Source organism: Pseudophryne corroboree, chromosome 3 (assembly GCF_028390025.1).
Source record: "Pseudophryne corroboree isolate aPseCor3 chromosome 3, aPseCor3.hap2, whole genome shotgun sequence".
In the NCBI taxonomy this organism is placed as follows: Eukaryota; Metazoa; Chordata; class Amphibia; order Anura; family Myobatrachidae; genus Pseudophryne; species Pseudophryne corroboree.
Window position 1 is genome coordinate 178167803 of NC_086446.1, and position 72089 is coordinate 178239891.

General features: G+C 44.9%; 1 protein-coding gene across 1 annotated transcript; it reads right to left on the minus strand.

Moving 5' to 3' along the window:
• Window positions 1-5383: 5383 nt before the first annotated feature.
• Window positions 5384-34919, minus strand: LOC135057226 (uncharacterized). Its single transcript, XM_063963119.1, has 4 exons — window positions 34660-34919; window positions 34372-34584; window positions 33074-33754; window positions 5384-5562 (listed from the first exon to the last, which is right to left on the minus strand). The coding sequence occupies exons 1-4, from the start codon at window positions 34781-34783 to the stop codon at window positions 5384-5386; spliced, it is 1197 nt and encodes a 398-aa protein (XP_063819189.1). The 5' UTR covers window positions 34784-34919.
• Between the last annotated feature and the right edge of the window lie 37170 nt (window positions 34920-72089).

Consider the following 72089-nt stretch of genomic DNA (forward strand, 5'->3'; position numbering starts at 1 on the left):
TATTATAAATCTCTATATACTGCAGAACCAGATGACATGGAGGCGGGTCATTCTTTTCTGCGTGATGTTCGGCTTCCTGTCCTCCCTCGAGATGACAGGGATCTTCTTGAAGCATCTATAACTGAGGAGGAGGTACGGGCAACTATCAAATCTTTACCAAACGGCAAGAGCCCGGGCCCTGATGGCTTTGGGGCCGAATATTATAAATTACTTGAGGCTGAACTCGTGCCCACTTTAGTCAAATTATATAACCATATCTTTACCTCTGGGACCATACCATTATATTTCAACGAAGCGCGGATAATAGTACTAGCCAAACCAGGTAAAGATCCCTCCCTCGTGAGTTCCTATCGCCCTATCTCACTCCTCAACCAGGACTTCAAATTGCTTACCAAACTGATGGCCAACCGCTTACAGTCCTGTTTACCTCACCTCATCTCCCCGGCTCAACTAGGTTTTATTAAGGGCAGACAGTCAGTACAGGGTATCAGATCGGCAATAGCAGCTATCTTTTATACCCGCCTTCTTAGTCTGGAGGATAATATTCTTATTAATTTAGACGCCGAAAAGGCCTTCGATAAAATAGTTTGGCCACATCTTTCTAGAGTGCTTTCCCACCAACAATTCGGTACTAATTTCTGTAATCTTATGCAGTCCCTCTGCACTGCCCCGGTGGCCCAGGTGATAGTTAACAATGTGGCCTCCTCTTCATTTTCTCTTGAGAGAGGTACCAGGCAAGGCTGCCCTCTCTCCCCTTTGCTTTTTAATTTGGCCTTGGAACCCTTTATTCGCTATATCCAGCTGTTGCCTGGGTTTCGGGACATTGTCATTGGAGATCGCGAGCTCAAAATTATAGCTTTCACAGACGACCTACTTATATTTACCTCAGACCCTAAACGGTTCCTCCCTGTCTTGATAGAGGCAATTGACAGATTCTCATCTTTTGCTGGTTTCTCTATTCATTTTGCCAAGTCAGAAGCCCTGGCTATATTTGGTCAGGCACGACTGGGCTGGATTAGACCCTTCCCGTTTAGATGGGCCCCCTCGCATATCACATTTTTGGGAGTGGCCCTACCACAACACCTTTCCACTCTCTATTCACGTAATATTACCCCGATTATACATAAAATCCGAGACGAACTCAGCCTCTGGCAAAACCTCCCCCTTAATGTATTAGGAAGATGCAATTTATTTAAAATGGCAAGTTTTCCAAAGCTCCTATATATTCTACAAATGACTCCCATTCTTCTTACTAATTCTGATTTTTCTTTACTCAATACCCTGCTCTCCAAGTTTATATGGAACCGTAAACGTCCCAGAATAAGTCTTAAGAAAATGTCGCAATCTGTACGCCAAGGAGGTGTGAATCTGCCAAACATTAAACAATATAATTTAGCTTGCCTGCTTCGCTTTGTCATGGATTGGCTCAGTGGTAATAATATATTCACAGATACCAAGTTAGAATCTCAGCTTTGTACTCCCCTCTCCCTTGGATTCCTTTTACATGCCCGCCCCTCTCAACTAAAATCTCCTCAATTTGATCATCTATTATTGTCTATTAGGGCATGGAAAATGGCTAGAAAAGCTCTTGGTCTTAAATATTATTATTCATTATCCCTACCCTTACTCGGGAACTTGGAGTTCCAGAGTGGTGCTGCCTCTTTGCCCTTTAGTGCTTGGTGCTCCTCGGGTTTAATAACCATACGTAACCTGATGACGCCTTCACGCACTCCCTTACCTTTTCCGGAGGCCATTGAGAAATATAAGATCTCACCTCTGCATGGATTCCACTACTCTCAGGCCATACACTATCTTATGTCCGTTCTCCCCCACCTTAAGGAACAAGACTTTCTCAACCCTATAGATTCTCTCCTACGTTCCAGTTGCTACTCCATATCCTCTATATATGCTCGTATTCGTTTGGAATTAAACCCACACACTGACCTTCCTGACCTTGCAAAATGGACTTCTCAAGTTCCCGCACTCACAGTAGACAAAGTTATTACACACTTTCTTTATGACCCTTAAATTAATACCGGCAAGTATATATCAGGAGATGGCCTATAAACTGTTACATAGGGCATATATCTCACCTAAACAAGGTTTTTTTAATGGGTATATCCGATAGTTCTGGCTGTAATAAATGCCCTGTGGTGGAAGCCGATCTTTTTCATTATCTCTGGGACTGCCCTGCTATTCAAAAGTTCTGGCTTACCCTGCACAGCTATGGCACCTCAACTTTAGGCATCCCCTTTCAATGTACTGCCCCCTGGGCTCTCTTTGGTCACTTAATGGACCAATATGGAACTCTAGGCACTGACAAAAACTGATTATGCTACTTGCAGCAGTAGGGAAGAAAGTGATATTACAACAGTGGATCCATCCTACCCCTCCCACTCTCTCTATGGCTACTTCTAGGTTACTGTTTTTATTTAATATGGATTGGTTGGAGGCTTCTATTCACAAAGAAGCCCTGACTCCTACACTCTTTAAGTGCTGGGCTAAATATATTCACTCTCTCCCTCCCCACACCAAACTAGCAATACATAAATGTTTTCAATCCACATTTTGGTATTCTCTTCAACAAGTTGATGGCTGGGATTCCCTGATTGACTGAACTTTTCCCATCCCCCCCCCCCCCCCCCCCTTCACACCCTTCTTTTCTTTTTCCGCACTCCTTTATCCCCACACCTTTTCTTTTCTTCTCTCTGTATCCTCTCTTTTGCTTTTCCCTTGGCGGATTGGACGGACACTTCTATAGACGGATCGGTGGCGTGTGGTCCTTGGTAGGTGTTTTCGTTCGTTTAGTTTATTCTGTTGAATTTTGTCTTTGTGAAACTTCTCTTTTTTCTCTTTTTTTTTCTTTACTGCCAGAATTGAGTGTCAGTATATACTTAATTCCACCCAGTTCCATCTTCAATATAATGCAGCTTAGCTGCCGCTCTTCTGGTGGTTTACAGTTTGTTTGTTTGTTTGTTTGTTTGTTTGTTTGTTTGTTGTTGTTTATTTTGGAAAATTGGAAAATTTCTTCTGTCTACCTATATATGCTGTATGCTCTTACTATTCCTACTTGATTATTGCTGTGTCAATATGTCTAATATACGTGCTAGTCTCTTTTCGACTTTGTAATACCGTTGTGGATGAATTTAATAAAAATATTTTTTGGGGGAAAAAAAGATAGCACATTAATTTGATAAAGTTATATATTAATGTCCTGGTCTCATGGTAACAGTACAGACGGGGTGTGAGAATGTGGGAGCACACATACCTTATGGCCAATAGAAATGTCCCTGCTGAGCCTGATCCTGGTGTTCTCCCTCCTACCTTGAGGATAGGACTGGGGGCAGACCCGATGTTCTATGTAGGAGAGGTAGTAGGCCTGGTCCCAGTGTTCTCATGTCAGAGTTGTGGAGAGGCCAGTGTTTCAGTGTTTGAAAAAAAAATATTCCATTTGCGATTCTAGAGTAGTCCAAAGTCCATATCCAGTTCAGACTCTGCATCCTTGGAATTACATCCTTAGAATGCAGCAATCCCGAATGCAGACCAATGCATTATTGCAGACCTTGAAAATAGTTCTCTTTATTACCTTATCAGATTGACAATATTACTGCACAGCACGCCTGCATTTGACAAATCACCAGGACAATAACCACTTAACTGATGTTTTTTTCCCCCACAAAACTGCTCAGAAACTGTTACAGTATTTTATTACTTAATAAAGTGTAAAAAGTATTTTTAATAATATATTATTTTTTTTTATTTTATATATATGTATATATATATATATATATATATATATATATATATATAAATTGAGTATTTTGCAACCGCCCCCCACCCCCTTAAGAGCAAAAAAAAATCCATGTTTTATTAACAACCCCAACTTGACCCATAGCCACGCTATATCACACTGCCAAAATAAGCACATGAGCAGGCTAGACACCTTCTAGATACAAGCAGAGCCATTCCCCACCTCCAAAACTAAGCGCAGTATATCCTTGACTACAGGGCCGCACTGGGACTAAAAATAGGCCCTGGAATTTAAAGTACATAGGCCCACCTCGGCGTCAGCTTCTGACTCCTGGCATAGACTCCTCCCCTACTACTCCTGACTCCTCCTACTTTTTAGTCTATGCTTTTACAAATATAAGCAATATTAGAATACTATACACGTGTACATCATTCTCTGTATTAAAATACACACAATAGAGCTCATCCTGCAGGGGATTCAAAGATGTGCCAGTCAGACATTTGGTATTTGGATGGTTGCATTAGGGAGATCTGGCACTTCATTGGTGTAGGTCACACACACAAAAAAAAGGGAAGGCATTTTCCTTATTGACTAAATCCTGGCTTAGCAGTTGTAGAAGATTAGACAGTGTTCACTAAGGGCACAGGTTCTCTAACTCGGTCCTTAGGACTCCACACGGTTCATGTTTTGCAGGTCACCTGTAGATTTTTTAAATGTGACAGTTGGTGATACACAGTGCAGCTGCTGGGTGACATGGAAAACGTGAATCGTGTGGAGTCCTGAGGAGAACCACTGACTTAGGGCAAGGGTGCTGACCACTGAAAAGGGTATACCAGCATGACAGAAAAGGGGCATGGCCTCTCTGTGAGGGGTGTGGTCTCAAGGCACCCTCCCCCTTTCCATCACACATGCAACAGAAAAGGAGACAGATGATGGATGAAAGAATATCACTGGGAAGATGGCACCGCATAGGAGGAGAGACCAGTTTCCCAAAGCAAAGTAAGTATACTTGGGGTGGGGGGAGTTTGTCAGACTCAGGACAATCCAAAAATACCTTGTTAATAGTATCCGTGACCCCTTCCCCTTGTGGAGCCATTGTCTGTAATAAATATTTACAACATAATACTGTGATTCACTGAGTGTTTTTATTATATGGGCTTGATCATTCTTAGTGGGATGCATAGACTATGGGAGTAATGTAATCGCCTGTGAATTTTCCCCGAAAATAGTGTTGAGATTGCAGTGACTTTGGGCTCCAAGTACAGGATGTAATTGCCCACAATTTGGATAGTGAATCATCAACCTGCCAGCTAAGTGCAGCAGCTTATGAACCCACATATTACCGGCATTCTATTGTGTTCTCGGGGTATTTAAAAAAAAAAAAATAAGTAAAAGAAAAATCTATATATTTTCTGCAGTTTTATAACTGAATGCTTATTACATCTGGCGATTTATATTTTTAAATTGAATTATGTTGAGCCTGATTTCAGAGGCTTTGCGTATATTCACATTCTATTACATATGGCGACTTGCAACTTGCCCTAAGTGTTCAGGTTTACCAAATTTGAGGCTATTACATTCTCCCCTAAACCTTTTATTCTTCCATCTGTTCTTTGTAAAAACAGAACTACTTCACATCTCTTCATCATCAAAGTTGGAATCTCTACAACTGCAGGTCTGGTCACAGAGATGACTTATCTGACTACTGCACACAGCTCTGATATCTTTACTGTACTGCATTAAGCACTCACCATCCATTCCAAACCCACCAGACTTGTCATATGAGCCATATTTTACTGTCTTGCTTATGCCTATAGATATGTTATAGATATGCTATCTGCCCACATTGTTGTTTTCTTTATTATTTCATTTTATATTATCTCATACATCATTTCATATTATTTATTGTTACATCATTATTTGTTTTCTTTATTAGTACTGGATGCACTTAGAAATCTCAAAATGTGTTTTCTTTACAATGTTTAGTGTAAAAAAATGTTTAGCAGTAAAGGTTATTATATATTACTAGTAACTAACCCATCAAAATGACGGAACAACATAACAGTAATGTCAGCAATGGCAGCTATGCGCGCCCGAATGGAATTACTTCGTCAGATGCCATCTAGTGGCCGCCATCGTGGACAACCCTTGAATTCCCCCATAGAGGTGAGGAGCATTGTTAGCCTTTTATTATGTAGGAATATTTCCTTAGTGCATAAAAAGCTGTGAGCTCTCCAACACTAGTTATTATCAAAAGCCTAGGCAAATGATTATACCCTATAGAACAAAGCGCAAATACGAGCCCCATCCCTTTTATGGCTACACCCAAGTATCACATAATTAGTACTAGAATGGGACTCTGTAAGAAACACACTTTTTTAACATACATACACTATTCTGATACCAAATAAATGCACTTTATCGTTGTAGGGAAAGCAGGGGTATTTAAAAAAAAAACTCAGACATTTCTATTTTTGTGTCTAGATATTCTTTATATATTATATTAGAGATGAGCGGGTTCGGTTCCTCTGAATCCGAACCCGCCCGAACTTCAGGTTTTTTACACGGGTCCGAGCAGGCTCGGATCTTCCCGCCTTGCTCGGCTAACCCGAGCGCGCCCGAACGTCATCATCACGCTGTCGGATTCTCGCGAGGCTCGGATTCTATCGCGAGACTCGGATTCTATATAAGGAGCCGCGCGTCGCCGCCATTTTCACACGTGCATTGAGAGTCATAGGGAGAGGACGTGGCTGGCGTCCTCTCCGTTTAGAGAAGAGAGAGACACAGTATTTTGGGGAGCATTATTAGGAGGAGTACTACTATACTGTATACTACTATACTACTTGCTGAAGTGATATTTATAGATTAGATAATAGATAGTGTGACTGTAAGTGTATTATCTGACTTGTGGGGGAGACACTGACAGTGGGGAGCAGTTAGAGTCTGAGAGCAGGACTCAGGAGTACATATAACGTACAGTGCACACTTTTGCTGCCAGAGTCAGTGCCACACTGCCATTGTTGTGACCACACTGACCACCAGTATAATAATATATTTTGTGATTGTCTGCTTTGGCCTCGGAGTACTAGTTGCAAGTTGCAACGTGACCTGAAGTGACCACCAGTTTAATAATCAATCACCACCAGTTTAATATATATATATAATTGTATATAATATATATATATATATATATATATATAATATTGTATACCACCTACCCGTGGTTTTTTTTTTTTCATTCTTCTTTATACATACTACTATAGTAGCTTACTGTAGCAGTCTGCGGTGCTGTGCTGACCTGACAGTGTCCAGCAGGTCCGTCATCAGTCATTACATAATAAATATATATAGTACCTGTCCGGCTGCAGTACTAGTGATATTATATTGATTTCATCTCATTATCAATAATTTATCATCCAGTCTAGACTCTATATTAGCAGCAGACACAGTACGTTAGTCCATGGCTGTAGCTACCTCTGTGTCGGCACTCGGCAGTCCATCCATAATTGTATACCACCTACCCGTGGGTTTTTTTTTTTCTTTCTTCTTTGTACATACTACTATAGAGTATAGTAGCTTACTGTAGCAGTCTGCGGTGCTGCTGAGCTGACAGTGTCCAGCAGGTCCGTCATCAGTCATCATTACCTAATAAATATATTATCTACCTGTCCGGCTGCAGTACTAGTGATATTATATATACATACATATATATATTGATTTCATCTCATTATCAATCATCCAGTCTATATTAGCAGCAGACACAGTACGTTAGTCCACGGCTGTAGCTACCTCTGTGTCGGTACTCGGCAGTCCATCCATAATTGTATACCACCTACCCGTGGTTTTTTTTTTTTTTTCTTCTTTGTACATACTACTATAGTATAGTAGCTTACTGTAGCAGTCTGCGGTGCTGCTGAGCTGACAGTGTCCAGCAGGTCCGTCATCAGTCATCATTACCTAATAAATATATTATCTACCTGTCCGGCTGCAGTACTAGTGATATTATATATACATACATATATATATATTGATTTCATCTCATTATCAATCATCCAGTCTATATTAGCAGCAGACACAGTACGTTAGTCCACGGCTGTAGCTACCTCTGTGTCGGCACTCGGCAGTCCATCCATAATTGTATACCACCTACCCGTGGTTTTTTTTTTTTTTCTTTCTTCTTTGTACATACTACTATAGTATAGTAGCTTACTGTAGCAGTCTGCGGTGCTGCTGAGCTGACAGTGTCCAGCAGGTCCGTCATCAGTCATCATTACCTAATAAATATATTATCTACCTGTCCGGCTGCAGTACTAGTGATATTATATATACATACATATATATATTGATTTCATCTCATTATCAATCATCCAGTCTATATTAGCAGCAGACACAGTACGTTAGTCCACGGCTGTAGCTACCTCTGTGTCGGCACTCGGCAGTCCATCCATAATTGTATACCACCTACCCGTGGTTTTTTTCTTTTCTTTCTTCTTTGTACATACTACTATAGTATAGTAGCTTACTGTAGCAGTCTGCGGTGCTGCTGAGCTGACAGTGTCCAGCAGGTCCGTCATCAGTCATCATTACCTAATAAATATATTATCTACCTGTCCGGCTGCAGTACTAGTGATATTATATATACATACCTATATATATTGATTTCATCTCATTATCAATCATCCAGTCTATATTAGCAGCAGACACAGTACGTTAGTCCACGGCTGTAGCTACCTCTGTGTCGGCACTCGGCAGTCCATCCATAATTGTATACCACCTACCCGTGGTTTTTTTTTTTTTTTCTTCTTTGTACATACTACTATAGTATAGTAGCTTACTGTAGCAGTCTGCGGTGCTGCTGAGCTGACAGTGTCCAGCAGGTCCGTCATCAGTCATCATTACCTAATAAATATATTATCTACCTGTCCGGCTGCAGTACTAGTGATATTATATATACATACATATATATATTGATTTCATCTCATTATCAATCATCCAGTCTATATTAGCAGCAGACACAGTACGTTAGTCCACGGCTGTAGCTACCTCTGTGTCGGCACTCGGCAGTCCATCCATAATTGTATACCACCTACCCGTGGTTTTTTTCTTTTCTTTCTTCTTTGTACATACTACTATAGTATAGTAGCTTACTGTAGCAGTCTGCGGTGCTGCTGAGCTGACAGTGTCCAGCAGGTCCGTCATCAGTCATCATTACCTAATAAATATATTATCTACCTGTCCGGCTGCAGTACTAGTGATATTATATATAGATACATATATATATATTGATTTCATCTCATTATCAATCATCCAGTCTATATTAGCAGCAGACACAGTACGTTAGTCCACGGCTGTAGCTACCTCTGTGTCGGCACTCGGCAGTCCATCCATAATTGTATACCACCTACCCGTGGTTTTTTTTTTCTTTCTTCTTTGTACATACTACTATAGTATAGTAGCTTACTGTAGCAGTCTGCGGTGCTGCTGAGCTGACAGTGTCCAGCAGGTCCGTCATCAGTCATCATTACCTAATAAATATATTATCTACCTGTCCGGCTGCAGTACTAGTGATATTATATATACATGTCACAACTGAGGGCCTGAGCTGACGGGAGGCAGCCTCAGTTGTAGGGGCTGAGATGTACCGGAACCTGGGAGGTTGTATCAGACCCCTGGACATGTAAGTAACATGAATAATAACTGCCCGAAGGCGTGACCACGACAACTTAGATAAAAGTCAATGATGTTTATTATGACAACTCCGCAACACAGCAGCAGTAAAAGAAAACGTAAAAGTCAGCAAATAATAAATACAGTTCCTGGGTACTACAGGATGGCAGGAGCCACAGGGCACTGGTAGTGTGAGATAGTTCTTATGATCTTCTAGATGGAAAGTCCTTACCAGGCCCGACTGTAGCAATGGAGATAACCCAGGATTGTGCCAGCTGGTGTTCCAGGAAAAGCTGGGTTGCTGAAGGTAAAACAGCTGCTGTGGATACTGGCTGGAACCAGACTGTTGTTAGCACGGAGTGGATACTGGCTGGAACCAGTTAAATAATAAATGAACTGAAATGTAGAACTTGAGAGCGGAGAAATAATAATACCGGTGGAGAGTGGTAAAGTGTAGAAAGGACACCGGCCCTTTAAGGGAAGCTGTACTCTGCTGGAAGCTGAGCTGGAAGCAGGTAATGTTGTAGCTGGAAACAGATGAATCCACAATGGATTGGAGAGTCAGGCTACACCGCAGGTGGAATGCTGGTGCGGGTCTCTATGGTGGAAGTCTTGAGACAGGAGCTGGAACCTGGAAGACAATCACAGGAGAGAGACAAACAGGAACTAGGTTTGACAACCAAAGCACTGACGCCTTCCTTGCTCAGGCACAGTGTATTTATACCTGCAGCAAGGAAGGGATTGGCTAGGCAATTATGCAGATTAACAATACTGACAACAGATTGGAGGAAATGATCAGCTGACAGAATCCAAGATGGCTGCGCCCATGCAGACACTTGGAGGGAAGTTTGGTTTGTAATCCATGTGGTAATGAAAACAGTAATGGCGGCGCCGGCCACTGGAGACAGGAGACGCCAGGCTGACAAGTGCACATCCAACCACGCGGACACAGCGGAGGCCGCGGCTGACGTAATCGCCACTCTGACACTCTGCATGCAGAAGCTCAGGGACGGCGGCGGAGGCCGCGGGAGACGCCATGCCAGATGTAATAAGGCGTTACTGTGACAGCGTCTCAGAGAGACAGGAGAGGATGCAGGAATGTGAACATTAGGATAACAGATGGGATCCGGTCCTGGAGCGCTGAGCCAGCCTTAGGAGGCATCTGATGGGTAAGAAATGGCGTCCAGATACCCGGATCATGACAGCACCCCCCCCTTTAGGAGTGGCCCCAGGACACTTCTTTGGCTTTTGAGGAAACTTGGAATGGAATCTCCGGACCAAGGCAGGAGCATGGACATCAGAAGCATTGGTCCATGAACGTTCCTCAGGACCATAACCCTTCCAGTCAATAAGATATTGTAGTTGACCGTAACGGTGACGTGAGTCCAGGATCTTGGCCACTTCATACTCAACGCCTCGTTGAGTTTGGACTTTCGGAGTTGGAGGAAGTGAGGAATGAAACCGATTCAAGATCAGCGGTTTCAACAGGGAAACATGGATTGTCCTGGGTATTTTTAAGAAGGGAGGCAACTGGAGTCTGTAAGCAACAGGATTGATGACTTGTTCAATCTTGAAAGGACCGATATAGCGAGGTGCAAACTTCATACTGGGAACTCTTAACCTCAAATTCTTCGTGGATAACCATACCCGATCACCCACCTTGAGAGCAGGAACTGCTCGACGCTTCTTATCCGCAAACTTCTTGTACCTGAACGATGCCTTGAGCAGAGCTGATCGTACGCTCTTCCAGATATTGGCAAACTGATGCAAGGTGATATCCACTGCGGGAACAGAAGTTGCTGGAAGCGGTTGGAACTCAGGAACTTTAGGGTGGAATCCAAAGTTAGTGAAGAATGGTGTTGAAGCAGATGAAGAATGATACTGGTTGTTATGACAGAACTCGGCCCAGGGAAGTAATTGAACCCAGTCATCTTGAGAGGAGGACACATAGATGCGGAGGAAGGCCTCCAAGTCCTGATTCACCCTCTCGGTTTGACCATTGGTCTGAGGATGGTAAGCCGTGGAAAACTTTAGCTTGACTTGGAGGACTTGACATAAACTTCGCCAGAATTTGGCTGTGAATTGAACTCCTCGATCTGAGATAATTTCTTCAGGAAGACCGTGGAGTCGGAAGATCTCTTGTATGAATACTTGAGCCAACTTGGAAGCTGACGGAAGACCGGTGAGAGGAATGAAGTGTGCCATCTTGGTGAACCGGTCAACTACCACCCAGATGGTATTGAACTTGTTGCACATGGGTAAGTCTGTAATGAAATCCATCGACAAGTGGGTCCATGGTCGACGGGGAACGGATAGTGGAACCAGTTGCCCCGCAGGCGACTGGCGGGATACTTTATGTTGGGCACACTTTGGGCAAGATGCAATAAACTCCAAGACGTCCTTTTTCAGAGTTGGCCACCAATAGGACCTAGAGATAAACTCCAGGGTTTTTTGGATACCTGTATGTCCGGCAAAACGGGAAGCATGGGCCCAATGCATGAGCTTCTTCCTTAGCATCGGCTTCACAAAACTTTTCCCTGATGGGGGCGTAGAGTCCATCCCTACCGTGGAGAATGCCAACGGATTTATAATAGGATGCTTGTCTGAAGACTCTGACTCATTTTCTTGCTCCCATGAGCGGGAAAGGGCATCGGCCTTGCGATTCTGAGAGCCCGGACAGAACTGGAGTTTAAAGTCGAACCTGGAAAAGAAAAGTGCCCATCTGGCCTGACGAGGGTTGAGACATTGTGCGCCCTTCAGGTATAAAAGGTTCTTGTGGTCTGTAAGTATGGTGATTAAATGAGAAGCTCCCTCCAACAGATACCTCCATTCTTCTAGAGCGAGCTTGATGGCTAGCAACTCCTGGTCGCCAATGGCATAGTTGCGCTCAGCTGGGGAGAACTTCCGGGAGAAGAAACTGCAAGGATGTAAATGGCCATCTTTAGCCCTCTGAGATAACACCGCTCCTACTCCAACGGAGGAGGCATCCACCTCTAGGATGAAAGGAGAGTCGATGTCAGGCTGTTTCAGGACAGGCGCAGAGATGAACCTCTGTTTTAAAAGATGAAAAGCTTGCATGGCTTCTTCAGACCACTTGGACGGGTTAGCACCCTTCTTGGTGAAAGCAGTAATAGGCGCCACAATGGTGGAAAAGTCTCGTATAAACTTTCGGTAATAATTGGCGAACCCTAAAAACCTCTGGACCCCTTTGAGGGTTAAGGGTACCGGCCAATTCTGAATTGCTTGTAGTTTCTCAGGATCCATCTCTAGTCCGGAACCGGACACAATGTACCCTAGAAACGGAATGGACTTGACTTCAAAGACGCATTTTTCTAATTTGCAATAGAGATGATTGACACGGAGACGGGACAGAACCTCTTTAACCCAAAAACGATGTTCCTCTAAATCGTTGGCAAAAATGAGGATATCGTCTAGATAGACCACGACATGACGGTATAGAATGTCTCTGAAAATCTCATTGACAAAATGCTGGAAGACAGCTGGAGCATTGCTCAATCCGAAGGGCATGACGAGGTACTCATAATGTCCGTCACGGGTGTTAAAGGCGGTCTTCCACTCGTCACCCTCACGGATCCGGATGAGATTGTATGCACCTCGCAAGTCCAGCTTTGTAAAGATGGTAGCTCCGCTAACTCTGTCAAAGAGCTCAGTAATCAGGGGTAAAGGATAACGGTTCTTGATGGTAATGTCGTTCAAACCTCTGTAGTCGATGCACGGCCGCAGACCACCATCTTTCTTTTTTACAAAAAAGAAGCCTGCGCCGGCTGGGGAAGAAGAAGGTCGAATGAACCCCTTTGCTAGGTTCTCTTTAATGTATTCCTCCATAGAATGCGTCTCAGGCAGAGACAACGGATAAGTTCGGCCTCGAGGTGGAACCTTCCCTGGAACGAGATCAATCGGGCAGTCCCATTCTCTATGAGGAGGAAGGATATCAGCAGAAGCTTTACTGAACACATCCGTGAAATCTTGATATGGAGGAGGTGGAACATCAGACGACCTGGGGGAGGAAGAACAGACAGGCAATACTTTAAACAAACATGTCTCTGCACAGGAGGAACCCCATGCCAGGATTTGCGTAGTCGTCCAATCAATTGTAGGATTGTGAAGACGGAGCCATGGAAGGCCCAGGACCACAGGATGTGTGGCTCTTGGAATCACTAAAAGTGAAATAAGTTCGGAATGAAGAACTCCCACTCTCAGACGAACTGGTAGAGTCCTGAGAGCAATAACAGTATCAAAAATTTTACTGCCATCCACGGCAGTTAAGGAAAAGGAGGAAGGAAGTCTCTCGGTGGGTAGGGACCACCGTTTAACATAGGCTTCAGTAATAAAGTTCCCAGCTGCTCCGGAATCAAGGAGAGCAATGACGTTCCGATAACGTTGAGCAACTTGAAGCGAGACTGGGAGATTACAATCATGAGGAGATGGAGAGGAGATCATTACTCCTAGCCGGCCCTCTCCTGGGCGAGCTAGGGTTTGGAGTTTTCCCGGACGTTCGGGACAGGCATTGATGGTGTGAGACGGAGCTGCACAGTAAAGACAAAGAGACTCAGAGAGACGTCTTCGGCGCTCAGCAGGAGTTAAACGGGAACGGCCAATTTGCATGGGCTCATCTTTAGATGGTGACAGTTGACGAGGAGGAGGAGCAGAAGATTTTGGAGCAGATGATCTTCCACGCTCAGTTGCTCTCTCTCTGAAACGTAAATCAACTTTCGTGCAGAGTGAGATTAGCTCATCTAACTTAGAAGGTAAGTCTCTGGTAGCTAACTCATCTTTAATAAGCTCAGATAAGCCATGCCAGAATGCAGCATACAGGGCCTCGTCGTTCCATGCCAGTTCGGATGCCAGGATCTGGAACTGTATCAGATATTGTCCTACAGTACGTGACCCCTGGCGTAAACGGAGAATCTCGGATGAAGCTGAGGTTACCCGGCCTGGCTCGTCGAAGATGCGCCTGAATGTTGACACGAATGCAGTGTAAGAAGATAGCAGGGTGTCGGACCTCTCCCATAACGGTGATGCCCAGTCAAGGGCGGAGCCACTGAGAAGAGAGATGATGTAGGCAATTTTTGTACGGTCACTGGGAAAATTGCCAGGTTGTAGCTCAAACTGAATCTCACACTGGTTGAGAAATCCCCTGCAGAATCTTGGAGATCCGTCAAATTTTGCTGGCGTTGGAAGATGAAGACGTGGAGCAGAAATGGGTAAGGTGGGTGGGGTTATAGCTGGAGTCACTGTGGTTGACGCACCAGATTCGCCTGATCCACGGAGAGTTGTCTGAATCCCATCCAGCCGAGTAGAGAGATCCTGGAGACAGCGGATGATGTGGCCCTGTGCAGCCTCCTGATGTTCTAGTCGGGCTGCCAGTTCTTGCATCGGCCTGGCCGCTTGATCCTGGTCTCCGGCTGGATTCATTAGGTCAGTGCTTACTGTCACAACTGAGGGCCTGAGCTGACGGGAGGCAGCCTCAGTTGTAGGGGCTGAGATGTACCGGAACCTGGGAGGTTGTATCAGACCCCTGGACATGTAAGTAACATGAATAATAACTGCCCGAAGGCGTGACCACGACAACTTAGATAAAAGTCAATGATGTTTATTATGACAATTCCGCAACACAGCAGCAGTAAAAGAAAACGTAAAAGTCAGCAAATAATAAATACAGTTCCTGGGTACTACAGGATGGCAGGAGCCACAGGGCACTGGTAGTGTGAGATAGTTCTTATGATCTTCTAGATGGAAAGTCCTTACCAGGCCCGACTGTAGCAATGGAGATAACCCAGGATTGTGCCAGCTGGTGTTCCAGGAAAAGCTGGGTTGCTGAAGGTAAAACAGCTGCTGTGGATACTGGCTGGAACCAGACTGTTGTTAGCACGGAGTGGATACTGGCTGGAACCAGTTAAATAATAAATGAACTGAAATGTAGAACTTGAGAGCGGAGAAATAATAATACCGGTGGAGAGTGGTAAAGTGTAGAAAGGACACCGGCCCTTTAAGGGAAGCTGTACTCTGCTGGAAGCTGAGCTGGAAGCAGGTAATGTTGTAGCTGGAAACAGATGAATCCACAATGGATTGGAGAGTCAGGCTACACCGCAGGTGGAATGCTGGTGCGGGTCTCTATGGTGGAAGTCTTGAGACAGGAGCTGGAACCTGGAAGACAATCACAGGAGAGAGACAAACAGGAACTAGGTTTGACAACCAAAGCACTGACGCCTTCCTTGCTCAGGCACAGTGTATTTATACCTGCAGCAAGGAAGGGATTGGCTAGGCAATTATGCAGATTAACAATACTGACAACAGATTGGAGGAAATGATCAGCTGACAGAATCCAAGATGGCTGCGCCCATGCAGACACTTGGAGGGAAGTTTGGTTTGTAATCCATGTGGTAATGAAAACAGTAATGGCGGCGCCGGCCACCGGAGACAGGAGACGCCAGGCTGACAAGTGCACATCCAACCACGCGGACACAGCGGAGGCCGCGGCTGACGTAATCGCCACTCTGACACTCTGCATGCAGAAGCTCAGGGACGGCGGCGGAGGCCGCGGGAGACGCCATGCCAGATGTAATAAGGCGTTACTGTGACAGCGTCTCAGAGAGACAGGAGAGGATGCAGGAATGTGAACATTAGGATAACAGATGGGATCCGGTCCTGGAGCGCTGAGCCAGCCTTAGGAGGCATCTGATGGGTAAGAAATGGCGTCCAGATACCCGGATCGTGACAATACATACATATATATATTGATTTCATCTCATTATCAATCATCCAGTCTATATTAGCAGCAGACACAGTACGTTAGTCCACGGCTGTAGCTACCTCTGTGTCGGCACTCGGCAGTCCATCCATAATTGTATACCACCTACCCGTGGGTTTTTTTTTCTTTCTTCTTTGTACATACTACTATAGTATAGTAGCTTACTGTAGCAGTCTGCGGTGCTGCTGAGCTGACAGTGTCCAGCAGGTCCGTCATCAGTCATCATTACCTAATAAATATATTATCTACCTGTCCGGCTGCAGTACTAGTGATATTATATATACATACATATATATATTGATTTCATCTCATTATCAATCATCCAGTCTATATTAGCAGCAGACACAGTACGTTAGTCCACGGCTGTAGCTACCTCTGTGTCGGCACTCGGCAGTCCATCCATAATTGTATACCACCTACCCGTGGTTTTTTTCTTTTCTTTCTTCTTTGTACATACTACTATAGTATAGTAGCTTACTGTAGCAGTCTGCGGTGCTGCTGAGCTGACAGTGTCCAGCAGGTCCGTCATCAGTCATCATTACCTAATAAATATATTATCTACCTGTCCGGCTGCAGTACTAGTGATATTATATATAGATACATATATATATATTGATTTCATCTCATTATCAATCATCCAGTCTATATTAGCAGCAGACACAGTACGTTAGTCCACGGCTGTAGCTACCTCTGTGTCGGCACTCGGCAGTCCATCCATAATTGTATACCACCTACCCGTGGTTTTTTTTTTTTCTTTCTTTGTACATACTACTATAGTATAGTAGCTTACTGTAGCAGTCTGCGGTGCTGCTGAGCTGACAGTGTCCAGCAGGTCCGTCATCAGTCATCATTACCTAATAAATATATTATCTACCTGTCCGGCTGCAGTACTAGTGATATTATATATACATACATATATATATATTGATTTCATCTCATTATCAATCATCCAGTCTATATTAGCAGCAGACACAGTACGTTAGTCCACGGCTGTAGCTACCTCTGTGTCGGCACTCGGCAGTCCATCCATAATTGTATACCACCTACCCGTGTTTTTTTTTTTTTCTATCTTCTTTGTACATACTACTATAGTATAGTAGCTTACTGTAGCAGTCTGCGGTGCTGCTGAGCTGACAGTGTCCAGCAGGTCTGTCATCAGTCATCATTTCCTAATAAATATATTATCTACCTGTCCGGCTGCAGTACTAGTGATATTATATATACATACATATATATATATTGATTTCATCTCATTATCATCCAGTCTATATTAGCAGCAGACACAGTACGGTAGTCCACGGCTGTAGCTACCTCTGTGTCGGCACTCGGCAGTCCATCCATAAGTATACTAGTATCCATCCATCTCCATTGTTTACCTGAGGTGCCTTTTAGTTGTGCCTATTAAAATATGGAGAACAAAAATGTTGAGGTTCCAAAATTAGGGAAAGATCAAGATCCACTTCCACCTCGTGCTGAAGCTGCTGCCACTAGTCATGGCCGAGACGATGAAATGCCAGCAACGTCGTCTGCCAAGGCCGATGCCCATGTCATAGTACAGAGCATGTCAAATCCAAAACACCAAATATCAGTAAAAAAAGGACTCCAAAACCTAAAATAAAATTGTCGGAGGAGAAGCGTAAACTTGCCAATATGCCATTTACCACACGGAGTGGCAAGGAACGGCTGAGGCCCTGGCCTATGTTCATGGCTAGTGGTTCAGCTTCACATGAGGATGGAAGCACTCAGCCTCTCGCTAGAAAACTGCAGTGCCACTCCTAGATGGGCCCGGTGTTTGTGTCGGCCACTAGGGTTGCTTATCTTACTCACACAGCTACCTCATTGCGCCTCTTTTTTTCTTTGCGTCATGTTCTGTTTGGGGAGGGTTTTTTGGAAGGGCCATCCTGCGTGACACTGCAGTGCCACTCCTAGATGGGCCCGGTGTTTGTGTCGGCCACTAGGGTCGCTTATCTTACTCACACAGCTACCTCATTGCGCCTCTTTTTTTCTTTGCGTCATGTGCTGTTTGGGGAGGGTTTTTTGGAAGGGCCATCCTGCGTGACACTGCAGTGCCACTCCTAGATGGGCCCGGTGTTTGTGTCGGCCACTAGGGTCGCTTATCTTACTCACACAGCTACCTCATTGCGCCTCTTTTTTTCTTTGCGTCATGTGCTGTTTGGGGAGGGTTTTTTGGAAGGGCCATCCTGCGTGACACTGCAGTGCCACTCCTAGATGGGCCCGGTGTTTGTGTCGGCCACTAGGGTCGCTTATCTTACTCACACAGCTACCTCATTGCGCCTCTTTTTTTCTTTGCGTCATGTGCTGTTTGGGGAGGGTTTTTTGGAAGGGCCATCCTGCGTGACACTGCAGTGCCACTCCTAGATGGGCCCGGTGTTTGTGTCGGCCACTAGGGTCACTTATCTTACTCACACAGCTACCTCATTGCGCCTCTTTTTTTCTTTGCGTCATGTGCTGTTTGGGGAGGGTTTTTTGGAAGGGCCATCCTGCGTGACACTGCAGTGCCACTCCTAGATGGGCACGGTGTTTGTGTCGGCCACTAGGGTCGCTTAGCTTAGTCATCCAGCGACCTCGGTGCAAATTTTAGGACTAAAAATAATATTGTGAGGTGTGAGGTATTCAGAATAGACTGAAAATTAGTGGAAATTATGGTTTTTGAGGTTAATAATACTTTGGGATCAAAATGACCCCCAAATTCTATGATTTAAGCTGTTTTTTAGTGTTTTTTAAAAAAAACACCCGAATCCAAAACACACCCGAATCCGACAAAAAAAATTCGGTGAGGTTTTGCCAAAACGCGGTCGAACCCAAAACACGGCCGCGGAACCGAACCCAAAACCAAAACACAAAACCCGAAAAATTTCAAGTGCACATCTCTATATTATATGCATATATTTGTGTATGTATACAGTTATACAGACATGAGAATTGCCAGTGAGCGGAGGACACGGGAATTATAGAGTGATGGGGAGGATGTATAAAGCCCTCTGCTTCACATCTGATCATCAGATTGGTATAGAGCAGGCATGTCCAAACTGCGGCCCTCCAGCTGTTGTGAAACTACATATCCCAGCATGCCCTAACACAGTTTTGCTGTCAGAGAATGCTAAAGCTGTGTCAGGGCATGCTGGGATGTGTAGTTTCTCAACAGCTGGAGGGCCGCAGTTTGGACATGCCTGGTACAGAGTATCAGTGGCTACAGTAATCAGCATGTTAGTTCGGACTGGAAACAGAACTCTTGGGGCCTGGTACGCTGATGTCTCTGGGAGCTCCCCCCCCCCACCACCCTCTACCCTACAACCTCCCTCTCCTGGACTGTTTTGGACATAATTTCCAATAAATTATGAAGAGTTCCTAAGTGGCTGAGAACGTAGGTTGCCTCTGGGAACAAAATTCCAACAATCCAAGTAAGCATTATTTCATCATCTTTGAGGTCATTTACAAGGATTTATTTATTTCTCCTAGCTTCTCCTCTCAATTTTGGATGTAGACAAGTGTGGCACTCTACCAGAGTACTGTAGGTGCCTATGTGTTATTAATGTAAATGTATGTGCCCTGCACATTTAGCTGTACATTTATTTATTAAAATGGATGCTGCCCGCTTGTTAATGTGAACATAGTGACATTGGTGTCAGTAGGGTATGCCTCCAGCCATCCTGTGGCTATAACATTCATTGATGGCAGTGGACAGTCAAGGACAACTACCCCCATTTGAGCCGGCACGTGAGAAGAAATTTTGGGGACTTCTGAGCACTGGTCTCCAGGTGTCCCCGGAAACAGCAGGAGGCTTGTGGGGCAGAAAGTAGAGGGGGCACAGACTAATCATTGGAGGAAGGAGAGAGCGGTGTGCTGTGCTATCAACTTCCCAGCAAAAAAGTCGTTGTGCGGCTCCAGTAACCCCGGACTCAGGAGTAAATGTATGCAGCAGTGATAAGAGTGGAGAAGTGAGCCAGTGGAGAAGTTGCCCATGGCAACCAATCAGCTCCTTCGTACAATTGTATTGTATGCAATTTATAAATGTTACTTCAATGCTGATTGGTTGCCATGGGCAACTTCTCCACTGGCTCACTTCTCCACGCTTATCACTGCTTCATACATTTACCCCTCAGATCGGCTCCGGCGGCAGTGGGGTGGGGCTTCCCTGATTGACGGGAGCTGTGGGAGGCTGCCTTGGTGATCGGCCAGTGGGGTGGAGAGGAGGGGCGGCTGTCCGGCAGCAGTCACACCAGAGGGCAGGGAAAAGGCGGCGCCATCTTTGTCTAAGCCGTCCCGGAGGAGCAGCCCACAGGACACTGACAGCGGAGGGAGGAGCAAGCCTCATGGACAGCTCATCTTCATACAGCTGAGAAGACTGTGAGGCAGAGCTGGAATTGCCATATAAGGGCCCTCTGCAGGAAAGGTAGTACAATAAGCACCACAACGCACATCGGCATAACTTTGTGCAGAAGAGAGACATTAATCAACCACTCATTGACTTATAAAGCTATCCAAGCCAGCTTATTATTATTACAGACAGGAGTCCCTGCCAATAACTAGGTTGTAAAGAGGTGAAACAGTGTCTCCAGTTCACAACCACAGCACAGAGACAGTGAAGGGCCCTACACACTGTGAATGCCAAATTGCTTTCTTAAAAATATTTAAAATGCCCGCTCTAATATATATTGTAAACGCCTGCACTTCTTATTACCATGTGCCATGAATGTGCGCTATACATAGCAAAACACTGCATCCCATAAGAGAAAACAATACACCCACACATTATCTGAGTTCCAAAGCTCATTGATGTATATATTTGTTATTAAAAGGATATGGATTCAATATATTACAATGTACAGTATACACATAATTACATGATTACAATTTATACAGTAAGCAGTTAATAGTTACAGTTACAGGCCAGCTTACAATACCATTATCTTTCTCATATAAATTTATCTGTTCATATCACTCTCTCTCTCTCTCTGTAAAATCATGCAGGAACTGGTCTAGAAGCAACTCCATCATCCTCTGAGACAAAACAGCAACTGCCTCCTGTGTGATCAGCAATGTGTTATCTAGTTTGGGGGAGGGGACTTTCTCATTCATGATGACTCACTAGTCTATTTGTATATGCTCCACAGGTTCAGCCTTGAAGACATCCAAAGGGGCTGGCCTGAGCTTCCTGTACACTACCTATTTGGAATATCTATTGTTCTAGTGATTTTACCTTTCATACATTTAATCATAACTATTTGTTGCAATGTCCTACAACTTAATAACAAGTATCAAATGAATCTACACATTAATCTGGTTGCTTAAATACCAAATATGACAGGGGTATCTTGCTTCGTTCAAATAATACACATACATGACATTACTTCATTATATAATTTTAAATCATCATGATGTCTGGCGCTTGATATTATTATAATTATGTACTGTATGAAATAAGTGTCGAATCCATCTCTGTGGCATGTCCGTGTAAATGCGTGTGTTACCATATTTTGCTGTGCTCTCTGCGCGTATTTGCAAGTATAGCAACTCATAATGTGTGTAGTTTGTATGTTCTTTTTATGTAATATTTTTGACTTCGACAGTCCACCCTTTGGCAGTAAACAATAACTGCCATCAATTATTAACATAAGAAAAAAAATATTTCATACAATAATCGGTGACCTAGACACAAGTATGTATTCATTTCGCAAATCAGACACTTGACTATATTTGGGGAAGACAGGGAGGAGGACAAGACATCCTCTATATGCACTCGGCGGTCACGGGACCACTGGTTGGGTGTGGGACAACATTCAACCTATAGAGTATGCTGAGACAGTGCTTTGGCCTATAATGTCTGATTTGCGATGAACATTTCACACATGCATGTACCTGCGTCTTTGTACATTGATGTTTGGATGCGATTGAGGTTCTGCTGGGTAGATGAAGAAGACACAAACAAATCGTGAAAGTGACATATAAAATTTTCATGATCTACATATTCCTATCATTTTCTGAACATTGTTTCCATTTCTGGAATGTATGCTAGGTCTGTTTAATAATTGAACAAGGGTTATAAGTAGTGTCCTTCCTAAATAACATAAACCTTCGGAGTTCGGGGAGAGCCACTCATAAACCTTTCTTCCACATATATTAATGAGCTCTTTATCTGCAATGTGTGAATAGCCAAACAAATCGTGAAAGTGACATATAAAATTTTCATGATCTACATATTCCTATCATTTTCTGAACATTGTTTCCATTTCTGGAATGTATGCTAGGTCTGTTTAATAATTGAACAAGGGTTATAAGTAGTGTCCTTCCTACATAACATAAACCTTCGGAGTTCGGGGAGAGCCACTCATAAACCTTTCTTCCACATATATTAATGAGCTCTTTATCTGCAATGTGTGAATAGCCATTGTCTGATTGTTCCTGATTACCTCCAAACTCCATAACTACTAGACCTTTGATTTTTCTCTGACTTTAACAAACTGATCGGCTAATCCTGGGATCCTATAAGGAAATCACTCCTTCCTCCAGAACCAGTTCCAGTCCCACACTCGACTCCTCATAAAAAAAACCTCGCAAAAATAGAATATCCTGAAAAAAATGTTTGTCAGCGGGAAAGAGAGAAAAGAGAAATAGAACAAAACAACTCTTGTTCATAACAAATCAATTACAATGACTGGTCTTTCTGCAACACTTTAGTACTACGCTCAGGTAGTGTCCAACAGTGCCGCCTCTCAGTCTTCACGGAACAGAGTCTCTGGTGATACGAGGTTCTCTTTGCCTTGCTCTTTGGACACACAGTTCACTTGGAACACACAGTTCACTTTGCTCTCCACCTTGCTCTTTGAACACACAGTTCACTTGGAACACACAGTTCACTTCGAACACACAGTTCACTTCGAACACACAGTTCACAAATTCGATGAATGTGAGCAATAAACTACTTTGTCACGAGTTCTCTCCGGATCAGCGACCTTCTTGCAGTGGGACGAGTGGACCCAAGTCTCTCTTTCGGCGACCTTTAGTGCTGTCAACAAATCTTGGTATGGTCCTTCCCACCTGTCTATTAGGCAACCTGAGCGTAAGGACAATCACACAGTCTCTTGGTTCATAATCAAGACAGTAAGCATTTTGCATACCAGCAATCAACAGTTTCAAGTTCTTTTGTCAAGTTCTCAAATGCTGGCTCATCTCAAGAAGGTACTGTACTGTCACCTCATTGGTGTATTTCTGATCATTGTGCGGATCAATCATGACATGAGGTTGTCTTCCAAAAACAACCCAAAAAGACACAAATACCAAAACAAAAACAAATTTCGAAGAGGGTGATTCGTCGAGTGAAGATCTTGGAGTGGTTCCGAAGCTACATAATACTAGTGGCAGTATCTATGATCACAATAGTAAAATTTCAAGCTTTGCTCCTACTTCTAGGGGTACCATTATCTACACACAAATTTCTGCACAATTTTCCTTTGCGGTAAACACAGCAGCATCCGTGGCGGCAGGAAATGCCTCTACCCAGTTTGAGAAAACATCAGTGCACACCAATACATAACAATAATTCCTAAAGGGTGTTAACTGTACGAAGTCAATTTGTATTTCCTGAAAAGATACGTCTGCAGGAGGGATATGGGATGGCTCTGTTGGTATTGCTTTACCAATACTCTTCCTCAAGCAAACAAGACAGGTCATTGCTCTCTTACCTGCATGAGAATAGATTCCTGGCGCACACCAGTAGGCTCTCATCAGCCTGCACCTACCCTCTTTGCCTAGATGAGTCAGACCGTGTGCCACCTCAGCTAGACTTGGAAGGTATGCTCTGGGGGCTACTGGCTTACCGTGTCCACCTGCCCACAGTCCTGAGGACTCCTGGCCATACCCCTTTGTCCTCCAGACTGCCTCTTCCTGCAGGGAACACAAATTTTTGTATCTTAATTTAACTATCGTGTGTTTGCAATGTAGAGTACCATGAGCATAACTCAAAAAAAAAAGAAAAAAGACCTCTAGAGGAGAGAAAGAAGAAGAAAATGAAAAAGAAAATGTCAGGTTTGCCATTCACCAACAGGCATATCAGTGTCTATACAAAATTTTCCTTCACCAGTATTCCCATTCTCCACCCTTTGTGCATGAGAAGGCACACTGCAGTAATACTGGTGTCATCGTGCTGTTGAGATATACTGGGTTTGGGCAGAACTCTGAAGGACCTAGGCATGTGGAGTTTGAACTGCACTTGGGTCCATGTATTGTACCACCCTGTGTGAACGCAAAAGATGAAGAGGAAACTGTAGAGAAACAGACTAGAGGTTGGTAACAGATGAGTTTGTAGAGGTGGAGAAGATTTTATAAAAATTTGACAACTGGATTGGGCACTACGGGGAAGTGATTCTCTACTTGGTCTACTCCCCTTAAAAAAAAAAATTCTGTGTGTCTTATCTCTACTGGAACTATACCAGCCATCAATCCAGTGTCCTGTCCATCCTAAGTTCATAGGGAACCCGGTATCTGTGAGATAATTTTCTCTACCTGTGATGGACATGCATCTAGAACAGTGAAATGTAACATAAGTAAGTTGCATTTATTCTGTTCTTCCCATTAACCGAATCTGTGTTTTCTATATGGCTTATTATTCCTTACTATATGTCCCTTGGTCCCGTCTATGTGTTTAATAATGTGGCTTGTGTTTTCTGCCTAGGGGATCTATATTGACTATGTGTCCTACTACTCCTACAATCTCTGGCAAAATGCCCTTCCTTCCTACAAGTTTAACATATTATTGACCATTAGGAATCTGGGGTTTGGACTGATGGGTCTTTCCTGTATGTGCCAGTATACTTACTGTCCTCAACCTCTCCACCTGTTGTTCTCTGCGCCTAGCACTATTCTTGTGATGTCCAATAGCACACTATCTAAGATTAGCTACTGTGGCCTTTCCAATTTTGCAAAGAAGTCTGCACCCTGACACTCAATGCCTTATTGAGCCCGTCCATTTGCACAGAGACAGCCACCTCCCATTTGCCGAATTAGTGTTTACCAGTGGTCTTATCCAGATGGAGAGTTTTCTATTACTGCAAGAGACAAAAACACAAACAAAAAATTTAACAAGCTTCTAGGTCATGCAAAGTATTTCATTCAATTCTTCTCATCCCGTATTAAGGGTCTGTACATGGTCCAACAAACATTTCCAAGCTCATCTTTACTAGGGGCATTACTAGGAATGAATACTTCTTATATGGTAACTGAAAGAAATACCCTGGGGTTACCTTGTCTCTGTCCGCTTTCCTACTGGCAAATACTAATGTGCGGACAGGTTTTTCTCCATTTCTGACGTTACTTTCTTGATTTTTTTATTTTTTTTATTTTGGGGTTTTACTATATATGTACACGAATGATGCCATACTTACCTGTTCCATTGGTCTCAACCACTTCCCCCACAGGCTACTGCTCTTCTTTTACTGGTTGGATACTCCTCTGGGTGCATGAGAAATGGCTGAAAACGATCAGGTCACCTTCTCCTCCTAAATAAAACTTCAACATTCATTAGTACATATATAGGTTACAGTCATATTTTTCATATATTTATTATTTTCTATAGTTTGTATGCTGGCCGTAACTGCTTCCACATCTACATAAGGTGGTGTACTTGCATTCTCTTTTTTTTCTACTTATTTATTGTTGCTACAAGTTCAAACAGTTCTTATATTTCCATTCTTGTCTTATATGACTTTGGTTAAACATACCACCTGCAATACCTTAGGATCAAACTCACCAAGACCTCTTGCTGTCACAGGTTTAAACAATTTGTATGTCTGACCCTTTTGTTTTCGGGATTTTATCAGACATATTTTTATCCTTAAGTTCTGCAATACCTCTGGTTCAAAGCTGCCCACTTTAGGGAATGGTACCCAATCTTTGTCAGTCATACATACCCATTCAGACAAAAAGTCTTCCGTGTGTGATCCATATTTACCACACGTAATAAACCTCGCTGACCCCCTGGGCCGCGGCACCTCAACCTGAACCCTAGTTACCAAATGCCCACTGCTTGTGCAATTGGATCCCATCGCGGACTTTTTCCTTTTTTACGAAATCCCCAATGCACACCGCAGATAGACGGTGAAAGTTCTTAGAGCGTTTTTACCCACTCCTCCGCCGAGTACCACGACTCACTCCAATAGTGATCACCGCGAACCCAGTGAGGCCCCTATCTGTTAGGGTCTCCTGCCCTGTGCTGCCACGTCGTCATGGCAACCGGGAGACAAGTGCTAGCGGAGTAACCTGAGCGCAGCTGATACTCCGGTTCGGGTCTTTTGCTGTGCAGTGGTTACAGGCATGGGATCCGGTGCTGGTTTTTGTGCTCACAGTCTGTGAGGTCTGAGGGGGGCGTGGACAGCACCTGCTTTATAAGGCCTCTTCTCAGGTTAAGCAGATGCTGCTGAATCTTTGTTGGTTAGTCAGTTCCTGAAAGTTAGCCAGTACTGTGTAGCTTTGTATTTTGTTGTTGCTTACTGCAAATAGGCCTGGGCATTTGGTACTACACTCTGCCAATCCAGACCTAGCAGTAAGACTGGAGTCAGTCGTTTAGCCTGCTGAGGTTCTTTTGCTATTCTGTGAACCCAGCAGGTTTGTGGCTGTACTTTCAGACCTGCCTGCATAATCCTCTCTCACTGTGCAGGGCGTCCATGTGTTAGTTTAGTGGCAGTAAGCTGAACCTGGGCCCTGCAAGTGAGAATTAGGATTGTGGAGACTCTCCTTGTGTCTATTATTCCATCTCTGACCAAGGAGTTTACTGCCACACCCGTTGGTAACCCTTTAGGGTTTTGCTGTTGCCCTTAGCAACAGCATTTCGGGTTCTCTACGTATTAAAACACAACATCTTGCTCTTTCCATCTGAGCATTTCTAATACTAGGGAGACACCCAGTTTCTTAGCCTCTGGGCTTCTCTGTTCACTCTGTGTTGGTTTTGTTACCCTATCACCTTCTGTGTACGTTATGTCATATTTCCCAGTCTGTCTGTGAGTTCATTTGTTTTGCATCCCTCTCTGTTCAGACACCAGTACATTCCTGCAGGCACTGGTGTGTATAACAGTTCAAACACCAGTACATTCCTGCAGGCACTGGTGTGCATAACATATTCAGCAGCCCAATACTCCTGTTGAAATTTTGTGGGAATATGGAGCATACCCCTCAAAATACGTTGCAACAGGTGGTCGATCAGGTGCAGGTCCTGACTCGTCAATTTAATGATTTGTCCATTAAAATGCACACCTCCCAGGCCGCTGGCGGAGCTCCCGCAGCAGCACCTTCAGGGGTTAAGGAGCCGAAAGTAAATCTTCCGGATCGTTTTTCTGGAGATCGCTCGCAGTTCTTTTGTTTCAAGGAGAGCTGCAAGTTATATTTCCAGCTTAGGCCTCAGTCTTCTGGGTCAGAGATTCAGCGGGTGGGCATAGTGATTTCCTTGCTACAAGGAGACCCACAGGTCTGGGCATATGGGTTGCAGCCTGACTGTCCGTCGCTTAAAAGTGTTGATGCTTTTTTTACGGCACTGGGCATGTTGTATGATGACCCTGACAAGACGGCCTCAGCCGAGGCTCAGATTTCGATCCTTAAGCAAGGGCGAAGGCCAGTTGAGGTTTACTGTACGGAGTTTCGGAGGTTGGCCCATGATACCCAGTGGAATGACCCAGCCCTGAGACACCAGTACCGAAGAGGTCTTTCTAACCAGATAAAAGACCAACTGGTACAATATCCCTTGCCTGATAGCTTGGATCAGCTCATGCAGTTATCCATCCGGGTGGATAGACGGCTGAGAGAGCGTAGGCTTGAAAGGGAGACCGAGGTTTCCTTCTTTCCCAAGGGAACCTCAGACTCTGAGGAATTTTCCGAGGAGCCTATGCAGATTGGGGCTACCCGCCTCTCCTCGCGTGAGAAGACGCGGAGGAGACAGCAGGGGTTGTGTTTGTACTGTGGGAATAAGGGTCATGTGGTAGTATCATGCCCAGAAAAGCCGGAAAACTTCAGGGCCTGAGGGTGATGGGAAATATCCTGTCAGGCCAGAAGTCAGAATTTCCCAAGAAGACTTTTATCATTCCGGTGACCTTGAAGATCCTCGGTCAAACTGTCAAGACTGAGGCCTTTGTGGACAGTGGGGCTGACGGGGTTTTTATGGACCGCCAATTCGCCCTGAAACACTCTGTTTCCTTAGTACCCTTGGCGTCGGAAATTGAGATTTGTGGGTTAAACGGGGAACCATTATCCCAGGGTAAAATTACCTCTTGCACTAGCCAGATTTCTTTGTTTATTGGAGCCACACACTCTGAAAAATTGTCCTTTTATGTGACTGTCTGTACTTTTGCCCCATTGGTGTTGGGGTTACCCTGGTTAAGGGCCCACAATCCTCAATTTGACTGGGTCTCTGGGGAGATTCTTAGTTGGGGTACTGATTGTTTCAGGAGTTGCTTGAGCCTTCCAGTCAGGCTCTCGCAGCTAAGTTTGCCAGGATTGCCAGGGTGTTATGCAGATTTTGCGGACGTGTTCTCCAAAAAAGTTGCAGAGGTACTACCTCCCCATCGCCCCTATGACTGTGCCATTGATTTGTTGCCGAATGCTAAGCTTCCCAAGAGCAGGTTGTACTCCCTGTCACGTCCTGAGACTCAGGCTATGGCAGAGTACATTCAGAAGAACTTGGCTAAAGTATTTATCAGACCTTCACAGTCTCCAGTTGGGTCGGGGTTCTTCTTCGTGGGTAAAAAGGACGGTTCATTGCGACCCTGCATCGACTTCAGGGAATTGAACCGTATCACGATTAAAAACTCATACCCACTGCCTCTCATTTCGGTCTTGTTTGACCAGCTTCGTACTGCCACCATTTTTTCTAAGATTGACCTACGCGGTGCGTACAATCTAATCCGAATAAGAGAGGGGGATGAATGGAAGACTGCCTTTAATACCCACTCAGGGCATTATGAATATTTGGTGATGCCTTTTGGGCTCTGTAATGCCCCGGCAGTCTTCCAGGATTTCATGAACGATGTGCTCAGGGAATATTTGGATAGATTCTTAGTTGTATACTTAGATGACATCCTAATCTTCTCCCATTCCCTGGAGGAACATCGGAAGCATGTACACTTAGTCCTCCAGAAACTCAGAGACTACCGGCTTGGGGCGAAGCTGGAGAAGTGCGAATTTGAAGTTCAGCAAATCGCATTTCTAGGATATATTATCTCCCCAGAAGGTTTCCAAATGGAGGGTTCCAAGGTACAGGCAGTCCTGGATTGGGTGCAGCCCACTAGTTTGAAGGCGCTTCAGCGTTTCCTGGGCTTTGCAAATTTTTATAGACGATTTATCGCTGGATTTTCGTCTATAGTGGCGCCCTTGGTGGCACTCACTAAGAAAGGGGCGGATGTTGCTCACTGGTCTCGTGAGGCCAAAGCGGCTTTTGCCCGTCTCAAAAGGGCATTTGTCTCGGCCAAGGTGCTGCGACACCCAGATCCAGAGCGTCCTTTTGTGGTGGAGGTGGATGCCTCTGAGATGGGTATTGGGGCAGTGCTCTCTCAGATGGGAGTGTCTGATAATCGCCTTCATCCCTGTGCTTACTTTTCCCGTAAATTTTCGCCTGCCGAGATGAATTATGACGTGGGTAACCGGGAATTGTTGGCTATTAAGGATGCACTCGAGGAGTGGAGACACTGGCTTGAGGGGGCTAAGTTTGTGGTCTCAATTCTCACCGACCATACGAATTTGGCATATTTAGAGTCAGCGAAGCGTCTCAATGCCAGGCAGGCACGATGGGCTTTGTTTTTTGCTCGCTTTAATTTTTTGATAACATATCGCCCTGGGTCAAAAAACATCAAGGCTGATGCGCTCTCGCGGAGTTTTGCTCCAATCCAGGAGACCACCGAGGAGCCGTTGCCCATTGTGTCCCCATCATGTATTAAAGTGGGCATTACCCAGGACCTCTTGTCATTAGTCCTTAGAGCACAGGAGCAGGCTCCTCCAGACCTTCCGGTAGGTCTTTTGTTTGTGCCTCCTAGGTTAAGACAGCGAGTGTTCCTGGAATTCCATGCCAAGAAGTCGGCAGGTCACCCGGGTATTGCCAGAACTCGGGAGTTGCTATCTAGGGCGGTGTGGTGGCCCTCGGTGGCTAAGGATGTGGATCAGTGGGTTCGGGCATGTGACATCTGTGCCCGAAATAAGACTCCTAGAGGGGTTCCTGTTGGCCCATTACATCCACTCTCTATTCCATCTAAGCCATGGACCCACATTTCAATGGATTTTGTTGTGGACTTGCCCAAATCCTCTGGGATGACAGCCATCTGGGTTGTCGTTGACAGGTTTTCGAAGATGGCGCACTTCGTTCCACTGGTTGGGCTGCCATCGGCCAGACGCCTGTCTGAATTATTTATGCTGCATGTTGTGCGCCTCCACGGGTTGCCACTTGATGTGGTCTCTGACCGCGGATCCCAGTTTGTGGCCAAATTCTGGAGGGCATTTTGTTCCGATCTCCAGATTTCTGTCAGCTTGTCGTCAGGCTACCATCCGCAGTCTAATGGGCAGACTGAAAGGGTGAACCAGACCTTGGAGCAGTTCCTCAGGTGTTATGACTGACTGGGTTGCTCATCTGTCAATGGCGGAGTTTGCCTATAACAACGCGGCTCACTCTGCTACAGGGATCTCTCCCTTCCTTTGTGTGTATGGGCATCATCCTAAGGCCAATTCTTTTGACCCCCTGGACTCCACGCCTGGTGGTTCCTCTGTCGTTTCGGTCCTTAGAGGTATTTGGAGGAAAGTGAAGAAAGCCCTTGTGTCTGTGTCATTAGTGACCAAAAGGGTTTTTGATAAGCGGAAAAGACCCTGCAGCTTCAAATTAGGAGACTTCGGGGTAAATTTACTAAGCTCCCGATTTTGACCGAGATGGAGTTTTTTCATCAAAGTGTCATCTCGGTCAATCTCGGTCATTTACTAAACACTAATCACGGCAGTGATGAGGGCATTCGTATTTTTTTGCAAGTTCATGTAAAAAATTACGAATGAATACACCATCGGTCAAATTACGCCTGTTTAGATACGAATCTCGGTCATTTACTAACCATTCGTAATTGTATTTGCTGCCGTGAAAATGCTATTGCGGGCGCAAAAAATTACGAGTCGCATTTTTTGGCTAAAAAAAAACGCGCCAGCCTTTGAAAACCGCGTTTACATGTGAACTTAATTATCCATTACTCCCACCTGATTTTTTGGGCCTATAAAAGTGTTTCAGCCACATTATGAACTACTCTCACTCTGAAATGGCGGCTGTAGTGTGTGGCAATGGTTTTTTGTTGGCTGTGGGATACGTTAGACTGCTCCATGAGGCTTCCAGGAATCAGGACCAGGTAAGTGAACATGGCCAACAGGTTGTCCAGGTTCCGCGGAGGCTGCGCCAGCCTCGTTTATTTAGAGGGCGTTTAAACTTAAATGCATTGTCCGATGATAGGGTCATACAGATGTTCCGCCTAAATAGAAACAACATTTTCCACCTGTATGACCTTGTCAAACTGGGCATAGACCCTGAGACAGCACGCTCTCGCTCTGTCTCAGGCCTACACAAACTCCTGGCTGTGTTACACTTTATGGCTACTGGGAGCTTCCAGGCTGTGGCAGGCGACGTCATTGGGATCTCACAGCCCACCTTTTCAAGATATTTGTGGCAGGTGAGTCTAAAAAAACCTATGCGGTTATGGCTAAGTGTTGCTTCTGGAAGTTGAAACACCACAGTATTGTAGAGAATACCTAACATGACACTCACCTTAGCTTCTTTAATGTCCACTCAGGTTTTGGATGTGTTGGAGCCACACATTAAAGCCTCAATCTGCTTCCCTACTGAGGAGTCGGAGTGGAGTGCTGTCAGGGTAGCTTTCTATGAGCTTGCAGGCATGCCCAATGTGCTGGGGGCCATAGATTGCACACACGTTCAGCTGAGATCACCTAAGGGCCGCCAGTATATCTATACTAATAGGCATCTGGATCAATCAACTAATGTCCAGGTGGTCTGTGATGCAAAATTAAAAATTATGAGTGTTGTTGCAGGTTACCCTGGTGGCTGCCATGACTCCTTCATCCTCAGTCAGTCATCGCTCTTCGATAAATTTGAGGATGGACAAATGCCTGATGGCTGGCTGTTGGGTATGTTGAAAATGTTATGTGTGTATGTCTTTTAACCACAGGCTAGATTTTGGAGGAGGTGTTCGAATAATCTAACATATGTCCTAATGTTGACTATATTTGTTTTTCAGGTGATGGTGGTTACGGCTGCTACTCTTGGCTCCTTACTCCATTGTCCCAACCTGATTCTCCTGCTGAACACAGTTATAATCATGCACATAAGGCTACGCGGAATGTGATAGAAAGATGTTTTGGGGTGCTGAAGTCACGTTTTCGGTGTCTTGATAAATCTGCAGGCCTTTTGTTGTATAGTCCCTCAAAGGTGACTCGGATTGTGTTCTGCTGCTGTTTTCTCCATAATCTGTGTTTAAGTCAAGATCTTGCACATGGTGAGGGAGAAATCAGTCAGCAAGCAGAGGAGTTAGAAACATCTGGTGACAGTGTGAGTACAAATGTAGGGAGGCAGGTACGGCAACAAGTGATCCTGCGTTATTTTTCAGGTTAGTTTTATTAGGCTGTAATTATCCTTCACTAAACACTTTGCTCTACTTTCTAGTGTGTGTTTTGTTACTTACTGTTTGTTGTTTATAGTGGTGTGTCCATTGTGCTTAGTTGATGCTAAAAAAACATTTACAGTCATTACCCTTGAAAAACATAACTCCATACATACAGACCAGCTTCATACATTTTTGAGACGGACACAGGAATGTGTTTTGGATTCAAATTCTTTTATTTTTTTGAACAAAAAGTTTCCTTTATTTTTTTTCTCTTGTGTGTGCTGGGTGCTGGCTCACTGGCACGTGCTCTTGCAGAACGCCGTACAGGGGAGGTTACTGGCGTTTGAACAGGGGTTGTGGTCCCCGAGCTGGAGGTAACTTGCTGAGCACCCATAATAGCAATATTGCTGCTCAGATTATTTAAACTGGCAATCAGCTGAGTGTTTGTAGCAGTGTGGCTGGCTACTATCCTGGATAAGGCCTCATTCACCACTTGATTGTGTTGTATTATCTGCACGAGTGCCTGCTGATGTCGCTGTTGTTCATCTATAATGCGTGATAAATTGCCATTCATGTGCCTGTTTTCCGCCCTAATTTGCTCCATTGAGGTAGCCATTCTCCCTACTTGTACTATTAGTCTGCCCGAGTTGCGACTAAGACGCGGTAGATGATGGGGCAGACTGGCAAGGTGTTGTGTATGTTGTGTGAGGGTTGCCTTGCTTTGGGCCTGTTGGCTTGTCCAACTTGCAAAAAAATCATCAGGAATTTGGCTTGGGGGCGGAGCTTGTGCCAGTTGGGGACTGCTGGATGGTTGGGGTATATTCTGCAACTGGATTGGAATGCTTGGATCAACAGCTGTAAGTTGCAGTGTGAATGATGGCTGTTGTTCTGGTCCCTGCTGGTCGTCGGCGGACATCAAGTTGTGCTCTGTATGGGGTAGGCAACATGCAATGTTGTATTTGATTAAATTTGGCAAAGGCTAATGCAACACATTAATACATTCCTAATACTACATTATGGTATTATTAGCTCTTGTTTTTGTCTACGTTACCAATTTTGAACTTTTTAAAAACAAAAACCCAACACAGGTGCAAACATTGACAAATTTGCATATTCCTCACCTAACTAACTTCCCTCCACAACATTACACTGTTAGATTCCCTCCCCTCACCACGATATAGACTACTTACCTCTATAGTCCAGAGGAGCAGAGCAAGTAAGCCATATACATACTGGACAGGGCCGATGTGTGAATACTATAATGGCTTTTGGTTTTTGTTCTCAAATTCAATTGGATTAATATTTTGAAAAAATGATAACGTGTGTGTGCTTAATGTATACTCAATTCATATATTTTCATACAACTAGGTTGTCTAGACCATCCACTAAGACCTTATTTCTTTTAAGTAAAGCACCTTGAGCAATTGAAGACGTTACATCACATTGATTGTTGTGTAAAACATGTAAACTCCAAACAAACTAACATCATCAAAAGTCTACTGTGTATATTCTTGCTTATGTGTTTTTTGACAAAATTTACTCACCAGATAACTGAGGTGATCTGGGCTCATCACTCTGCGAACTCGCCAGTAGTGCCAGTGGTGGCTGGGGTGACACTGCCGATATCCTTCGCCTGGGTGGGGATGATGGAGGTGCTGAATCAGAGCCAAGACGCCGGTTCTTAGTTGGCCTCCTGGGTAAGTGGCCCGAGACCTGTGATGGCCGCCTTACACGAGGTCGGCTTCCAGAAGCAGAACCTAGGTGCAAAATTTGAAATTAATATTTTGTACTTCTATGTGTTTTCAGAATATGTGACTACAGTGAAGACTTACCTGCCATACCGGCATCATCATGACTGGTCTGAGGCCTGTCTGGGCGGCTGGTCTGTGTGACTGTGGAAAAAGTGACACCAACATTATTACCCTGTTTGTTTTTAAAGGACCCAGTGAAAACCATTAATGTACTGTAAGCATCTATTTGGTTTGGTTGCCACAACAAAATTAAGCTTAAGAGCTTCTATATTTTTGATTTTGAGTTGAATATCAAAATGTACTTCATGTGGCACACAATAAATTTATAAGCAGAACAATTTGTGACTCACATATTGCAGAGATTCAGTCCTTTAAAGTTTAAAAATAGTGTAATGTTTTAAAAATTGCCAAGCTATTTTTTTTTATTTTTAAAAAAAAGCAGTTTGTTTTTAAAAAACAAACACACATGTTCCAGCATTAACGCCAAAAATTTTGTTTAAAAAAAAAAAAAAAAAACACTGCACATGTTTATTTAAAAAAAAAAAAAAAAAATACTGCAAGGATCCAAAAATACATAAAAAACACAAACACACCTTAAGGGAGCATAGGCCTGCAATCTTTTTTGGAAAAAATATATAAACCTTAAAACTTTAAATAAAAAACATTATTAATTTTGCAGACATTTTAACGACAATATTACTTTAAAAACTTACCATCCTGCGTGGGTCGGTCCGAATCACGGACATGAGTAGCAGACACCACTTCGCCAGGAATCAATGCCCGCACAGGCTCCTCCCAGTCCCGATAGTTTGCCCGGAAAGGGGGGCCACCTCGTGCCTGGTCCTGGGCCCAAAAATACGGGGGACAAAAAGAGTAGGGGTCCCCCGTATTTTTTAAACCAGCACCGGCCTCCACTAGCTGGACAGATAATGCCACAGCCGGGGGTCACTTTTATATAGTGCCCTGCGGCCGGGGCATCAAAAATCCAACTAGTCACCCCTGGCCGGGGTACCCTGGGGGAGTGGGGACCCCTTCAATCAAGGGTTCCCCCCCCCCAGCCACCCAAGGGCCAGGGGTGAAGGCCGAGGCTGTCCCCCCCCCATCCAATGGGCTGCGGATGGGAGGGCTGATAGGCTTTGTTGTCAAATAAAAGATATTGTTTTTAGTAGCAGTACTACAAGTCCCAGCAAGCCTCCCCCGCATGCTGGTACTTGGAGAACCACAAGTATCAGCATGCGGCGGAAAAACTGGGCCGCTGGTACCTGTAGTACTATTACTAAAAAAAAACCAAATAAAATACAATACACACACACCGTGAAAGTATAATTTTATTACATACATACACACATACATACAGACTTTCCTTAAGTTCCCACGCAGGTCGGTCCTCTTGTCCATTAGAATCCAAGGGTACCTGTTGTAGAAATTAGCCTCACCAGATCCAGGGGTCCAGCCTCCTCTGCAAATCCCGGGTTAATCAACGTACTTCCAAAAATTTAAAAAACGGTGTCCCGACCACGAACTGAAAGGGGAACCATGTTTGCACATGGGTCACCTTTCCCCGAATGCCAGAAACCCACTTTGACTTCTGCCTAAGTGGGTTTCTTCAGCCAATCAGGTAGTGCCACGTTGTAGCACTCTCCTGATCAGCTGTGTGCTCCTGTCCTCACTGACAGGCAGCACACAGCACTGTTACAATGTAGCGCCTATGCGCTACCTTGTAACCAATGATGGGAACTTTCTTCCCTGCGGTGGACCTAAAGTGACGTCACCGCTGAGCAGAAAGTTCACCGCATTGGTTACAATGTAGCGCATATGCGCTACATTGTAACAGTGCCGTGTGCTGCCTGTCAGTGAGGACAGGAGCACACAGCTGATCAGGAGAGTGCTACAACGTGGCACTCCCTGATCCCTTTACATGTGTTGGCAATTGTTCATTACTCACACCTGACATTTGGTACTTTTAAAAGGGGAGCCAACACATTTCTACACACTCTCAATCTGAAATGGCTGCTACTGTGTGTGGTTCTGCTGTATTGTTTGCTGTAGGATACTTGTCACTGCTTCCTGATGCTACAATAAAACCAAGGCAGGAAAAACAACTGGGTCTGCAGGTTGTATATGTTCCGAGTAGGCTGGCCATGCTTTTTAGTTTATATTGTCCAATGTAACTGCAAAAAACTTGATGTTGACCATGTTATACAGATGGTCACACTAAATGTTCTAAGTGTTTTTCCACGGTATGATTTGGTCAAACGGACCCTACACCCTGACACAGCACACTCTCGCCCTGTCACAATATTCATCTTGGACTATACATTACTGTTTTTTGGGTTTGGGTGTTGCGAATTAACCAATACACATATTTTTTTTTTCACATTTATTGACAACTACTGAACAATATATTCAGAACACATATATTTTACTTTCAACTGGCCAGCATATGATGTGCAGTACAGATTATCTTTTTTTTTTTTGGGTGCTGGGTGCAGAGGCTTGTGGTTGTTCGTGGGTGCGGCTTCGACTTGATCGTCGAACTGGTGATTGTACTGGTGTTTGGGTCGGGGTTGTTGTGCTTGAGCTTGTGGCCACATGTTGTTGTGCCATTGCACTAAAATTTTGGCTCAAAATATTTAAACTGGCCGTTAGCTGGGTATAAGCGGCTGTATTGTTGGCAATGGTTCGCGACAAATTGTCATTTATGACTTGATTATGCTGGATAATCTGTATGAGGGTTTGGTGTTGGCGCAGTTGCTCATCCATGATGCGCTGATGGGTTGCCTGCATTTGAGAATTGTCTGCCCTCATCTGCTCCATTGTGTTTGCTATCCGCCCCACCTGCACGATGAGTCTGGCAGAGTTGCGGCTAACTTTAGGCAAATGATGGGGCAAACTAGACAGGTGTTGTGTTTGGGTGTTGAGACACGCAGAGTGGTGTGCCTGTTGTGCGGCCCAACTTGACCAAAACTCATGCGGAATTTGGCTTGTCCCTGGTGTTGAGGTCATTTGTTGAGTCTGTGAAGCTTGCGGTTGGACTGGATTGTCCTCAGTCATGTTTGCCTGTGTTTGGTCGATGGGCTGCAGGTGTAGAGTATACGTCTCCTGGCCATGGGACTGCTGGCCCTCGTCACTCATGATGGCCGGATCTGTATGGGGTGGGACACAGGAAATATTTTTTACATATGTAGCATTGGTCTTACAATATTTTTCATGCAACATGCATTACTTCATAATATACATTTAAAAGCTAAATGGTTAACTTCTTAAACTTTACTATGTTGGTTACCTCTTAGTGAATTGATGTGGCTAAAAACTGATACTACTAATTTGTGATTTTATGGAGACAATTGTATGTTTCACATTCTAAATTATTGTATACACTCCATGTACTCTTTTTTTATGTCTCAAAGTTAGTTTATCCAACATTCTGATGGTTCCTTTGGCACAACACCAAAAAATATAACCATGTTTGCCACATTAGAATCAGACATTGGGCATGTCAGTCAGTGGATTTAGTAAAGAAGTACACTAAGATTGTTGTCAAAAATTGACAACTTAACCAGGTTATTTAATGTCGGATTTGGCCTTATGTGTTGATTTGGATTTTTAGGGTTTTTTTGATAAAATTTTGATTAACATCTTTTGTGATGTTTTTAGTGTTGTCGAGCATTTTTTTGGTATTAAATTTGTGTTTCAGGACACTGTAATTTCACACATATCATCATAACAATACGCTAACAGCATCTGCTTGCAGTCGATTATTAAATCAAAGTTGATTACAATTTGTTTAATTTTTTTTTCAAGACTAACACTGGGGCAGATGTCAATACCTGGAGAAGGTATAAGTCATTTCTAAAGCAGTGATAGGTTCAAGGTGATCATGACACAAGGCAAGCATGTCCAAAATGTTGAGTCTAAAATTAAGTATAAATTTTGTACTGCTGCCTTTATCATCTTCGACCTAACAGTGTTTTGTCAGTTCCTTATGCCTTCACCTTGTTTTACCTAAATTAAAAAAAAACATTACAAACATTACTCACCAGACAACTGTGGGGAATGTGGATCTACACTTAGGGGGCTTGCCAAAAGTGCCAGTGGTGGCACCGCAGCCACTGCAGAGATGCGCCTTTGGGGGGGTGATGCAGGTGCAGGAGCAGCAGCAGCAGTAGGAGCCTGGACACGGGGCCTCTTGGGTGGCCTTGTAGCCACAGTAATGCTGGCCTGTGATTGGCGCCTTTGTGTGCGTGGAGCAGACGAAGAACCTGTGTGATAGTATTGACATTACATTTCTTGTGTTTTATGTTAATGGCTAAGATGTGGGTACAGAAATAACTTACCTGCATTACCACCATCATCAGCTCTAGGCAGGGTTGGCTGTGGCCTGGATGTGCTGCTTCTCTGGCGTACTGTACAAAGAAGAAGAATGGCGATATGAACATAATTAGACTACTTAAAACACATATGTCGTAGCTTTTCCAAAACACAATATTGCATGATTTTAAAATCTGTTTTTAAATTTTACACTAAAATTACAAACACAAATAGTTGGTTTTGTTAAATATATAATGAAAAAAAAACAACATACAAAAACATCACAAAACAAGGCCATTTTTTTTAGTTTCAAGAAAAAGCACAACAAAAAGAAACTGGAAAAAGAAAAACCAAAAAAAAACAAAAACAACATTATTAATAATTTGATTCTAATTAGTACAAAAACATAACTAACACACACAATACACCAAGCAACCACAACCTGTGTCTCTCAATATGTAGTGCAACTACACTTCCCAGCATGTCCACCAACACATTTGACATTCCCTAAGTTTAAAAATTAGAACAGGCATGATGGGACTTGTAGTTGGACAACAGATGGAAAAACACAGGGTGGATTGGCCTGCACTACATCACCAACCCATTTGTGGACCAACACACAGGAAACATTTTAAAACAAAAGTACAAAGCACAGATGTGAAAAATTAAAGATAACCAAAAAACTCACCATCCGCACTTGGGCGGTCCGAATCTTGGACATGAAGTGCAGAAACCACCTCTGGCGGAATCAGCGAACGTATTGGCTCCTCCCAATCTTTATAAGACGCTCGGAAGGGGTGTCCTCCCCCGGTTTGCCGAGCAGATTTTGCCTCCTTAGCCATCTTGGCCTTCACACGGCGTTTGATGTCATAGAAACGTTTCCTACAGGTGTCCTCGGTCCGCCTCACCACACCCTCACTGTTCACAGCAGCAATAACCTTCCCCCACAGGACACTCTTCCTGCGGGTCGACACCTTTGATGCATCTGAACCCACCAACTGGCGCTGATGCTTCATCAGCTCCCGCACCAGAGCCATGTTTTCTGCGTAACTAAACTTTACATTGCGGCCCGTCCTTGTAGTGGTGCGTGGCTGCGGAGCCACAACACCATCACTATCAGTATCACTAGAAAACGCAGCCGCAACCTCACCCTCCTCCTCACTAACCTCCTCCCTCTCACTCACCTCCTCCCTCTCACTCACCTCCTCCACCTCACTCACCTCCTCCCTCTCACTCACCTCCTCCACCACACTCACCTCTGACTGTGACATAATCTTAAGACAACACAAAAAACACAGATAAAAAAAAACAAATAACACACTCCTCCACTACCACTACACACCACACACACGCAAACAAACACTCACTCACTCACAAACAAGGACTATAGACGAAAAGAAAAGACAAAATACAAAAAACTAAACAGACTTTTAAATAACAGAACAACAAGTATGACAAAACAACTTACACACACAGTACAGCACTCACCAATCACAAAACTCCGCCTCCAAACCTCAACAAACTCCACAGAACTCTCCAACACCAACAACACCTTCCTCTCTCCTCTCCACTAGCTAAACCCACGAGGTGCGGTCGGTTTGGGGCGTATTTATAGTCAAGTACACAGACACTCCTCCACCACGAATACAACCAATCACGGACAAGTGACAAAAACGAAACTTAGGAAAAAAACGCGGCAGTAATGGAAAAACACTGCCGTAACAGACATGTGACGCAGTCGTAAAAAAAAACCCAATAAACACGGCCGCAAAACAACCAAATCGGCCGCATTATACACCAGAAAAACACGAATGACATCGACATCGGACAACACCAAAAATACGAATACGACAGCTTAGTAAATCCATCGTAATCAATTCAAAAAGTTGCAGTTTTACACTGTCGATGTCATTCGTGATTGAACTTTAACCATTTTTCAGAAAATACGAATGTTAGTAAATGTACCCCTTCGTCTGGTTGTCTACCAAGAATTTGAAGTTGAAACAGCCATCTCATAAGTTAGGCCCCCGGTTCATCGGCCCTTATAAGATCACCAGGGTTATCAATCCGGTGGCATTTCAGTTAGATCTGCCCCGTTCTTTGGGTATCAATAAAACATTTCATTGTTCCCTTTTAAAATGGGCGATTAGTAATCCTTCTTCCAGAGGAAGACCTTCCCCTCTTCTGATACGTGGCCAGAGGGAGTTTGTTGTTGAAAGGATTCTTGACTCCAAGATGGTTCGGGGTCGGCTGTCATTTTTGGTGCACTGGAAGGGGTATGGCCCGGAGGAGCGGTCGTGGGTGCGCAGTTGTGATCTTCATGCCCCCAGACTGATACGCTCTTTCTTCTCGCAGTTCCCCGATAAACCCGGTGGAAGGGGTTCTTTGACCCCTCGTCAGAGGGGGGGTACTGTTAGGGTCTCCTGCCCTGTGCTGCCACGTCGTCATGGCAACCGGGAGACAAGTGCTAGCGGAGTAACCTGAGCGCAGCTGATACTCCGGTTCGGGTCTTTTGCTGTGCAGTGGTTACAGGCATGGGATCCGGTGCTGGTTTTTGTGCTCACAGTCTGTGAGGTCTGAGGGGGGCGTGGACAGCACCTGCTTTATAAGGCCTCTTCTCAGGTTAAGCAGATGCTGCTGAATCTTTGTTGGTTAGTCAGTTCCTGAAAGTTAGCCAGTACTGTGTAGCTTTGTATTTTGTTGTTGCTTACTGCAAATAGGCCTGGGCATTTGGTACTACACTCTGCCAATCCAGACCTAGCAGTAAGACTGGAGTCAGTCGTTTAGCCTGCTGAGGTTCTTTTGCTATTCTGTGAACCCAGCAGGTTTGTGGCTGTACTTTCAGACCTGCCTGCATAATCCTCTCTCACTGTGCAGGGCGTCCATGTGTTAGTTTAGTGGCAGTAAGCTGAACCTGGGCCCTGCAAGTGAGAATTAGGATTGTGGAGACTCTCCTTGTGTCTATTATTCCATCTCTGACCAAGGAGTTTACTGCCACACCCGTTGGTAACCCTTTAGGGTTTTGCTGTTGCCCTTAGCAACAGCATTTCGGGTTCTCTACGTATTAAAACACAACATCTTGCTTTTTCCATCTGAGCATTTCTAATACTAGGGAGACACCCAGTTTCTTAGCCTCTGGGCTTCTCTGTTCACTCTGTGTTGGTTTTGTTACCCTATCACCTTCTGTGTACGTTATGTCATATTTCCCAGTCTGTCTGTGAGTTCATTTGTTTTGCATCCCTCTCTGTTCAGACACCAGTACATTCCTGCAGGCACTGGTGTGTATAACAGTTCAAACACCAGTACATTCCTGCAGGCACTGGTGTGCATAACACTATCTGGTTTCTATTCACTGGAAGTGTTTAGGAGTGACTTACCTATTCCAGTGAATATACACCGCTGGAGATTTTCCTGAGAGAGACCAGTGAAAACTCCCTATACACTTATACACAAATCACACTTGCGTATGCTCTATACAGCGCTAATTATACCGCAATTTTATGCAAAAGTTCGTAAAGGGGTATCCAGTTGCGCTATATATATCACACCCACAAATGCGCGGTCCAATCGCACAGCATATAGGTACTTGTTACCTATCTGCCGTACAACCACGGGTCGATATACAAACTGCGACCCTCAGTTCGGAGCGTAATACAAAAACCTTTGTACTTCAATCGCAATATTATGCACTATCACGCTCCTCTGCAAATCACCTCACGATTTGCGTATTTCAATCTATATTAACGTGAGTCAGCCACTTCACGCCACCAAGCCTCCTCTTACTTGATGTACCACGGGACCCGACTTCCGGGGTTCAGTTCCACTCACTCCTACGTTCGCTCTCTCAAGTACACTTTGTCTTTTCTGTACAGAAAATTTTGATTCATTCAGATAAGCAGCTTTACCCCCAGAGGCAATACAGTTTTTAAACTAAATTTAGAGTAACCTGCTTTTGAAATCTGATAGTTATGTGCTATTGTATTAAATGTCTACTATCCCACCTTTGAACTAAATGACACTATTGTCTAATTTGTACTTAGCACCCGCATTCTTACGCACTTTGCGCAAACACGTGACCGTGCGATTCCCTTACGCTGCGTGCACAGTCCTTTACTTTGTCCGAGACACGTGTACAAAACCCTGCGTCCGCAATTAAACAAATCCCACAACTTCTGTAAATGTGAGCAATATTAACTATAATCGCTCACTTAACACAACACACAGTTTCTTTCTGTATAAACCTTTACAAGCAGGCCAGACTGCGTTTGTGCTTTACACTTCCTTAAACAATTATTTTAGTTTTAACTATATAGCAACAAGTGTATCCGTTTTCACACAGATCTAAATGAATCTAGCAATAATCAATAATTTAAATGATATGATTCAGATTGGATAACTATCTTGCAGAACATACACTGATATAAATATACACATAATTATTATAATAATATTATATATATGTACCATTCACTGGTCTCCTATGAGACTCATTTACCCATTCAGTGCTTCTAATTTGCATATCAAAGCTATGTGCTTTTGCCTGCCTGTAAAAGTGGTTTTTCGCTGCTAAGAAAAAGCAGTTACACAGGTTAATTTGCCTTTCAATGGCTATCTTATAGCAAGCAGATTCTACAAGTCTTGGAAGGAAAAAGAAAAAAAACTTTGTTTATATCTGTGTGTAATTCTTACATCAAGTATTCATCTATTAACTCTCACTAAGCCCAGCTGAAACTATTTGTAATTGACTATGATATGGGTTAAATAAATGCATTGGTCACTCATAAATGGTGTTTGATGTGACCAAGGAAAGCTGATTATTCTGAGCAGTGAAAATCAGCCATTTAGAAAATGACCTTCCCAAAATGGCCGCTGCTCCTCCCTCTTCCACATCCATGAGGGTTACACAAAATGATGGACAGGCCATGTGGTTAGTCCAAAATGGAGGACAGACCATGCGGCTTCCTTTGTCACAAAGAAATCACACATCATACAAGCACCAGAAGTTATTTTAGGCCTCAGTTAAAAATAAAAACTATATCAAGGCTATGCAGCAACTTTTAAATGTACTTTTAAACCTACTTAAACAGATAAACAATCCAATCTGAATCAAACACAATATGACTTATTTAAACCTTGTTTTGCAACAATAAAAATACATTTTAGCATCTTAAATATTATGAGAAACACATTGTCCCTTGAAATTTCATGTCATTGGCTTACTGATAACACAACAATACATTAACGTGGATGTTATTTTCATCAGCTTCGCAATGCGTCCATCGAAGCCGGTCAATTACAGCCGCGTTTGTATTGTACAGTGCATCATTAAGACCCTGAAATCCCGTAAGAGCCCTCATCTAAGAATGCCAAATTGATTTCTCACAAATATTTAAAATGTCCGCTCTAATATATATTGTAAACGCCTGCACCTCTTATTACCATATCCCATGAATGTGTGCTATATATCGCAAAACACTGCATCCCATAAGAGAAAACAATACACCCATACATACATTATCTGAGTTCCAAAGCTCATTGATGTATATATTTGTTATTAAAAAGGATATGGATTCAATATATATTACAAAGTACAGTATACCTATAGTTACATGATTACAACTCACACAGTAAGCAGTTAAAACATAAAATTACATACAATTACATACAGTTACAGGCCAGCGATACAATTGCCATTCCCTCCAATGCATGTTATGTCTCTCTCTCTCTTTGTAAATAAATACAGGAACTGATCTGCCAGCAAGTCCATCATCGTCTCAGACCTTACAGCCACTTCTGAGACCAAAACTGGAACTGAGCTGGCAATAACCCCAAAACCGGAACTACCTTCCTGTGTTATCAGCCATGTGTTATCTAGCTTCTGGGGGAGGGGTTCACGATGAGTCACCAGTGCCTTTGTATATGCTGAACAGGTTCAGCCTTGGGGATGTCCAAAGGGGCTGGCCTGAGTTTCCTATCCACCACCTGTTTGGAATATCTATTGTTCTAATAAAAGTGATTTTAGCTTTTATACATTTAATCATAATTATCCGTTGCAATGTCCCACAACTTCACAACAAGCATCAAATGAATCTACACATCAATCTGGTTGCTTCAATAGTAAACATGACCGGTCTATCTGGTTTCGTTCAAATAATACACATACATGACATTACTTCAATATATATAATTTTAAATCATCATGATGTCTGGCGCTTGATATTATTATAATTATGTACTGTATGAAATAAGTGTCGAATCCATCTCTGTGGCATGTCCGTGTAAATGCGTGTGTTACCATATATGGCTGTGCTCGCTGCGCGTATTTGCAAGTATAGCGACTCGTAATGTGTGTAGTTTGTATGTTCTCTTTATGTAATATTCTTTTTTTACTTCGACAAGGTATATATATTTGTATATATATATATATATATGTATATATATGATTCCTAACAAATTGTAATAGGAGTATATATATATATATATATATATATATGTGGATATGGATATATGTGGATATATGTATATCTTGAGGATGGAAATAGATAATCATGTCATGTGTGGGATCGTATTGTTCAGAGTCACGTAACTATTAATCTGGTGGGAATAAGAATATTATCATATATTACATTAAGCAATTAATAATACCAGATTTATGTATGATTAATGTGATGGGTTTAACTGGTCATGGGGCGGGAACTCAGATGCAAACAACAGAAATCACATCTCAAGTCTTAGCCATCGCCCACCTCTTGAGCTGACCAATGATCCCCGGTGCACAGGATATGTCCAACCCTGAACCAATGGAAGAAGAGCACACAGTGTCTATTGTATTATGTTTTGATCCACTGTATAAAGAGCCAGCTGCATGCCAGGTCACTATCACAGACTCTGAAGATCATCTACCCTGATGACTGAGGACCAGACTGGGAAGCGCAGGTGAAACCAAACACGTATGTACCATTGACTGTAGCCATTATTCTATTATATTGTATTGTTATTGTAACCCCCTTTCAGTAATTATATGTTGGTGTGTCGGAACCCGGCATTTTAAATACAATCTGGTGTGTTTCCTTTCCCTGCTAAGGTTTAAAGTGTATTTACAGCCACTTGGGCTGCTGCATTGTGCTAACAGCGTATAGGCCTGTGTACGCAAACTGTGTAATCACTACGCCCTTTAGGTGTACGTACGCAGAGTGCGTACACTGTGCGACCTTGTGTACATAAGGTTTGTGAATAATATAAAGGTGATGTTATGCACACCAGTGCCAGCAGGAATGTACTGGTGTCTGAACGGTTAAAGGAAGCAAAACAAATGAACTCACAGACAGACTGGGGAATATGACATTACATACACAGAAGGTGATAGGGTAACAAAATAAACACAAAGTGAACAGAGAAGCCCAAAGGCTAAGAAACTGGGTGTCTCCCTAGTATTAGGAATGCTCAGATGGAAAGAAGCGAGATGTAGTGATTTAATACGTAGAGAACCCGAAATGCTGTTGCTAAGGGCAACAGCAAAACCCTAAAGGGTTACCAACGGGTGTGGCAGTAAACTCCTTGGTCAGAGATGGAATAATAGACACAAGGAGAGTCTCCACAATCCTAGTCCTCACTTGCAGTGCACTGGTTCAGCTTACTGCCACTAAACTGACACCTGAACACCTTGCACAGTGAGAAAGGATTTTGGCAGGCAAGTCTAAGAATACAGCCGCAAACTTGCTAGGTTCACAGAGTAGCAAAAGAACCCCAGCAGGTTAAACGACTGACTCCAGTGTTACTGCTAGGTCTGGATTGGCAGAGTGTAATACCAAATCCCAAGGCCTATTTGCAGTAAGCAACAAACAAATACAAAGTTTACACAGTACTAGCTAGCTTTCAGGAACTGACTAACCAACAAAGATTCAGCAGCATCTGCCTAACCTGAGAAGAGGGTTTATATAGCAGGTGCTGTCCACGCCCCACTCAGACCTCACAGACTGTGAGCACAAAAACCAGCACCGGATCCCCTGCCGTGCACAGAGCCTGTAACCACTGCACAGCAAAAGACCCGAACCGGAGTATCAGCTACGCTCAGGTTACTCCGCTAGCACTTGTCTCCCGGTTGCCATGACGACGTGGCAGCACAGAGCAGGAGACCCTAACAGTACCTCCCCTCTGAAGAGGGGTCAAAGAACCCCTACCACCGGGTTTATCGGGGAACTGCAAGAAGAAAGAGCGTAACAGTCTGGGGGCATGAAGATCACAACTGCGCACCCACGACCGCTCCTCCGGGCCATACCCCTTCCAGTGCACCAAAAATGACAGCCGACCCCGAACCATCTTGGAGTCAAGAATCCTTTCAACAACAAACTCCCTCTGGCCACGTATCAGAAGAGGGGAAGGTCTTCCACTGGAAGAATGATTACTAATCGCCCGTTTTAAAAGGGAACAATTAAATGTTTTATTGATACCCAAAGAACGGGGTAGATCTAACTGAAATGCCACCGGATTGATAACCCTAGTGATCTTATAAGGACCGATGAACCGGGGGCCTAACTTCTTGGTAGACAACCAGACGAAGTCTCCTAATTTGAAGCTGCAGGGTCTTTTCCGCTTATCAAAAACCCTTTTGGTCACTAATGACACAGACACAAGGGCTTTCTTCACTTTCCTCCAAATACCTCTAAGGACCGAAACCACAGAGGAGCCACCAGGCGTGGAGTCCAGGGGGTCAAAAGAATTGGCCTTAGGATGATGCCCATACACACAAAGGAAGGGAGAGATCCCTGTAGCAGAGTGAGCCGCGTTGTTATAGGCAAACTCCGCCATGGACAGATGAGCCACCCAGTCAGTCTGACACTTGGAGACATAACACCTGAGGAACTGCTCCAAGGACTGGTTCACCCTTTCAGTCTGCCCATTAGACTGCGGATGGTAGCCTGACGACAAGCTGACAGAAATCTGGAGATCGGAAAAAAATGCCCTCCAGAATTTGGCCACAAACTGGGATCCGCGGTCAGAGACCACATCAAGTGGCAACCCGTGGAGGCGCACAACATGCAGCATAAATAATTCAGACAGGCATCTGGCCGATGGCAGCCCAACCAATGGAACGAAGTGCGCCATCTTCGAAAACCTGTCAACGACAACCCAGATGGCTGTCATCCCCGAGGATTTGGGCAAGTCCACCACAAAATCCATTGAAATGTGGGTCCATGGCTTAGATGGAATAGAGAGTGGATGTAATGGGCCAACAGGAACCCCTCTAGGAGTCTTATTTCGGGCACAGATGTCACATGCCCGAACCCACTGATCCACATCCCTAGCCACGAGGGCCACCACACCGCCCTAGATAGCAACTCCCGAGTTCTGGCAATACCCGGGTGACCTGCCGACTTCTTGGCATGGAATTCCAGGAACAGTCGCTGTCTTAACCTAGGAGGCACAAACAAAAGACCTACCGGAAGGTCTGGAGGAGCCTGCTCCTGTGCTCTAAGGACTAATGACAAGAGGTCCTGGGTAATGCCCACTTTAATACATGATGGGGACACAATGGGCAATGGCTCCTCGGTGGTCTCCTGGATTGGAGCAAAACTCCGCGAGAGCGCATCAGCCTTGATGTTTTTTGACCCAGGGCGATATGTTATCAAAAAATTAAAGCGAGCAAAAAACAAAGCCCATCGTGCCTGCCTGGCATTGAGGCGCTTCGCTGACTCTAAATATGCCAAATTCTTATGGTCGGTGAGAATTGAGACCACAAACTTAGCCCCCTCAAGCCAGTGTCTCCACTCCTCGAGTGCATCCTTAATAGCCAACAATTCCCGGTTACCCACGTCATAATTCATCTCGGCAGGCGAAAATTTACGGGAAAAGTAAGCACAGGGATGAAGGCGATTATCAGACACCCCCATCTGAGAGAGCACTGCCCCAATACCCATCTCAGAGGCATCCACCTCCACCACAAAAGGACACTCTGGATCTGGGTGTCGCAGCACCTTGGCCGACACAAATGCCCTTTTGAGACGGGCAAAAGCCGCTTTGGCCTCACAAGACCAGTGAGCAACATCCGCCCCTTTCTTAGTGAGTGCCACCAAGGGCGCCACTATAGACGAAAATCCAGCGATAAATCGTCTATAAAAATTTGCAAAGCCCAGAAAACGCTGAAGCGCCTTCAAACTAGTGGGCTGCACCCAATCCAGGACTGCCTGTACCTTGGAACCCTCCATTTGGAAACCTTCTGGGGAGATAATATATCCTAGAAATGCGATTTGCTGAACTTCAAATTCGCACTTCTTCAGCTTCGCCCCAAGCCGGTGGTCTCTGAGTTTCTGGAGGACTAAGCGTACATGCTTCCGATGTTCCTCCAGGGAATGGGAGAAGATTAGGATGTCATCTAAGTATACAACTAAGAATCTATCCAAATATTCCCTGAGCACATCGTTCATGAAGTCCTGGAAGACTGCCGGGGCATTACAGAGCTCAAAAGGCATCACCAAATATTCATAATGCCCTGAGTGGGTATTAAAGGCAGTCTTCCATTCATCCCCCTCTCTTATTCGGATTAGATTGTACGCACCGCGTAGGTCAATCTTAGAAAAAATGGTGGCAGTACGAAGCTGGTCAAACAAGACCGAAATGAGAGGCAGTGGGTACGAGTTTTTAATCGTGATACGGTTCAATTCCCTGAAGTCGATGCAGGGTCGCAACGAACCGTCCTTTTTACCCACGAAGAAGAACCCCGACCCAACTGGAGACTGTGAAGGTCTGATAAATCCCTTAGCCAAGTTCTCCTGAATGTACTCTGCCATAGCCTGAGTCTCAGGACGTGACAGGGAGTACAACCTGCTCTTGGGAAGCTTAGCATTCGGCAACAAATCAATGGCACAGTCATAGGGGCGATGGGGAGGTAGTACCTCTGCAACTCTTTTGGAGAACACGTCCGCAAAATCTGCATAACATCCTGGCAATCCTGGCAAACTTAGCTGCGAAAGCCTGACTGGAAGGCTCAAGCAACTCCTGAAACAATCAGTACCCCAACTAAGAATCTCCCCAGAGACCCAGTCAAATTGAGGATTGTGGGCCCTTAACCAGGGTAACCCCAACACCAATGGGGCAAAAGTACAGACAGTCACATAAAAGGACAATTTTTCAGAGTGTGTGGCTCCAATAAACAAAGAAATCTGGCTAGTGCAAGAGGTAATTTTACCCTGGGATAATGGTTCCCCGTTTAACCCACAAATCTCAATTTCCGATGCCAAGGGTACTAAGGGAACAGAGTGTTTCAGGGCGAATTGGCGGTCCATAAAAACCCAGTCGGCCCCACTGTCCACAAAGGCCTCAGTCTTGACAGTTTGACCGAGGATCTTCAAGGTCACCGGAATGATAAAAGTCTTCTTGGGAAATTCCGACTTCTGACCTGACAGGATATTTCCCATCACCCTCAGGCCCTGAAGTTTTCCGGCTTTTCTGGGCATGATACTTCCACATGACCTTTATTCCCACAGTACAAACATAACCCCTGCTGTCTCCTCCGCGTCTTCTCACGCGAGGAGAGGCGGGTAGCCCCAATCTGCATAGGCTCCTCGGAAAATTCCTCAGAGTCTGAGGTTCCCTTGGGAAAGAAGAAAACCTCGGTCTCCCTTTCAAGCCTGCGCTCTCTCAGCCGTCTATCCACCCGAATGGATAACTGCATGAGCTGATCCAAGCTATCAGGCAAGGGATATTGTACCAGTTGGTCTTTTAACTGGTTAGAAAGACCTCTTCGGTACTGGTGTCTCAGGGCTGGGTCATTCCACTGGGTATCATGGGCCAACCTCCGAAACTCCGTACAATAAACCTCAACTGGCCTTCGCCCTTGCTTAAGGATCGAAATCTGAGCCTCGGCTGAGGCCGTCTTGTCAGGGTCATCATACAACATGCCCAGTGCCGTAAAAAAAGCATCAACACTTTTAAGCGACGGACAGTCAGGATGCAACCCATATGCCCAGACCTGTGGGTCTCCTTGTAGCAAGGAAATCACTATGCCCACCCGCTGAATCTCCGACCCAGAAGACTGAGGCCTAAGCTGGAAATATAGCTTGCAGCTCTCCTTGAAACAAAAGAACTGCGAGCGATCTCCAGAAAAACGATCCGGGAGATTTACTTTCGGCTCCTTAACCCCTGAAGGTACTGCTGCTGCGGGAGCTCCGCCAGCGGCCTGCGAGGTGTGCATTTTAATGGACAAATCATTAAATTGTCGAGTCAGGACCTGCACCTGATCGACCACCTGTTGCAAAGTATTTTGAGGGGTATGCTCCATATTCCCACAAAATTTCAACAGGAGTATTAGGCTGCTGAATATGTTATGCACACCAGTGCCAGCAGGAATGTACTGGTGTCTGAACGGTGAGGGATGCAAAACAAATGAACTCACAGACAGACTGGGGAATATGACATTACATACACAGAAGGTGATAGGGTAACAAAATAAACACAAAGTGAACAGAGAAGCCCAAAGGCTAAGAAACTGGGTGTCTCCCTAGTATTAGGAATGCTCAGATGGAAAGAAGCGAGATGTAGTGATTTAATACGTAGAGAACCCGAAATGCTGTTGGTAAGGGCAACAGCAAAACCCTAAAGGGTTACCAACGGGTGTGGCAGTAAACTCCTTGGTCAGAGATGGAATAATAGACACAAGGGGGTATATTTACTAAGGTCCCGATTTTGACCGAGATGCCGTTTTTTCTTCAAAGTATCATCTCGGTCATTTACTAAACTCAAATCTCGGCAGTGATGAGGGCATTCGTATTTTTTTTGAAGTCCAACAAAAAAAATACGAATTAATACACCATCGGTCAAAACGCGGCTGTTTAAGTATGAATCTCGGTCATTTACTAAGAAGTGCAAAGCAAAAAAAAAAAAAAACACTGCCGTGAAAAAATACAACTCGTAAAAAAGTGCTAAAAAAAAACAGACCTGCTTTTTTGAGCCGTGATTGGATAGGCATGCACGGATCCATGAGATCCGTGCATGTATATCAGTGGGAAGGGGTGGGAAAGTGTTATTTTTTTGGAAAAAAATTGCGTGGGGTCCCCCCTCCTAAGCATAACCAGCCTCGGGCTCTTTGAGCCGATCCTGGTTGCAGAAATATGGGAAAGAAAATGACAGGGGTTCCCCCATATTTAAGCAACCAGCATCGGGCTCTGCGCCTGGTCCTGGTTCCAAAAATACGGGGGACAAAAAGCGTAGGGGTCCCCCGTATTTTTAAAACCAGCACCGGGCTCCACTAGCTGGACAGATAATGCCACAGCCGGGGGTCACTTTTATACAGTGCCCTGCGGCCGTGGCATCAAATATCCAACTAGTCACCCCTGGCCGGGGTACCCTGGGGGAGTGGGGACCCCTTCAATCAAGGGGTCCCCCCCCCAGCCACCCAAGGGCCAGGGGTGAAGCCCGAGGCTGTCCCCCCCTTCCAATAGGCTGCGGATGGGAGGCTGATAGCCTTTGTGAAAAGTGATTGATATTGTTTTTAGTAGCAGTACTACAAGGCCCAGCAAGCCTCCCCCGCATGCTGGTACTTGGAGAACCACAAGTACCAGCATGCGGCGGAAAAACGGGCCCGCTGGTACCTGTAGTACTACTACTAAAAAAATACCCAAAAAAAGACAATACACACACACCTTGAAAGTAAAGTTTTATTACATCCATCCACACAAACATACATACATACTTACCTTATGTTCACACGCAGGTCGGTCCTCTTGTCCAGTAGAATCCATGGGGTACCTGTTGAATAAATTATACTCACCAGATCCAGGGTACCAGGCTCCTCGGATAATCCTTTTGTAATCCACGTACTTGATTAAAAAAATAAAACGGAGACCCAAGCCACGCACTGAAAGGGGACCCATGTTTTCACATGGGTCCCCTTTCCCCGAATGCCAGAAACCAACTCTGACTTCTGTCTAAGTGGGTTTCTTCAGCCAATCAGGGAGCGCCACGTTGTGGCACCCTCCTGATCGGCTGTGTGCTCCTGTACTGACTGACAGGCAGCACGCGGCAGTGTTACAATGTAGCGCCTATGCGCTCCATTGTAACCAATGGTGGGAACTTTCAGGTCAGCGGTGAGGTTACTTTCGGTCAACCGCTGAGCAGAAAGTTCCCACCATTGGTTACAATGGAGCGCATAGGCGCTACATTGTAACACTGCCGTGTGCCGCCTGTCAGACAGTACAGGAGCATACAGCCGATCAAGAGGGTGCCACAACGTGGCGCTCCCTGATTGGCTGAAGAAACCCACTTAGACAGAAGTCAGAGTGGGTTTCTGGCATTCGGGGAAAGGGGACCCATGTGAAAACATGGGTCCCCTTTCAGTGCGTGGCTCGGGTCTCCGTTTTATTTTTTTAATCAAGTACGTGGATTACAAAAGGATTATCCGAGGAGCCTGGTACCCTGGATCTGGTGAGTATAATTTATTCAACAGGTACCCCATGGATTCTACTGGACAAGAGGACCGACCTGCGTGTGAACATAAGGTAAGTATGTATGTATGTTTGTGTGGATGGATGTAATAAAACTTTACTTTCAAGGTGTGTGTGTATTGTCTTTTTTTGGGTATTTTTTTAGTAGTAGTACTACAGGTACCAGCGGGCCCGTTTTTCCGCCGCATGCTGGTACTTGTGGTTCTCCAAGTACCAGCATGCGGGGGAGGCTTGCTGGGCCTTGTAGTACTGCTACTAAAAACAATATCAATCACTTTTCACAAAGGCTATCAGCCTCCCATCCGCAGCCTATTGGATGGGGGGGACAGCCTCGGGCTTCACCCCTGGCCCTTGGGTGGCTGGGGGGGGGACCCCTTGATTGAAGGGGTCCCCACTCCCCCAGGGTACCCCGGCCAGAGGTGACTAGTTGGATATTTGATGCCACGGCCGCAAGGCACTGTATAAAAGTGACCCCCGGCTGTGGCATTATCTGTCCAGCTAGTGGAGCTCGGTGCTGGTTTCAAAAATACGGGGGACCCCTACTCTTTTTGTCCCCCGTATTTTTGGAACCAGGACCAGGCGCAGAGCCCGATGCTGGTTGCTTAAATATGGGGGAACCCCTGTCCATTTTTTCCCCATATTTCTGCAACCAGGATCGGCTCAAAGAGCCCGAGGCTGGTTTGCCTTAGGAGGGGGGACCCCACGCAATTTTTTTTTAACATTTAAACTTTATTTATTTTTTTAACAAAGTGCACAATGAAGCCCAGCACGGATCTCTCAGATCCGGCCGAGATTCATTGTATTAAAGTCGGCAGTGTTTTACAAGTCACTCACGTAAAACACTGCCAAAAAAAACGAATGACATCGACATCGGAAAACCCGAAAATGCAGAATACGGCAGCTTAGTAAATTAGTCGTAATAAATTCAAAAAGTTGCAGTTTTACACTTTCGATGTCATTCGTGATTATTCTCCCACCAAATCGGGAGAATTACGAATGTTAGTAAATATACCCCAAGGAGAGTCTCCACAATCCTAGTCCTCACTTGCAGTGCACTGGTTCAGCTTACTGCCACTAAACTGACACCTGAACACCTTGCACAGTGAGAAAGGATTTTGGCAGGCAAGTCTGAGAATACAGCTGCAAACTTGCTAGGTTCACAGAGTAGCAAAAGAACCCCAGCAGGTTAAACGACTGACTCCAGTCTTACTGCTAGGTCTGGATTGGCAGAGTGTAATACCAAATCCCAAGGCCTATTTGCAGTAAGCAACAAACAAATACAAAGTTTACACAGTACTAGCTAGCTTTCAGGAACTGACTAACCAACAAAGATTCAGCAGCATCTGCCTAACCTGAGAAGAGGGTTTATATAGCAGGTGCTGTCCACGCCCCACTCAGACCTCACAGACTGTGAGCACAAAAACCAGCACCGGATCCCCTGCCGTGCACAGAGCCTGTAACCACTGCACAGCAAAAGACCCGAACCGGAGTATCAGCTACGCTCAGGTTACTCCGCTAGCACTTGTCTCCCGGTTGCCATGACGACGTGGCAGCACAGAGCAGGAGACCCTAACAGGTGAAAGGTTAATTACTGCGGCCGCAGTGGCTCAATATTAAAGTGTATCAAGTGTGTTTAAGGAATATGCTTTTTAGTCCTGTAAGTAAACTAGCGTTTACAATTGGGGGCTCATCCGGGATTTCACATGCTTGCAGCCTAGCAGGTCATAGCAGACTTAATCTATCAGCAAAGGGTGGGAAGTTATCTTACGTAACCTTTTCCTGGTCGATGGATGTACTGAAAACCCTATTTGTGTGCTGTTAGATTGCGTCTGCTCTGTCTGGTCTGCAGAGGTGCTGATAGAACCCGTAAAACAGGAAAAAAGCTATGCAGCTCCAGAACGGGAACATTGGCTGGAAATGGCGCCCTGGGGCTGGGGGAGGGGCTCCAGGTCTAAGCCTTATCCCCTCTGCTGTCAATACCACCGGGTACTGCGGGCTACTTGTAAAAAGGTTTAGAGAGAAAACCTGACCTGCACCCATGCCCTGGTGATCTAGTGGGATCGGCTGTACTGCCACAGTGTCCACCGGCCGCGCCGGATCGCGATAAAGTGCGGGTCCTGCGAGCGGGACCCACTTACCTCCTCCGGAAGTGTGGCTACGCGATCCCGGAGAGCCCCAGCCGTGTGTGGCTAACTTGGAAGAAAACCGGAGCCTCCTGCTGTAGGTACCCGGCAACCAGGGCGTTGGAGTGTACAACGCCGCTGGGGGAGAGATGGAACTGCAGCAGGCAATGTCTACTGACATCTAACACAATCTGTGCCTCTGCTGCAGCCCTTGTTGTCTTCTTTTTTCCTCAGAAAAAGCTTTTTCTAGAGCTGCTGTGAGCAGCTCTTCCTGTTACATCATGCTTGCACTGCAAGCACCAACTACAAAAACTGAGCTCCTGTGCACGGAGGCGGGGTGATATAGGCGGCGGCGCTATGCATTTTGGGAAGAAGGTCAAAGCTTTTGAGCCTGTTGGTGCTTCAGATCAAGATCCTACTCTACACCCCAATGTCTATCCTTGTGGAGCCCAGTGTACCCCGCAGCAGAAACAAACGTATGTATCATTGATTGTAACCCCTTTTCTCTTATTGTATTTGTATTATTGTTGTAACCCCCTTTTGAGTAAATAACTGTTGGTGGGTCTGATCCCAACATTTTTAAATACAATTATTGTGTTCCTTTCCTGCTAAAGGTTTAAAGTGCATTTCAGCCACACGTGGAGCTGCATAGTGCTTACAGCATGTCGGTGTGTGTGTGTGTACACAAAGTGTGTACTTTGTACGTTGGTTACGGCATGAGTACGCAAAGTGCGTACACGGTACGGGCCTGTGAACGCTAAGTGGGTAAAAAGTACGTAGGTTAAGGATTACATACAGCGGCCGCAGCGGCTCGAACTTTAGTGTAAAAGGCATTGCTTTTTCGTCCTGTATGTTAATCAGCTTTAACACTACACATATGACTTACACTCTGGGAACAAACACTGTGAGGGTAACACACCACTATCACCCTTAGGGGTGGGCCAGCAGCACACACTATATCAGGATATGCATGATATCTCAGTGGTGACAGAGCTGCATGTGACAGGGCCAGTGACATGATGTGAGGAGGGGAATGGAGGCAGCAGGAAGCCACAGACTGAGAGTTGTATACTGGGAAGAGCAGCGTACCTTGGGAGACCAAAAAGGGGTGCAGCCACTACACAAAGTGCATCAGGGAAGCAAGATATGCCTATATAACTAGCTCTCTAATCAACGTAAAAGAACAAACTATCTTTCTAATTTACCATCCTCATCCTGTAGCAAAGCACGGGTATTCAGCTATCTACAATGTTATTTATACTGTGTGTTTAATATTTCCATTTATTTGTGTAAACAGTCTTAAAATCCGGGGGAACGCCAGGTACTCCAGCTAGTGTATACTAAATCATCTGTCACAGTAGTAATATTCTGAGCATATTGGAAGTCTCGCAACAGAACATTTATAGACGGAGTTTAAGATCATACATGTTAACATTCAACAATATGCTATGTCGGCATGCCCTCTTATGGAGTCTATGTAAGTCATTAGCAAAACCAAATGCTCCGACTACATACAGTACAGCGCAGGCACAAGGTCGTCATGCAATAAGTGATATGCCGGCCAGACTCTTATACCTAAGTTTCCTTTTGATGCTTGATCCAAATAATGTATCACTAACAATGACATTACTGTGAAGTGAAGGAGAGATGATTAGGATGGTCACCTGTAACACACATGCAATGTTTCTGTGACATGGAAAAACAATGGAAGAAATGTTATGGAGTCACCTTCATTGTTGTCCTAGTTGATAGAATAACCAGAAGAGTAGCTTTGGGTGGAGCGTCATGAGATGAAATGAAAACAAAAAAGATATGTACCCTCCAGGTTCCGTTCTCAGCAGTCCGGCTGTCGGTACAATGGTGCCACGGTGCACAGCCATGCTCACTGTCCACTCAACCTCTTTCCAACACGTCCAGCGGGTGTGAACAAGTCTAGTGGATGTCATTACCTATTCCCTGTGAATGTCACCTTGCGGGCCCGCCTTACAGTTTTATATACGCTGGTACTGAAAAATACATTTCTAGTGCACCAGCAAAAAAGGTAACTCTTATTTCTTCTCCTCTTTATACGCTCATGGGTTACACAGGTTCTGTGGCTGATTAAACCAGGGGACATGCAGACTTGAGGTCAGCCAGCCACAGAAACTGTATAATTCATGACTCTACTGGTTTAATGGGATAGTATAGTTAGTATAGCTATCTCTCTCTCTCTCTCTCTCTCTCTCTGTATCTCTCTCTCTCTCTCTCTCTATATATATATATATATACACATAACAGAAAATGATTAATTCAGCCTCTTAGATAAAGAGCTTTGCTTCCTTATAAAATATAAGCAGTGATTTAGTCTAGACTAGAAATTCCTGTCACTTATATTTTCCCTTTACCTATCTATTGAGGCACTCTGTACAACATTGCCTTATACTTAATTTTCTACACTAGTCTCATTTTTTTAAACTAGAAACTCATGTGTATCCAGTTGCAATTGATGTAGAAAATGTATATGTAAGATAGCTGTAACTCTGTAGCTTTGCTGCTGGTTACTGTGACATCACACCTAGCCTGTGACATCACTAGCAAGTGACATCACAATGCTTCTTCCTGTAACATTCTATCTACAGCTGCTGACGTTTCCAGTTTCCATGCAGGAAGACAGGTAGGAGGAGGTGAGTCCTACATAGCAGGGTATGATGGAGAGGGGTAAGGAAGACAGAGTGCAGTATAGTCAGCTGAAAGACAAGACAAGATAGACAGAACAGGGAATACAGGTACAAGGACACAATAATAGGAGAAGCGCAGGAAGGAACGATATATTTAGGAATAAAAATGTAGCATTACAGGAATAAAGAGGACAGTATGGAGGATAAGCACACATACAGGGGATGCAGATAACCTGGGTCTCTATGAGGCAGGATCGTGGCTTTGGGATGAAAAAGTTAATAAAATAGATAAATGGGATATTGATAACTTTGAAAGTATCTTGTTTGGTTTAAGGAAAATTGGGAAACTGGTTGACTCATGGACATTTTATTGTACTTAAACTAGTACTATGCTTAATGATAGTCTTTTGTGTTTTTTAGATCATCTGGCAAAGAGATTTGCAGAGTGTCAGGTGACCGGCAAAGAGACCTGCAAAGGGTCAGTTGAAGATGATGGGAGGGGTCACAGAGGTAGCAACGACTGGAGTATAACATGCAGGAGGTAAGTTACCATACTCTCTCTGCACATGTTACATCTGCCCCACCTGCAGTGCACATGGTTTTGACCATTAGAGAACAAATTTGCTGCTGCGATCAGGTCTGAATTAGGCCCAGTGTATGATACTAACATGGTCCTAGCACTAGGGAAGACCTGGAGCAGATAATTTGGGTCTCTATGAGAAAGGATCTTGGGTTTTGGATAAAAAGTCAATAAAATAGATAAATTGCAAATGAATAAAAATGAAAGTACGTAACAAAATGTAGTACAGGTTGAGTATCCCATATCCAAATATTCCAAAATACGGAATATTCCGAAATACGGAATTTTTTGATCGAGAGTGAGATAGTGAAACCTTTGTTTTCTGATGGCTCAATGTACACAAACTTTGTTTAATACACAACGTTATTAATAATATTGTATTAAATGACCTTCAGGCTGTGTGTATGAGGTTTATATGAAACATAAATGCATGATGTGCTTAGATTTAGGACGCATCGCCATGATATCTCATTATGGTATGCAATTATTCCAAAATACGGAAAAATCCAATATCCAAAATACTTCTGGTCCCAAGCATTTTGGATAAGGGATACTCAACCTGTAGTATAATTATACACACAGTATGTCTGACCAGGAAATTCTGGTTATTTAGATCATCATTTGGCAAAGTTCTGGCAAAGAGATTTGCAGAATGTCGGGTGACCGGCAAAGAGATCTGCAAAGTGTCAGTTGAAGACGACGGGAGGGGTCGCAGAGGAATTAGTGACAGGAGAATAGCATGCAGGAGGTAATTTACCATACTTATGTAATTGTGTGTGTGGTGGGGGGTATTGAGTAGAGATGAGCGGGTTCGGTTTCTCTGAAACCGAACCCGCACGAACTTCATGTTTTTTTTACGGGTCCGAGCAGACTCGGATCCTCCCGCCTTGCTCGGTTAACCCGAGCGCGCCCGAACGTCATCATGACGCTGTCGGATTCTCGCGAGACTCGGATTCTATATAAGGAGCCGCGCGTCGCCGCCATTTTCACACGTGCATTGAGATTGATAGGGAGAGGACGTGGCTGGCGTCCTCTCCATTAGAAATTAGATTAGAAGAGAGAGAGAGATTGTGCAGAGTCAGACAGAGTTTACCACAGTGACCAGTGCAGTTGTTGTTAGTTAACTTTTATTTATTTTAATATAATATATCCGTTCTCTGCTATATCCGTTCTCTGCCTGAAAAAAAACGATACACAGCAGCAGCCAGTCACACAGTGTGACTCAGTCTGTGTGCACTCAGCTCAGCCCAGTGTGCTGCACATCAATGTATAAAAGGCAAAGCTTATAATAATTGTGGGGGAGACTGGGGAGCACTGCAGGTTGTTATAGCAGGAGCCCCCAGGAGTACATAATATTATATTAATTTAAAATTAAACAGTGCACACTTTTGCTGCAGGAGTGCCACTGCCAGTGTGACTAGTGGTGACCAGTGCCTGACCACCAGTATAGTAGTATATTGTTGTATGTATTGTATACTATCTCTTTATCAACCAGTCTATATTAGCAGCAGACACAGTACAGTGCGGTAGTTCACGGCTGTGGCTACCTCTGTGTCGGCAGTCGGAACTCGGCAGGCAGTCCGTCCATCCATAATTGTATTACAATATATACCACCTAACCGTGGTATTTTTTTTTCTTTCTTTATACCGTCGTCATAGTGTCATACTAGTTGTTACGAGTATACTACTATCTCTTTATCAACCAGTGTACAGTGCGGTAGTTCACGGCTGTGGCTACCTCTGTGTCGGCAGTCGGCAGGCAGTCCGTCCATCCATAATTGTATTATTATTATAATATATACCACCTAACCGTGGTTTTTTTTTCATTCTTTATACCGTCATAGTGTCATACTAGTTGTTACGAGTATACTACTATCTCTTTATCAACCAGTGTACAGTGCGGTAGTTCACGGCTGTGGCTACCTCTGTGTCGGCAGTCGGCAGGCAGTCCGTCCATCCATAATTGTATTATTATTATAATATATACCACCTAACCGTGGTTTTTTTTTCATTCTTTATACCGTCGTCATAGTGTCATACTAGTTGTTACGAGTATACTACTATCTCTTTATCAACCAGTGTACAGTGCGGTAGTTCACGGCTGTGGCTACCTCTGTGTCGGCAGTCGGCAGGCAGTCCGTCCATCCATAATTGTATTATTATTATAATATATACCACCTAACCGTGGTTTTTTTTTCATTCTTTATACCGTCGTCATAGTGTCATACTAGTTGTTACGAGTATACTACTATCTCTTTATCAACCAGTGTACAGTGCGGTAGTTCACGGCTGTGGCTACCTCTGTGTCGGCACTCGGCAGGCAGTCCGTCCATCCATAATTGTATTATTATTATTATAATATATACCACCTAACTGTGGTATTTTTTTTTCTTTCTTTATACCGTCGTCATAGTGTCATACTAGTTGTTACGAGTATACTACTATCTCTTTATCAACCAGTGTACAGTGCGGTAGTTCACGGCTGTGGCTACCTCTGTGTCGGCAGTCGGCAGGCAGTCCGTCCATCCATAATTGTATTATTATTATAATATATACCACCTAACTGTGGTATTTTTTTTTCTTTCTTTATACCGTCGTCATAGTGTCATACTAGTTGTTACGAGTATACTACTATCTCTTTATCAACCAGTGTACAGTGCGGTAGTTCACGGCTGTGGCTACCTCTGTGTCGGCAGTCGGCAGGCAGTCCGTCCATCCATAATTGTATTATTATTATAATATATACCACCTAACCGTGGTTTTTTTTTTCATTCTTTATACCGTCGTCATAGTGTCATACTAGTTGTTACGAGTATACTACTATCTCTTTATCAACCAGTGTACAGTGCGGTAGTTCACGGCTGTGGCTACCTCTGTGTCGGCAGTCGGCAGGCAGTCCGTCCATCCATAATTGTATTATTATTATAATATATACCACCTAACCGTGGTATTTTTTTTTCTTTCTTTATACCGTCGTCATAGTGTCATACTAGTTGTTACGAGTATACTACTATCTCTTTATCAACCAGTGTACAGTGCGGTAGTTCACGGCTGTGGCTACCTCTGTGTCGGCACTCGGCAGGCAGTCCGTCCATCCATAATTGTATTATTATTATAATATATACCACCTAACCGTGGTTTTTTTTTCATTCTTTATACCGTCGTCATAGTGTCATACTAGTTGTTACGAGTATACTACTATCTCTTTATCAACCAGTGTACAGTGCGGTAGTTCACGGCTGTGGCTACCTCTGTGTCGGCAGTCGGCAGGCAGTCCGTCCATCCATAATTGTATTATTATTATAATATATACCACCTAACTGTGGTATTTTTTTTTCTTTCTTTATACCGTCGTCATAGTGTCATACTAGTTGTTACGAGTATACTACTATCTCTTTATCAACCAGTGTACAGTGCGGTAGTTCACGGCTGTGGCTACCTCTGTGTCGGCAGTCGGCAGGCAGTCCGTCCATCCATAATTGTATTATTATTATAATATATACCACCTAACCGTGGTTTTTTTATACCACCTAACCGTGGCAGTCCGTCCATAATTGTATACTAGTATCCAATCCATCCATCTCCATTGTTTACCTGAGGTGCCTTTTAGTTCTGCCTATAAAATATGGAGAACAAAAAAGTTGAGGTTCCAAAATTAGGGAAAGATCAAGATCCACTTCCACCTCGTGCTGAAGCTGCTGCCACTAGTCATGGCCGAGACGATGAAATGCCAGCAACGTCGTCTGCCAAGGCCGATGCCCAATGTCATAGTACAGAGCATGTCAAATCCAAAACACCAAATATCAGAAAAAAAAGGACTCCAAAACCTAAAATAAAATTGTCGGAGGAGAAGCGTAAACTTGCCAATATGCCATTTACCACACGGAGTGGCAAGGAACGGCTGAGGCCCTGGCCTATGTTCATGGCTACTGCTTCAGCTTCACATGAGGATGGAAGCACTCAGCCTCTCGCTAGAAAACTGAAAAGACTCAAGCTGGCAAAAGCACCGCAAAGAACTGTGCGTTCTTTGAAATCCCAAATCCACAAGGAGAGTCCAATTGTGTCGTTTGCGATGCCTGACCTTCCCAACACTGGACGTGAAGAGCATGCGCCTTCCACTATTTGCATGCCCCCTGCAAGTGCTGGAAGGAGCACCCGCAGTCCAGTTCCTGATAGTCAGATTGAAGATGTCAGTGTTGAAGTACACCAGGATGAGGAGGATATGGGTGTTGCTGGCGCTGGGGAGGAAATTGACCAGGAGGATTCTGATGGTGAGGTGGTTTGTTTAAGTCAGGCACCCGGGGAGACACCTGTTGTCCGTGGGAGGAATATGGCCGTTGACATGCCAGGTGAAAATACCAAAAAAATCAGCTCTTCGGTGTGGAGGTATTTCACCAGAAATGCGGACAACAGGTGTCAAGCCGTGTGTTCCCTTTGTCAAGCTGTAATAAGTAGGGGTAAGGACGTTAACCACCTCGGAACATCCTCCCTTATACGTCACCTGCAGCGCATTCATAATAAGTCAGTGACAAGTTCAAAAACTTTGGGTGACAGCGGAAGCAGTCCACTGACCAGTAAATCCCTTCCTCTTGTAACCAAGCTCACGCAAACCACCCCACCAACTCCCTCAGTGTCAATTTCCTCCTTCCCCAGGAATGCCAATAGTCCTGCAGGCCATGTCACTGGCAAGTCTGACGAGTCCTCTCCTGCCTGTGATTCCTCCGATGCATCCTTGCGTGTAACGCCTACTGCTGCTGGCGCTGCTGTTGTTGCCGCTGGGAGTCGATGGTCATCCCAGAGGGGAAGTCGTAAGCCCACTTGTACTACTTCCAGTAAGCAATTGACTGTTCAACAGTCCTTTGCGAGGAAGATGAAATATCACAGCAGTCATCCTACTGCAAAGCGGATAACTGAGTCCTTGACAACTATGTTGGTGTTAGACGTGCGTCCGGTATCCGCCGTTAGTTCACAGGGAACTAGACAATTTATTGAGGCAGTGTGCCCCCGTTACCAAATACCATCTAGGTTCCACTTCTCTAGGCAGGCGATACCGAGAATGTACACGGACGTCAGAAAAAGACTCACCAGTGTCCTAAAAAATGCAGTTGTACCCAATGTCCACTTAACCACGGACATGTGGACAAGTGGAGCAGGGCAGGGTCAGGACTATATGACTGTGACAGCCCACTGGGTAGATGTATGGACTCCCGCCGCAAGAACAGCAGCGGCGGCACCAGTAGCAGCATCTCGCAAACGCCAACTCTTTCCTAGGCAGGCTACGCTTTGTATCACCGCTTTCCAGAATACGCACACAGCTGAAAACCTCTTACGGCAACTGAGGAAGATCATCGCGGAATGGCTTACCCCAATTGGACTCTCCTGTGGATTTGTGGCATCGGACAACGCCAGCAATATTGTGTGTGCATTAAATATGGGCAAATTCCAGCACGTCCCATGTTTTGCACATACCTTGAATTTGGTGGTGCAGAATTTTTTAAAAAACGACAGGGGCGTGCAAGAGATGCTGTCGGTGGCCAGAAAAATTGCGGGACACTTTCGGCGTACAGGCACCACGTACAGAAGACTGGAGCACCACCAAAAACTACTGAACCTGCCCTGCCATCATCTGAAGCAAGAAGTGGTAACGAGGTGGAATTCAACCCTCTATATGCTTCAGAGGTTGGAGGAGCAGCAAAAGGCCATTCAAGCCTATACAATTGAGCACGATATAGGAGATGGAATGCACCTGTCTCAAGTGCAGTGGAGAATGATTTCAACGTTGTGCAAGGTTCTGATGCCCTTTGAACTTGCCACACGTGAAGTCAGTTCAGACACTGCCAGCCTGAGTCAGGTCATTCCCCTCATCAGGCTTTTGCAGAAGAAGCTGGAGGCATTGAAGAAGGAGCTAACACGGAGCGATTCCGCTAGGCATGTGGGACTTGTGGATGCAGCCCTTAATTCGCTTAACAAGGATTCACGGGTGGTCAATCTGTTGAAATCAGAGCACTACATTTTGGCCACCGTGCTCGATCCTAGATTTAAAGCCTACCTTGGATCTCTCTTTCCGGCAGACACAGGTCTGCTGGGGTTGAAAGACCTGCTGGTGACAAAATTGTCAAGTCAAGCGGAACGCGACCTGTCAACATCTCCTCCTTCACATTCTCCCGCAACTGGGGGTGCGAGGAAAAGGCTCAGAATTCCGAGCCCACCCGCTGGCGGTGATGCAGGGCAGTCTGGAGCGACTGCTGATGCTGACATCTGGTCCGGACTGAAGGACCTGACAACGATTACGGACATGTCGTCTACTGTCACTGCATATGATTCTCTCAACATTGATAGAATGGTGGAGGATTATATGAGTGACCGCATCCAAGTAGGCACGTCACACAGTCCGTACTTATACTGGCAGGAAAAAGAGGCAATTTGGAGGCCCTTGCACAAACTGGCTTTATTCTACCTAAGTTGCCCTCCCACAAGTGTGTACTCCGAAAGAGTGTTTAGTGCCGCCGCTCACCTTGTCAGCAATCGGCGTACGAGGTTACATCCAGAAAATGTGGAGAAGATGATGTTCATTAAAATGAATTATAATCAATTCCTCCGCGGAGACATTGACCAGCAGCAATTGCCTCCACAAAGTACACAGGGAGCTGAGATGGTGGATTCCAGTGGGGACGAATTGATAATCTGTGAGGAAGGGGATGTACACGGTGATATATCGGAGGGTGAAGATGAGGTGGACATCTTGCCTCTGTAGAGCCAGTTTGTGCAAGGAGAGATTAATTGCTTCTTTTTTGGGGGGGGTCCAAACCAACCCGTCATATCAGTCACAGTCGTGTGGCAGACCCTGTCACTGAAATGATGGGTTGGTTAAAGTGTGCATGTCCTGTTTTGTTTATACAACATAAGGGTGGGTGGGAGGGCCCAAGGATAATTCCATCTTGCACCTCTTTTTTCTTTTCTTTTTCTTTGCATCATGTGCTGATTGGGGAGGGTTTTTTGGAAGGGACATCCTGCGTGACACTGCAGTGCCACTCCTAGATGGGCCCGGTGTTTGTGTCGGCCACTAGGGTCGCTTATCTTTCTCACACAGTCAGCTACCTCATTGCGCCTCTTTTTTTCTTTGCGTCATGTGCTGTTTGGGGAGGGTTTTTTGGAAGGGACATCCTGCGTGACACTGCAGTGCCACTCCTAGATGGGCCCGGTGTTTGTGTCGGCCACTAGGGTCGCTTATCTTACTCACACAGCGACCTCGGTGCAAATTTTAGGACTAAAAATAATATTGTGAGGTGTGATGTGTTCAGAATAGGCTGAAAATGAGTGTAAATTATGTTTTTTGAGGTTAATAATACTTTGGGATCAAAATTACCCCCAAATTCTATGATTTAAGCTGTTTTTTAGGGTTTTTTGAAAAAAACACCCGAATCCAAAACACACCCGAATCCGACAAAAAAAATTCGGTGAGGTTTTGCCAAAACGCGGTCGAACCCAAAACACGGCCGCGGAACCGAACCCAAAACCAAAACACAAAACCCGAAAAATTTCAGGCGCTCATCTCTAGTATTGAGAGCATAGTACAAAACAGAGGGTCTATGATGGGGGAGAGCGGACAATACAAAACATGCAGAAGGGGTCAGCTTGGTATAACACATACAGATGGTGTGGGGGCACAATACAAAAACATAGAAATTGTGGTGTACTCTATAGGACATATAGAGGAAGGACATACACTTTTGGGGGTTGCGAGATGTAGAACATACTGTAATACAGAAAAACAGGAAGGGTGGGGAGAGCATGACATAGAACATACATATCGAGGGAAGAACAATACAGATCAGGGGAGATAGTGAAATGGCTAACATTTACAGTATATCAATGAACTGGGGGCAGGTGTACAAAGCCTAGGAGAGTGATAAAGTGGAAAGAGATAAACTAACAACCAATCAGCTCATAGTTGTCATTTTTCAAACACAGCCTGTAACATGGCAGCTAGGAGCTGATTGGCTGGTATTTTACCTTTCTCCATTTAACACTCTGCAGGCCTTAAGATTAGCTGAAGGCTGCATAAGCCTGAGGCCATATAAGAGCCCAATTTTTTGTGATTGGTTGTTTATGACTAAGCAGTTGCTAGGTAGATTAGTGTTTTCTCTGGTATTTTTCCTATAGGATTATAGGGCTGTCCGTCAAGGGGTAGGGGTTTGTCTCGGAATAATATATATGCCATAGTCATGTGCCTCAGACTTCCTCTTGCCATTTTAGAATGCCCTCCCGCCCGCCCTGACTATATTTTTTCCTGCATCTTGTTCTTTCTCGGTTGGCTCTTGACAGCCAGATTGGCGGGAAGTCGCTACCAAACAGTGGTCAGATGGGCATAAGTGGTCATTGTGGGGCACCCTCTTTAGAAGGACGGCAGGTGTGTCCTTACCTTGCGGTTGGACATTTAGACGTTCCCCTGCGGGAACCGAACGTTTGCCAGAGAAAAGAGTGGTGAGTCCTGCACAATGCGGGTTATGCAGGGAGGAGGCGGTGTTGTGGTTTAGTCCCCTCCTCAGTTTTTGTGTTTCAATCTAAATGACTGGAGCTGGTGTCTGGTAGCGACTTTTCCTTTGCCATCCTCCAATATAAAATCAATTCAATTACAATTATAGTTTAAAGAACAGGTCAGCGATCAATAAATATCATCTGACCTTTAACTACAGCTAACCGTGTCCGTGTTGTTATTTTAATGTGTCGTTATTTTAGTGGTAAGCTAGCTTAAAGAAGTATTTATGTCAATCGCAATAAAATGATGGGCGCCTTATACATCTCCCCCATAGAATAACCAAATGATGAAATGGTACAGAATGGTATAAATGATGTGAACTGGAGCTGTAACAAGTGAATGTTTCCCTATCTTTACATATAATAAAGGTGACATAGTCCTTTCCCTAGAGTCCTTCTCCTTACCCCTCAGGGGCCTGATTCAGATGCGGGCGCAGAGCTGCTGTTGCACCAAGTGGCTCAATGCTTTTTCACTGTGCATGCGTGTAAGCTGCACTGCGCACAAAATTAAATCAAGCTCACATAGAGAATCCCATCGCAAAGTGATTGACAGGAAGTCGGCGTCTGAGGTGGTAACGGGGTGGCTAACTGTATACAGGCGTGTCAGGTCCATTCAAACGCTGTTCCATGTGCGTGCATAAATTACCCATTGCGACCTGTGTTGCTGCTGGAGAGCCCCCTGTGTCTAGGAGACTTGCTCAGCCTACGACTGCTCAGACTCACAATGCAATTGTGAATGGCAAGATTGCAGCAGCGATCGCTTCAACAACCACAACTGAATCAGGCCCACAATTACACCATTATATTTTACTATTTTATCACATTTATCAACTAAGGGGTCAGTTTAATTAGGTGAGAGTTTGTCTTACAACAGCCGCACTTTCCGGTAGCCCCATAGGCTGAATCTGGTCACGAAGGGTGTGAGTTTGGATGCTGTTGAAACGTCGCAGCAATGGTAACTTGTACCTAATTGTATTGTCCCCTAAATGTTAGCAATTTATAGCTTTTATTATTTACTGGTCAAATTTCTTTTCTGAAGGTACCCACTAATTACTATAAGAGAGAACTTATCCCTCAATGTGTGTATTGTATGAAAACAATGGGCCCTTTGGGATAATTGTCCTTATTTTAGGTATTTTCCATGTCCTCAGTAGTTAGAGTAACTTATTTACATAGAGAGATTTTTCTCTCTACACAACCACACCACTGTTTGCAGTTTGTCTCTCTGCGTGTTCATCCACTAACAATGGTTTTTCATCTCTTCCTCTTCGTCTACACGCAGTGGGTGATCCCTGAATAGCTGCCCTGGGAGGAGAGCTGAGGACACATGCTCCAAATGTTGGGACATATGCATTACCTATTAGGAGAAGTGGTAAAGATGCCGGCTGTCGGGTTTACGGCAGTCAGAATACTGACACTCTTCCGAATCCCGTCGTTGGAACTCCGAATGGGCAAGGATACCAACACCCGTATCCCCACGATCATAGATTTAGGGCTGGGCAAGGGGAGTTAGGTTTAGGCATCAGGCACGGGGGGGAGGTGGGGTGGTTAAGCTGCGGGGGAGGGAGGGTTAGGTTTAGGCATCAGGTGGGGGGATAGGTGTAGGTGTCAGGATGGGGGGTTAGGGTTAGGCTGCAGGTGGGGGGAGGTTAGGGTTAGGCTGTGGATAGGGTGGGTTAGGCACCCCCAGGGGTGGGTAGGCTGCGTGGAAGGGAGGGTTAGGTTTAGGCATCAGGTGGGTGGGTTAGGTTTAGGCGTTAGGCAGGAGGGTTAAGTTTAGGATGCGGGTGGGGGTTCTTAGGGTTAGGCACCCCCGGGGGTGGTTAGGCTGCGGGGGAGGGAGGGTTAGGTTTAGGCATCAGGTGGGTGGGTTAGGTTTAGGCGTTAGGCAGGGGGGTTAAGTTTAGGCTGTGGGTGAGGGGAGCTTAGGGTTAGGCACCCCCGGGGGTGGTTAGGCTGCGGAGGAGGGAGGGTTAGTTTTAGTCGGGAGGATTAGGTTTAGGCATCAGGCGGGGGGTTAAGTTTAGGCTGTGGGTGGGGGGAGGTTAGGGTTAGGCTGCTGGTAGGGTGGATTAGGGTTAGGCACCTCTGGGGGTGGTTAGGCTGCGGGGGAGGGAGGGTTAGGTTTAGGCATCAGGCGGCGGGTTAGGTTTAGGCATCAGGCGGCGGGTTAGGTTTAGGCATCAGGCACTGGGTTAGGTTTAGGCTATGTGTGGAGGGAGGTTAGCGTTAGGCTGCAGGTAGGCGGGGTTAGGGCTTAGGCACCCCCGGGAGTGGTTAGGCTGCGGGGAAGGGAGGGTTAGGTTTAGGCAGCAGGGACGGAGGTTAGGATTAGGCACCTCCGTGGGAGGGTTAGGCACAAAGAGGAAAGGTTAGGGTTAGACTGCCGACAGGCAGGGTTAGGGGGGTGGGGAGAGGGAGAGGGTTAGGCATCAGGTGGAGGGGTTAGGGTTAGGCTGCTGGTGGGGGGAGGATAGGGTTAGGCTGCGGGTAGGGTGGGTTAGGGTTAGGGACACCCGGGAGGTGGTTAAGCTGCAGGGGAGGGAGGGTTAGATTTAGGCATCAGGTGGGGAGATTAGGTTTAGATGACAGGTGGGGGGTTAGGTTTAAGCTGTGGGTGGGTGGAGGTTAGGGTTAGGCAGCGGGTATGGTTGGTTAGGGTTAGGCACCCCCAGGGGTGGTTAGGCTGCAGGGAAGAGAGGGTTAGGTTTAGGTATCAGGTGGGGGGTTATATTTAGGCATCAGGTGGGGGGTTAGGATTAGGCTGTGGGGGGGGGATAGGGTTAGGCTGCGGGTGGGGTGAGGTTAGGGTTAGGCTGTGGATAGGGTGAGTTAGGCACCCCCGGGAGTGGTTAGGCTGAGGGGAAGGGAGGGTTAGGTTTAGGCAGCAGGGACGGAGGTTAGGATTAGGCACCTCCGCGGGAGGGTTAGGCACAAAGGGGGGAGGTTAGGGTTAGGTTGCAGACAGGCAGGTTTAGGGGGGTGGGGAGAGGGGAGAAAACCCAATACTCACCCCTGTCGGTCTTTTCTGTACTGGGATCCCAGCATCGGTATGACAACCACCGGGATCCCATGCGCTGGGATAGCATACTGACCCCTCTATTAGTACACCTCTTAATGCCCAGATGGAAGGGTGATCCTGAGGCCATGGTTCCTCAGAGGTTTCCCCCCAAGGGGGTTTTCCTCTCCTGAGTGCTGAAGGATGACTCTTTGTGAGTCCAGAGGTGTAGCTTTTATACCATAATAAGTACCAATCTCATGTCCGTCCCTGCAATTATAAGAAGTAAAATAATTGCTAATGCGATCACTTTACTTCTGGGTTTAGACCCCGGCTGCGCTAGTTCACATGTGCAATCGTCAGACGGCGCATGTGAGAACAGACAGTAATGCAGAGGGATCCCAAGGATCCTTCTCCTGGGAATTATTGCATAATGTAGCCCACAGGCTACAAAAGCCATTTAGAAATGGCATTAGCTGCCGGGCCAAACTCAGAAATGCTTTGCATTCTGGAGCTTGGTGAGTTTCACAGTTTACCATCTGCCGTAGAAACTTTTGGTGGCTGCTTTTGTGTCCATAATAGGAGGAACGCAATAGATATCTTAAATATCCATTGCAGTCCCCAATACATCATACATTCAGGGGCTGGTTAATATTCGTGGGCAGCCCCCAAAACCGACTGTTTTTGGAGATGTCTCGCAAATATTATTTATTAAATATTCCACTTAACAAACTTTTTATATTTTAACAATAAACTAAAAAATGTTTTATGTATTCATTGACTGAGTCTCCCGTCTTTACTGAATGCTAATTTCACAGGGTCCGCAAATTATTACTGATATGACTGTTACTCTACTGTCCTGCTGGTGCTCCTGGCCTGCTGTATAGCAGCCAGACATATATTTTATATACAGCACTCTTGGGGAGATGTATCCAAACCACCCAATCATCTTCTGTCACTTATCTAGCACAGTACATGAAATGATACCTGTAGTTAGAAGTAGTGATGTGCACCTGAAATTTTTCGGGTTTTGTGTGTTGGTTTTGGGTTCGGTTCCGTGGCCGTGTTTTGGGTTCGGACGCGTTTTGGCACGCGAAACCTCACCGAATTTTTTTTGTCGGATTCGGGTGTGTTTTGGATTCGGGTGTTTTTTTCAAAATACCCTAAAAAACAGCTTAAATCATAGAATTTGGGGGTCATTTTGATCCCATAGTATTATTAACCTCAATAACCATAATTTCCACTAATTTTCAGTCTATTCTGAACACCTCACACCTCACAATATTATTTTTAGTCCTAAAATTTGCACCGAGGTCGCTGGATGGCTAAGCTAAGCGACCCTAGTGGCCGACACAAACACCTGGCCCATCTAGGAGTGGCACTGCAGTGTCACGCAGGATGGCCCTTCAAAAAAATACTCCCCAAACAGCACATGACGCAAAGAAAAAAGAGGCGCAATGAGGTAGCTGTGTGACTAAGCTAAGCGACCCTAGTGGCCGACACAAACACCTGGCCCATCTAGGAGTGGCACTGCAGTGTCACGCAGGATGGCCCTTCAAAAAAATACTCCACAAACAGCACATGACGCAAAGAAAAATGAAAGAAAAAAGAGGTGCAAGATTGAATTGTCCTTGGGCCCTCCCACCCACCCTTATGTTGTAAAAACAGGACATGCACACTTTAACGAACCCATCATTTCAGCGACAGGGTCTGCCACACGACTGTGACTGAAATGACTGGTTGGTTTGGGCCCCCACCAAAAAAGAAGCAATCAATCTCTCCTTGCACAAACTGGCTCTACGGAGGCAAGATGTCCACCTCATCATCATCGTCCGATTCATCACCCCTTTCACTGTGTACATCCCC

What these genes read in the sequence shown, in the direction of transcription:
- LOC135057226 (XM_063963119.1), bottom strand. Translation starts at nt 34,783, where the DNA reads ATGGTTTTCACTGGGTCCTTTAAAAACAAACAGGGTAATAATGTTGGT. An exon ending in TGATGATGCCGGTATGGCAG is followed by an intron (nt 34,585 to 34,659) that starts GTAAGTCTTCAC and finishes TTTTGCACCTAG; the next exon opens with GTTCTGCTTCTGGAAGCCGA. An exon ending in AAAAATAAAGGAAACTTTTT is followed by an intron (nt 5,563 to 33,073) that starts GTTCAAAAAAAT and finishes ACATATCTATAG; the next exon opens with GCATAAGCAAGACAGTAAAA.